We start from the raw sequence: 72,089 nt of genomic DNA, 5'->3' as shown, positions 1-72,089 counted from the left end.
TTCCAAGGATTTGATCACGAGACGTTCTACATGGACGGAAGCCTATCGTCGCTCCTAAACCCTAACCAATTTCGAACGGAATGCTTCACACAATATCGCGACATGAAAGCAATGGATCCGATTGAGCTTCTTGGAATCCTCCCGACATGCCAGTTCGGAAACTTCTGCTCAAAAAAATACCTTTCAATTGTTCACCCGAAGATGGAGGAATCGTTGTTCGGAGATTTGGAACAACGGAGTCAGATCTTGGCCGGAAACCACCCAAGGACTCGATTCTACGGCGAGTTCTTAGGGCTGGCGAAGGCGGTTTGGCTTCTTCATTTGCTGGCGTTCTCTTTGGATCCACCGCCGACTCATTTTGAAGGAAGTAGAGGGGCGGAGTTTCATCCGCAGTATATGGAAAGCGTGGTGAGGTTTCCGGGAGGGAGGGTGGCGGCGGGGCATGTAGTCGGTTTTCCGGTGAGCCCAGGGTTTAAGGTCGGAAATGGATCTATTGTAAAAGCGAGGGTGTATGTTGTTCCTAAGAGTGAATTATAGGGGTGTAGAATGTAACATTGTGTAACTTAGTTTGGTAATTTGAGGGCAAGAAGTAATGGAGGGTATGGACGTTAGTTTTGTATGCATTCTTGTAAAGGAGAATGAAAGCAACAAGAGCAATGTATGTCTTTTATTGCAAATGTACAAATTTTAACTCGTTAGTACTTCAGTGACACGAATTACCTATATAAACTGTAAACTTTTTTTAATAGATTATATCAAGCTTTTATGTATGTGATTGATATATACCAATTAAACAACTAGCATAGTCATAAAGGTTTATATAACATAAGTAGTTTGATAAAAGTGAGAAAACAAGTGAAGTATGTTCAAATTTAATTTGTTTATTAAACATATATAAAGTCTCAACTCAACTCAACTTAACATGATTAATTAAACGGTTTTGTGTTTTTAACCTGACCTATTAAATAATTTGTGTTTAGGTTGCAAGGCATGCTTAAACTCATTCGGAAGCATATCATACATTTGTAACTTGATATGGATAAGAATGTTCTTTTTTGAGGTATTTATATACATTTGGTTTTCCTCCACAAAAGAAACACGTGAACTTCTTTGGATGGACAACACTTATACCGGCTAACGATTTTTGGTTTTTTAGTGGATAGGAGGGAAATACATGTGTAGATCTAATAGAGGTTACTTTCTTTTGGGCTTTTAGAAGTGAGATTTTTCTATGGATAAAAGTGCTTTAAAATTTGTCTCCTACATAGTAAGAAACATGAGTAAACATTTTGAAAATCAACATGTCTCATTTACATTTGATATTTTTGGTTGATACAACAGAGGTTTTAGAGCTCCTCGACAGCGTGCAACGGATCATTTATAATAATGTTACGACACTAAGATCTATGGATGTAATATTTTTAAGAAATAATTTTGTCGTTCATAAAGGGTTATCAACGCAGTTTCTTATTCGTTTGATTCCACGTTGATGTTAGTCGAGCCAAACCAGACATTAGCAAACTTATGGTGTTGAAATATGAAAAAAGAAACATCAAAATCTTAGATCCATCATTAATTAGATGGTAATTAGATGATAATTAGGTATTAATAGATATATCAAACTGGATAATAATTTGATTCGATCGATTTTTATTGGTAGTATAGCATCCAATAAATTAACTATCTTATATCTTCAAAAATTATCTTACAATAACACAACTTCTCTCGATTACCACTTGGGTGCTACATAAGCATCACTTTCGAAGGAAAACAAAATCACTGGAATAATATAACGTTTAAACGATACTGATCTCGATTTTATATTATTAATTTTAGGATATTGAGTATAAATTTATAATTATTTGAAATACTTATGTTGCACTACAAAATGTTGAAAACAGTGTACAACACTACAATTAGTCAATGCTCGCACTATTTAATAAGGAAATCGAGTTTTGTTGTAGTCTTGTAGAATATCGAATTCTTCACAGTTCACATGGATCACGCTCATCACGTTTAAAAGTTTTTTTTTGAACATCAAGATATTATTTAAAAAAGCCTCTCAAGAGAAATTACAAAGTCATACAAGCTAGGATCGGATTTTTCAACAATGAACCAAAGTCAAAGACCATTTTGTATGCCTATAAGGAATCCAAAAAAAAAAAATTAATATTAAACTATCTCATCAGACAACCTATCTTTTGTTGGTTACAAATGCAAACAATTAAGGACTCAAGCTTCAATACCTTAGGCAACGTCACCCCCACCGTATGGCGATCTTGACCCATATTGAGTTATTTTTCATGTTTTGGGTCTATGTTAATAATGGACTTTGATTCTGGATATGTCCAACTTTGATCCAAGATAATGTTTTATTGAGTCACGTGTTTTGTCTTCCAGTAATGGGGATAATCTAAGTCTTTTTTTATCGAGTCTTTAAGTCTGTTGCGAAGTTTTGGGATGAACGTTGTAAGCTAGAGTATGAGTTGTGTCTCTACTTATTTAAATTGTTTAGTCAACCAATAAAGTGTGTGAGTTTACAAGTTCTATAGTATCATTTGTTCTCTTCAAGTGGTATCAGAGCCAATTAAGGAGTAATCACCAAAAAAAGAGAGAGGGGAAGGTAATCATGCAAATGGGAGAAGAGTCAAGCTTTTTAGAGTCCATGTGTACCCAAGTCTGATGGGGACTACGATCATTGGAGATTAGTTATGGAAAATCTCCTTTGATCAAATGAGTACTAGCATGTAGTCGATAAAGGGTTTATGGAACCCATACCTAATAAGTAGGTCACAGCTACGCAACAAAAGAATTTGGATAAAATGAAGTTGAAGTTGAAGGATATGAAGGCGTGAAATTACCTGTTTCAATCAATTGACAAACATATTTTGAAGACAATTACCCAAAAAGGTACAACTAAACAGATTTGGGATGCAATACGGGTCAAGTACCATTGAAATTCAAATGTAAAGAGACCACAACTGCAACGACTTTGAAGAAATGCGGCTCGAAGAAACTATGACCGATTATTTTAGAAGAACAGCGATGGTAGCAAATGATATGAGGAACTGTGGAGAGGAGATGACTGGCATTAAGATCGTTAAAAAGATTCTTCAAACTCTCATATAAAACTTTAATTTTGTGGTATGTTCTATAGAAGAATCGAAAGATATGGATACAATGTTAGTGGATGGACTACAAAGCTCACTGTTGGCCCATGAATACAAGCTCAAATTGAAAGTTCCTGGAGAACAAGTGTTAAATGTTGAATACGGCACAACAACATGAAGGGTCGTGGACGTGGGAGAGGAAACTCCTACCGTGGAAGGGGTTGTCGACGTGAACGTGATCAGTTTGATAAATCTATGATGGAATGCCATAAGTGCCATAACTTGGGCACTTCCAGTATGAGTGTACAAATGGAGAAATAGTTCTACACCATGTAGGGTATGATGAAAATGAAGAATTGGTACTAATGGCTTATGTTGATGTGGAAAAGTCAGAAAGAAAGGCAAGGTGGTTCTTAGACTCAACATGTTCTAATCGTATGACAGGAATAAAGGAATTGTTTATTCGCTTAGATGAAAGTTATTCGCATACTATCAAGTTGGGAAATGATTTCAGGCTCAATGTTAAAGGAATGGGTGACATAAAGATTAAAGTATAAGGAATTATACAAGTCATAACAAACGTGTACTTTGTACCATAGTTTACTTTGAACCTTATAAGTGTGGGACAATTACATGGGACTGATGTAACTCTTGTAATCAAAATAGGAGTATGTAAGGTATATCACCCTGTCAATGGGATGATTATAATTTCAAATATGACCAAGAACCGCATGTTTTGTTAGACGGGGTGATGAAAACTCAGAAAGTTGAATGTCTACTCACTACAAAGGATGAAATTCAGATGTGGCACAAACGTTTTGGTCATGTCGATCACAAAACAATCAAAACAATGCAACATAGACACATGGTGGATGGGCTACCAAAGATTGTAGGGAAGACCAAAGTATGCAAGACTTGTGCTGTAGCGCCTAGTTCCTGGTATGTAAATCTTCATTGAGTATTTTTACTTTTTAAGCCTTGGACTCGGCGAGTCATAGGTCCGACTCGCCGAGTAGGGACGAGACACGGGACACGTTTAAGTTGGCGACTCGGCGAGTCCATATCCTGGACTTGGCGAGTCACCGTTGTTGGATTAAACCCTAAGTTTCAGGGGTTTGCACCCTATTTAAGCAACATATCCGCCCCAAGCCAGCCCCATTCACCCCCCCCCCCCCCCCCGAGCTCCTAACCCTCGTTTAAGCTTATTCTTTGAAGAGTTGAAGCAATTGTTGGTGTTTTTGAAGGTTTTGAAGAAGAAGGGAAGTAGATCCAGAAGAAGGGAAGCCATCCAAGTACCATTGTGTTCTCTCGGAAGTTCCATTGAGGTATATCTCGTTTTTCCCTTGTTTCCATGCTTATTGCTTCATTTAAGACATTCTTGAGCCATTCCCCAAGCTTGTATGTGCATAATGTTCCGAAATAAGCCGATTGGTCTCTTGATCCAAGCATAGTTGAGCTCCAGGAGCTCAGATCCACTACCTTCATGAGCCCATATTGCACATAAACCTTAGATCTACTCTTTTGGTGCATTTCAAACCCTAAAAGCCGCATAGATGGATATTTACACGTAAAGTTGGAAACTTTACGTGTTATTCATGCTCTAGGAGCCCAGATCTACAAATGACATGGATTGGATTCGAGCAAAATCGCATTTTTAGCTCTTGCATGGAACGGACTCAGCGAGTCGCTCATCTGACTCGGCGAGTCCAGTCGCGAGTCTCCGGGTTTGCCCCCTTTTTGTTATGTCGAGTCGTGAGGTGAGTCCAGGAGGGACTCGGTGAGTTGGAAGCCAAAACTCACCCATAATGGAACTCGGCGAGTCAATGCCCTAACTCGACGAGTTCAAGGCAATCTCCTTAGATCAAGATCAGACTTGGCGAGTTGTTCATACAACTCGGCGAGTCGCAGCATAAGTGTTCATCGGATGAAGATGAACTCGCCGAATTGTTCATACAACTCGACGAGTAGGATGAAGGACTTGAACATCAGTTTGGATGGAGAACTCGTCGAGTCAACGCCTAACTCGACGAGTAGAAATAGAATCCTGGATAGTCGTTTGGACATAGACTCGACGAGTTGGATAGCCAACTCGACGAGTCGGGTCAACTGGAAGTTGACTCTGACTTTGACTTAGGGCATGGTCGGGGGAAAAAGGGTCATTTCACCCAAAAGGCAGTAAATATTGATTGATTGAGTATGTTGTGGGAATTACAGCCGGAGGATTTCCGGAGTAATAACAGCAGCAGACAGTCGGTTCCCACACACACCACCAGCTATTTCGAGGTGTGTTTCCTTTCAGTAGTAACAGGTCTAAGGCACCAAGGTCGGCCCGTATAGACGAGACGTTAGTATTAGAGTGTGGGCCGAGCCCGTATCTCTTAATTGAGTGATTGCGATATATGCTAGTAGGGTAGAGCTGTCTATACTTGTTGTCTGTGTGATACTTGTATGATATGAGTTGGCAGTTGAGTGTGGGCTAGGCCCGTATCTCTCCGAGAGTGGAGTGTGGGCTAGGCCCGTATCTCCCAGATAGCGAAGTGTGGGCAAGGCCTGTATCTTCACGAGTGTGGGCATGACCCGTATCTCCCAAAAAGCAAAGTGTGGGCAGGGCCCGTATCTCATAGTTGAATGTTGTTGTTATATGCTTTCATGGTATGGGGTATTATGGGGGAACTTACTAAGCTTTGTGCTTACGGTTTGCAGTTTGATTTCAGGTACCTCTTCAGCTAAGGGTAAGGAGCCGACGCGGTAGCAGCACATCACACATACGCCTTTTGTTTTCCGCATTGTAGATTTTCCGGGATGTACTCTGAATTCTGATTATGATGTCACCGGTTTTTCAGACATGGATTTTTATCATGAATGTTTGTAATGATGTTTTACGTTTTCACCTAAATTAAAAATGAAATTTTTAACCGGTAATTTTGGGGTGTTACAAGTGCAGTTGGAAAGCAACTGAGAGAAGCCATACATAACAAGGCTCATTTGCAAGCTAGTGAAAGGCTCCAATTAATCCACACTGCTCTTTGTGGACTCATTACTCCAGTTTCTCAAGGTGATAAGTCATATGCACTAGTTTTTATTGATGTCTTTATAAGAAAAACTTGGATTTATTTTTTGACACGTAAATGGGAAGTCTTTGAAGTTTGTAAGAAGTTTAAGACATTGGTAGAAACATAAACAAATGTCAGTATTAAGTGCCTAAGAAGTGACAGGGGAGGAGAATTTACATATTTTTGTGAAGCTCATGGAATCAAGAGACAATTGGCAACAACCTGTACTCCCTAACAAAATGGAGTGGCATAACGTCAAAACCGAATTATCATGAACTTGGTTCGATGCCTTTTGGTCGATGGAGCTATGCTAATGTACTTTTGGGCTGTAGCTGCAAGATAGGCCAACTTTAATAAACAAATTTGTTAGTAGAAGTCTGAATGATAAGGTACCAGAAGAGCATTGGATTGGTATGAAGCCCAATGTTGATTATTTTGGGTGTTCGGTTTCATGGCTTATGTTCACATACCTTGTCAATTATGCACCAAGCTTGATGAAAGGAGCGATAAGTGTGTGTTGCTTGGTGTCAACATAGAGTCAAAGGCTTATAAGATGTATGATCCTATTTAGAAAAAAGATAATTATCAATCGTGATGTGATCTTTGATGAACAAAGCAAGTGGAATTGGATTACAAAGGAGATTGGAGAAGAATTAATCATAGATGGTGAATACAACATTATTATGGTAGAAGAAGAAACAAATGTGATTGTCAAGTTGAAAATCAACATGCTGATATTCAAGGAGACTCATACAATCAAGTACAAATACAAGGTGCCACATCAAGCCAAAATAATCCCACATGCCAAAATAAAGTAGAACAAGGCACAAATGGAGGTCCAGAGACAAGTGAAGGATTGACTGCAACACCATCCACAAATCTTAAAGATTCCCAGGCAGAGACTTCAACCAAAAATGGATGAAAGATTATCACAACAAGCAATCAACATCTTATGAAGATGATGGAGTTGGTTTGCAATGTATAGCTCAATGGATGATCCAAGTACTTTTTAGGAAGCCTACAAAAAAGATAAATGGAAGAAAATAATGTAATGTGATTTGGAATCAATTGAAAGGAACAACACATGGGATCTGGTTGAAAGGCCAACTGACACAAAGCCAATTGGTGTTAAATGGGTCTATAAGACCAAGGTGCATGAAGATGGGAGCATAGACAAGTATAAAGCTCGCTTGGTGGTAAAAGGATATGCTCATAAGAAAGGAACCGACTATTATGAGGTATTTGCAGCAGTGGCTAAGTGGGATATTATTTGTACAATTTTAGCTATAGCAACACAAAGAGGCTGGGTGATTTTTCAATTTGATGTTAAGAGCGCTTTCCTTCATTGTGAACTCAAGGAGTTAGTATTTGTTGAACAACATCAGGGATTCATTGAAAAGGTAGAAGAAACCAAAGTCTATAAACTAAAAGAGGATCTTTATGGATTAAAAGAAGCCCTTAGAGCTTGGTTTAATCGGATTAAGGGCTATTTCATTCGGGAGGGTTTCAAGGAATGTAATTTTTACCATATACTATTTGTAAAGAAAGTATGGAACAAAATAATCATTGTAAGTTTATATGTGGATGATTTAATATTTACATGAAATGATGTTGTGATATGTGAAGCATTAAAACAATCAATGAAAAAGAATTTGAGATAATAGATTTTGACATAATGAAAATTTTCCTTGGCGTGGAAGTTCAACGGCTAGCAGAGGGAATCCATATTAGTAAAAAAATGCCAAATATGTGCTTGAACGTTTCAAGATGCGGGATAACAATTTGTTCTGAATCCAATAGTTCCAAGAAATATGGTCACTAAAGCATGAGTAGGGGAAGAAGTAGACCCAACCATCTGTAAAAGCTTGATTGGGAGCTTGATATACCTGACAGTTACAAGGCATGATATGATGTATGTTGTGAGTTTTATGTCTAGATTCATGGATAATCAGAAGGTGGAACATATGGAAACCGCAAAATGGATTTTGCGTTATGTGAAGGGAACTTATGATTATGGGATGGTGTATGCAAGAGAACCGAAAGGAAAATTGAACATATTTACCGACAACAACTGTGTAAGAGACATAGAAGATCGAAGGAGTACACCTAGGTATGTATGTTTACTTAGCAATGCAACTATTTGTTGGAGCTCTCAGAAACAAGATATCGCAACACTATCCTCGACAGAGGCTGAATATGTGGCAGTCACAAACTATGCCTATCACTGTGTATGGTTAAAGGGGTTGTTGAAGGAGCTAGAAGAAGCCACTGAAAAATGGAGGTTTGGTGTGACAACATGTCTATAATCAAGCTTGCTAAGAATCTCGTCATGCATAAGAGAACTAAGCACATTGATGTGAAATATCATTACATAAGAAAGCTTGGTGATCAATAAGTGGTGAAACTCGAGCACATCACAACAAAAAATCAAGAGGCTGATGTCATGAGCAAACCAATTAAAGTTGAAGATTTTTTGAAATTTAGAGAAGAACTTGGCGTTTGTAAACTGGAAGCTTGAAGCTTTTTAGTTTAATGGATGATATTATTGGGTTATTTTTTATGTTTTGGATCTATGTTAATGAGTTTTGATTTTGAATTTGCCCAACTTCAATCCAAGGTTATGTTTTATTGAGTCACATGTTTTGTCTTCCGGTAGTGAGAATAGTCTAAGTTCTTTTTGATCCAGTCTTTAGGTCTGTTGTGAAGTTTGGGGATGAAAGTTGTAAGCTAGAGTATAAGTTGTGTCTCTACTTATTTAAATTGTTTAGTCAATGAATAAAGTATGTTTGTTTACAAGTTTTGTGTTATCATTTGATCTCTCCAGCCCAAAACCCCGAAAAGGAAGATCAACCACAAAATACATGATACAATAGTAATAATGTATATGTTAAAATGTTAAAGATCAATATATTTGAAGTTTGAACCAGAAATTACAAATCAAAAGGTGAAAATACACCAATCCAACAAATTCAACAAAGAATCTAACGATATGCTTAATCCAACTATAAAAAATGAATTGAATCTAATCGGCTGTCTTCAAAGAATTGACTGCCAAGTTGTTAAATATACGGTTGTTTCTTGTTTTCCATAAAATCTACAATACCAAATTCAACAAATTTTTTTTTATTGATTAGAGCACATATCAAAATCTTAGATCCACCGCTATAATCTACAGCTGTAACTTTACCTTATCCACAAGAAATAGAAGTTTTACTATTTATTTAATTGTATTTATTTAATATTTAATGTAACAAGCCCTTTGATACGTAAAATTGTGTGCTTTTATTTTTATACTAAATAGATAAATTTTTTGATCGTATGATGAAAAATGATATTATTCTATTCAATGATTAAAGAAGTATATATTATATGAGTGTTTAATATTTGGATTGGAATATAGAAAACCAAAAACCTAAAATTGGATTCCGTTATGATTTTGGTATCTCCTGTACAAAACCAAATAGAAAATTTATTTCCATACAGTGGTGGGCGCAGAATATTTCCGTAAGGGTGACACTAATTTTTTTTTTCCCCAAATAAATCTATATTAGTAGTGTTACTCGTGTTTTAAGCTGGTGCACCCAATAAAAAAAACATAATTTTTTTTACACGACATGACGGCGTTGGAGCAGTGGCCCGGGACCCTTGGGGCACCACTAAGGTCTGCCACTGGTTCCATATGTTTTATAAATTATACTTATATCAACATTGATATATAACCTTACTTCGGTATTAATAACTTTAAATCCAGGTCAAATAACCATATAATGCAACCTTATTTGGAACGCGATGAAGATGTCAAATCATCCCGCCATATATACGACATTCATGACTCTACCACTAGAGCGTGCGCATCCCACAACTTAAAACCTGATTAAATATGAAAAAAATGATAATCCAATGTATGAACAAACTATGCGTTGTCTTATCGCAAACATTATAAATACCTTAACCATAGGAGGTATAAACAAACAAAAAATTACCCCAGACTGTATCTATCATTTTTACACACTATCCGGTATATACAACTTTAATTTGGATGTTAGAATGTAGTCTCAAGACACCCCGGATTATGGTTGATCATAATATTTCTTTGTGATAAATATGTCTTTGATCGAATGGTTCAAGAAAACTCCAAAGCTCTATCTACATCATTCCATCTGTAATTTCTACCTCCAATATATTTTTGCATCAATATTATGTTTAGATCGAAATATACAATTTTATAAATTTTCAATTATATCAAATTGATATGAAATTCAACATTTATAATTGAACCAAATCAAATTAAAAATTGTTGTTTTTGAACCTATAAAATAGGAAAAACATATCAGACCAAAAGCCCAAGACTCAAAAGCCCATTAAATTAAGGCGGGAATAAAAGGCTTTTAGTTTTTTCAATCGTCCCGCCAATAAGCGTTTGGCTTCCCTCGCAAGCTGTTTCCCCCCTAATATATAAACCCCAAACACCTCAATATCTCACATTCGTCAAAATTCCCCAAATTTTCGTCTCTTTCAAAACCTAGCTCTAATTTTCTTATTAGAATCTCTAGATTTCCATCCTTTTCAGTTGAAAAATGTTGGAGCTAAGGTTAGTTCAGGGGAGTCTCTTAAAGAAGGTGATGGAATCGATCAAGGACCTAGTAAACGACGCCAATTTCGACTGCTCAGCCACCGGATTTTCGCTCCAGGCGATGGACTCGAGCCACGTGGCGTTGGTCTCTCTTCTTCTTAGATCGGAAGGCTTCGAACACTACCGTTGTGACCGGAACATTTCCATGGGTATGAATCTGAGTAACATGTCTAAGATGCTAAAGTGCGCTGGAAACGACGATATCATCACTCTAAAGGCTGACGATGGCAGTGATACCGTTACCTTCATGTTTGAAAGCCCCAGTAAGTACATCCATTTTCTTTTCAAGCTGTATAACGTTAATTGAGGTTTGGAATGGGCGTACTTGTGGTTCTAGATCCTGATAGTGTATATCATCCTTTACGAGTCTTCTAATTGATGATTATGTTAACATATAGTACCTGTTTGAAGTTCATGTTCAGTTTTGTAAACAATAAGGGTCTTATGCCTAGACATAAACACATAATTTGTTGTTAAATCTGATTTTGGGGATTCTTTGGTGGTTAAGTATGCTAATCTCTCTACATTTATATAAACTGATGTTTTAATCTCATGACCTACAGCCCAAGATAAGATTGCTGATTTTGAGATGAAGCTTATGGACATTGATAGTGAGCATCTTGGCATACCTGAAGCAGAGTACCATGCCATTGTTCGGATGCCTTCATCTGAATTCGCAAGAATTTGCAAAGATCTCAGCAGCATTGGTGACACAGGTAACCAGATCTTCACAACATTTGTCATTAACACCATTAATATCAAAAAGATAATCTAATGTTTTGTTTCGTGCTTGTAGTTGTAATCTCCGTGACTAAAGAAGGTGTCAAGTTCTCAACAAGAGGTGATATTGGAACTGCAAATGTTGTATGCAGACAGAACACAACAGTAGATAAGGTAATAAGCAGAAAACTACACATACAATTATTTTACTAATTGATTGCAAATGTTTGTTCTAAAATGGTTTTGATTTGAAATTGCAGCCAGAAGAGGCTACTGTGATTGAGATGAATGAACCAGTGTCTTTAACATTTGCATTGCGATATATGAATTCATTCACCAAAGCTACACCACTGTCAAGCACTGTCACACTCAGTCTATCTTCAGAGCTTCCGGTGGTGGTTGAATACAAGATAGCTGAGATGGGCTACATAAGGTTTTATTTGGCTCCTAAGATTGAAGAAGATGATGAAGAGAACAAATCTTGATTTAAAGCTTATAAGTTAATGGTATTGTTTTATCAGTTACTTTCTGTAAACTTTCTTGTAGTTTTGTTCTTTGGATCATCATCATGATCGTTAGTACCTTTGCCTCATTGATGTTTTTTTAGTTAATCTTTAATGATGATTAAAATCGATGTTGTCGTTATCAAGCTACTTTAGTAGAAGTGGATAAATGGTTGAAACAGTATTTTCAACCTATTGTTCAATCATCAATTGTCTGCTATAACAATGACGAAAGTTTTTATACTTGTCTCCACTCTATCTAAAACATTTGGAAGCTGAACATTGTCAAATTCTCAATAACTAGAATTGATACACATAGCAAAATAGATGATAATGGTGCAAGGAAACTTCTTCAGTACAACAATTTGGAAAGAGGAATGAGAATGAAAACAATCTGTAATACTTCAAGTTTAGGCCTATTTTTCTAATGTACAGTTGGTTTACTAAAGATCCTCAATAAATCAGTCCCGTTGAAGCAAACAAATCGATCTGAACGTGCGCTGGTAATTTAGCCTCCAACAGTCATTCACGGAATTAGTGCATACCTAGATTTATTGATTTACCCTTGTAAAAATGGAAATGACTGGATCATGACAACTTTGTCAAGAACTGTAGAAACTCTAGAAATAACATTTGGAAAGATTTCGAGTGTTAAATTATAGTTGGCTGCCATTCTAGGAAAAATATTAGAGTTTAAGACGTGTTTGGCAAAAGTAGTTGTTGTTAGCAGGAAGTTAGTAGCTGGTAGCGGGAAGCTATATCTTTTATTTGTTGTATAAATGTTTGGTAAAAGTAGTTGGAAACTTTTGAAATATATAAAATTACATAAAAGGATAATTGATTAAAAATAAAAAAATTATGTAAGTATATTTTTAAGGGTAATTAATGGAAATTGATTTCAAAAGCTTCGTAGTGTTTTGTTAAAAGCTACATGAAGTAGCTTTTAGAATCGGAATGTTTTGTTAAAACTAAAAGCTAAACGTTTGTACTGCCAAACGAAGTTTTTTGTTTAAACTAGAGCGTTTTGTTAAAAGCTAGAAGCTTCCAAACGCTTCTAAAAGCTCCGTGCCAAACACGTCTGTAGGAGTAAAAATGTATTTTTATATAAGTTAAGACCATCCATTCATTAACTCAAAGACAATCAGAATAACCATGTTCTCAAAACATCAAAGTATTTTGTAAATCTAAGTCAAAACCATCCATTCATTAATTCAAAGACAATCAAAATAACCATGTTCTCAAAACATCAAAGTATTGTGTAAATCTAACCATGTTCTCAAAATATCAAAGTATTTTGTAAATTTATTCTAATAAATGAAAGTTTTTTTTTTTTTTTTTTTTTTGTCACATGTTACACACATTCAAATTGTCAAATTTTATTTTGTGGTTATTTTTTTTTTATATGTTAATTTATGATTTTTTTCTATTTTAATAAATTCTATATAATATTTTATTTATTTAAATTTTAAAAAAAATCAATTTTAATAATTCATTATTTTTATTATTTTCTTATTAATCCAAAATTCTTAAATAGTTAGACATTTATATATATATTTTTAATTAACCAATGTAATACATAAGTCTTACACCTAATATTCAATAATCTAAAGGGATGCAATGCTATAACATTTATAAAATTTTCAAAAAATTTAAACTTCCAAATTTACTTAAATCTCATCATTGTTTACAAATTGTTTTCAAAATCAGTTCAACATCAGAGAAATCCCAAAATCGTGAAATAAAATATGTGGAGGTTCACGATCACACTTTCGCCTTCCCGCGATCCTCAGAAGTATATGAAACACAATCTAAAACTTTAAGATCAAAGCTTTGTGAGTTTCCCCTAAACTACCAATACATAACAAACAATACAAATATAATAACAACTACTATGGGCCTAATCAACCATCGGGTTGGAATACCCCATGCCCTCTCAACCATTGGGTTGGAATGCCAACATACTATGGGTCCAATCATCATCGACATGGAATACCCTAGGCCCTCAACCATCAGTTTAGAATGCCCATGCCTGTTTGCTTACATACAAAGCAATGAAGCATTAGCCACCAACCGATCGTATGCATATAATACAGATAAACATAGTACTAATCAGTCAACAAACAGTCAGATAGATCTTACAGACAACTAAGCATAGCAACATCCTACATACCAGGATACCGATCTAACAGATCACTACAACACTATATCATACATAGTAGGATATCTAATCCAAAGGGCCGATCGTGGTGTCTTCGACCTGCAAGTACAATGAGGAAGACCCACCTCGCAAGTAGTGCAGAACTGATAAGGTCTGACTTCGAATCTCAGCTCCCGACTCAAATGCCTACAACCACCATGTGATAAATTCCATCAAAATCCCAAAATACCCAAAATGCCCTCAAAAGTCAAACTTGATCAACCATGGTCAAAGTCAACAGTCCATGCTGACCCAACTCGTCGAGTGCACCAATAAACTCATCGAGTTCCTACGATAATCAGAAGGTCGGGAAAATCCTAGTCAACACACCGAGTTGGCTTGCAAACTCCCCAAGTTTGCTCGAGCTTAATGCATTCAGCTAGTCCTACGATTCCAAGGACTCCAAGACTCAGATCTAACCTCAAATGCTATAAAAAAGGATAAAGTTTGCAACTTTATCGTTAGGGATTACTCCAAATGCTCAAGAACCCACTCATAAGGCTTAAAGATTCAAGGGCTTAACTAATAAGCACAAAATCCTTGAGAATTGGAACCCAACCTTTCCAAAAGAGATTCAAGCCTCAAAATCGACCCAAAGGTTGGTGCTTTATAAACATGCATGTCCACTGCAAGTCTTGAACCCAAAATGGGTCAAAAAGAGGAAAATATGGCTAAAACTCCATGCATGGCATCAAAGCTTGACTAAAGGCCAGATCCAAACCACTACAATGTCATCTTGACCTGGAGATTCATAAAGTAGCAAACTTTATGAGGTCCATCCATTGCAACATCTAAGAATAAGGAGAAAAAGGGACAAAACTCAAGACCTAGCTACATAGAGGAATAAAAATCGGATCTTGGACACTTACAAAGGTCCAAAAGAGATTCAAACTGAAGATAAGAGATTTGCTTACTAGATCCTTGCTTCATTCTTCCAACTTTCTTCTTCTTTTGCTCCAAAATGCCACACTATCTCACAATATGAGAGGGAAGGATAATTAGGGTTCACAAGGGCCGATATGAGAGTTTGGAGGCTGATAAAAGACCAACCTTAAGGACTTAAGGAGGTTATATAGGGTGCAATACCCTAAAATTTAGGGTTTCTCATCCATCCATCAACACGCCGAGTTCCATTCACCAACTCGCCGTGTTGGTCCATAAAAATACGCAGCCCAAAGGTCCTTCAACACTTCGTGTTAAGGCTACCAACACACTGAGTCCAAAAGGAAAACATTCTTAAGGGAATAAATCTCATACATGGGAATCAACATGTTACACCTCTCCCCCACTTGGACTAGGTTTTGTCCTCGAAGCCTACTACTGTGAACAAATTCGAATAATGCTCCCGCATCTTAGCCTCCGGCTCCCAGGTCCACTCAGACCCCATCTGGTGCTGCTATCGCACCTTTACCAAATGTACTTCCTTGTTACGTAAAACCTTTACCTTCCTTTCCAGGATAACTACCGACCTCTTGAAATAGTTCAGTCGCTCATCAACCTGAATATCATCCAATGATACCACTGCATCCTCATCTAATATGCACTTTCGCAACTGTAAAACATGGAAAGTGCTATGAATCTTACTGAGCACCTCCGGAAGATCCAATCTAGATGCAACCTTGACAACCCTAGCAATAACCCGGAATGGCCCAATATACCAGGGACCTAATTTCCCCCTCTTCTTAAAGTGAATCACACCTTTCCAAGGTGGACCTCAGTAAAACCATGTCGCCGTCCTGAAACTCCAACTCATATCGGCGTTGATCGACATAGCTCTTCTGTCGACTCTGAGCAGTCTGCAATCTCTGCCTGATCCAGTGGATCATTTTTGTAGTCTGAAGGACCACTTCGGTCTGCCCCCATAACCCTGTGAGGCTGTGACCAATCTCACCCCAACAGACTAGGGTACGATGTAACAATAGAAAAATCCAGGGTAAAAAATTCATTTTTATTATAGCGAAAACATTGATACCATTTATTTCAAACATTCCAAAACATCATTAATTAAAATATTTATCAGAGTTTATCCCAAAATCATTTATTGCTAAAATCATAGGTGCGATCATGTAACGCCCGTAGATCCGGGCTATTCAATTTAGTGACGATAAGCATCAGAAATGACTTTTTTAATGGAAGATTATTTAGAAGGAGTAATCTTAACTAAGTTGTGGTATATGTTACAAGAATTCCGTACATATAAAGAACGCTGAAATCCGAGTTATAACGAAGAAGTTATGACTTGTCGAAGTTTCGCGACAGAACCGGCACGACACAGCGCGACGTAAATAGTGAATTTACGTTAGAGTGATATTTGGTCTTAGCGATCTAAATGAAAGTAGTAGAATACGTTAAACCGAGAGCGTGAATAAAAAGAACATCTAAATCTGACTTCGTATGAGGAAGTTATGATTTTTCGAAGTTTCAGCATGAGCAATATGCAGCCCGAAACTCGAGATTGAGGTCGAGTGATATTTAGCCAAAACTTTCTAAATGAGAATTGAAGATCTCATCAATAGTATTCCAATGATAAAAAGACAGACGAAAACGGAGTTCAGATGAAGCAGTTATGAATTTCGAACGGAGTTTTCCTGTCCCAACCTACTAAAAATAATATATTAAAATTAAATTCAAAATTATCTAACGGAGTCTAAACTAGAATTGTATAGCATAATCTCACCTTCGTGTCGATATAAAGAACGTCGAAAACGGAGTTCGTATGCGAAAGTTATGAATATCTGAAGTTCAGGCACGAAACCCCAAAACTGTCAGGGTTCACGCCGTGAGCTGACTTCTGACGCCTTTTGGAGCCTCCAGAGCAAGTGGACGAGTGACAAACGCAGTGACCTATTATGCTCACGACGTGAGCACTTAAAACTCACGACGTGAGTGCAAAAATTTCACCCTATAAATAGAAAAGGGTCAGCTGATTTTGGTTGCTTTGTCTCTTCTCTCTCAATCCTGATACCCTCTATAAGCCCTATTTTAACCCTCGAAGCCTCGGTATCATCCCGAGACACGAAGCAAGTCTCGAAGCCCGAAAATCCCGAGAAGAAAAGAGTTTCCGAGCCGAAGCTCTGCCCGCGAGAAGCCCGGTGTGTGAAGAGATCACATATTCACCGAAGAATACTACTTCTACTGTTCTACAAGCCGTAGTGTTGCCCGATCATCTTCTGATCAAGTGAGTGTGTAGTCACTTTCTTGTTACACATAAATATTAAGTATTTGCTATTAAATACGTGCTATATGTGTATATATTGTTGTTTATTTAAGATGATTGTGGAATGGATGAATTATATAGGTTTTAATGAGTTAAACTGTATATGTATTTTATATCTACAAATATGTTGGGTAGAAGATGGGTAGATGAGATTGTTGGTATGGGATAAAAGGGTAAAGAAATAAACTTGTTTTAGATCTGCGAGTATGAATCAGATCAGGAGGTTAGTTTTAGATCCGGGAATATGGATTAGGTAATGAGGTAAATTTGTGACATCCCCATTTTCACAGCCAGAAAAGACCGATTTTGTTTATGATTTATAAAAATCAGAGTACTTCTTTTCATAAAAATGTTGCGGAATTTGTTCCCAGAAAAATACGATAAATACGTTATCAAAATATTTTTGAAGAAACGTATTTTATTCATTTTAAAACGTTTGGGATGTCATCGTCAATACAAAAACATAAGCATAAACAGAACTTACATTTATTTACACTAGTGATCTACATCTTTGTAATCTCTCAGTGTAATGTGACTTCATATCAACACCTGTGATATAAATAAACTGAGTGGGTCAGGTTGGAAAACCTGGTGAGGATAGGGTTTTCAACCCACAATAATATAATTATTATGTTTAAACAATCAAACAATCAACTCAATTACCCATCCCCATTATCTTCTTTAATCTTAAGGATCTACCCTAAGAATCAGCTATTCCTCGTTTATTCATTCCTAAGGATCATCCTAAGGAATCAGCACAAAGTCCATCGTTGCCACGATTTACACAACGGGCACTAAGTCTGCATAGTCGCAAGGGTTTAGGCATCAAGTCTGCATGATCACCAAGGTTTAGGCATCAAGTCTGCATGATCACCAAGGTTTAGGCATTAAGTCTGCATGATCACCAGGGTTTAGAGTACACCGGGTGAACACATCGTTCACAACACCTACAGGTTGCGAGCCTGTTAGTGTTCCACTAGACTGTCTAGATTAGTCCGTGGTTGTCATCCATACTCTGCTGAATGACGGGGCCATCATTTGGGAAAAAAGCATCTCACATCGTCCACCTCTCACCCTCACCTTGTGGTCTATAAAACTCTTAACTCAGTATTCAACTCATTTTCCATCTATTATATCTACCGATGTTTACCCCAACATTATCGTAGATATAAAATACATATACAGTTTAAATCATTTAAAACATGTATAAAATCGTTCATTTAGCATAGACAACAAGTACTCAGATAGTATGCACACATAACATGTAATTTATATAAAATACTTAATATCTATGTGCAAGATGAAAGTAACTATGCACTCACTTGAAAAGGTGGTGATTCCGAACTCAGACAACGCTTCACTTCTTGAAAGAAAATAATTTCATTCGACGAAACCTAATATTATTACAACTAGAGTTTAGTCTATTATTCACCGAGGCTAATTAATAGTCTAGCTATTATCACTATTATATAACCGTTAAATAATACTTATATAACCCATAATAATAACCCAATTACTTATTATATGTTCTTAATAACGTTAATATAATTAAATAAAAACTATATTAAAAATAACGTATGCGTAGCTTACTTACAACGGGTTTTATAGAAAACCAGGCTTTGCTTGGAGCAGCATTCCCGTGCGGAAAAGCTCTTCTTCTCGGAGCCGTCTAGCACTTAGGGGCTTCCGCCTCGTGCTAGGGAGGTTCCCTAGGCTTTTCGGGGGGTTTCAGGCTAGAGAGAGGTTCTAGAGAGAGAGAGAGAGTAAAGAGAAGAAAGAATGAGAAAGGTGTAAAGAAAATGAGGGTGGGAGAAGTTAAATTTATAGGGTGAAAAAGGTTGAACTTGGTGCCACATGTCACCAACTAGTGGCAAGACTTGGGGAGAAAGCAATAGCCAAGATTGTGCCACATTACCCATTTTCATACAACACACTCCCGACTTCTAAAATTCGTAACTTTCTCATAAGACCTCCGTTTTTGACGTTATTTATATCCACGCATAGCTAAAAATAATATATACAACTTTCATTTTGAATCCGTCGGCTAATTCTCGACCGATCTTAAATTTAACAGTACGAGGCGTTTAGACTGTTATATGACCGTGAAGAATTCGTAACTCCTTCATACGGACTCTGTTTTCGTCAATCTTTTTACTGTTAAGTTCCTATTAATGAGATCTTCAACTCTCATATAAGTCACGTAAGCCAAAAATGGCTCGAACTAAAATTCGAGTATCGGACCGTGCACTACTAAGCCGAATCTTAGAAAAATCATAACTTCTTCATGCGAAGTCAGATTTGGGCATTCTTTTTATGGATTTTCTCGGTTTAACATATTCTACGACTTTTGTTTAGATCACTAAGGCTAAAAAGTCCTCCATTGTAAAATCACTATTTACGCTTTCCGGTGTCGTGCCGGTTCCATCGCGAAACTTCGACGGGTCATAACTTCTTCGTTATAACTTGGATTTCGATGCTCTTTATATGTACGAAAACCTTGTGACATATTCTAAAACTTGGTTAAGATTATTCATTCTAAATAATCTTTTGTCAAAAAGTCATTTTCGACCCCTATTACCTCTAAATTGACTAGCCGGATCTACGGGCTTTACAAAATTTTAGATCCGGGAGTACGTATTATGTATTTTTGAACTATGTGTTCATTCGATAAGGTATCATATGTATAGTCCCTTTTAAGAATGTGACTTTAATACGAGTATTGATTTATATAACGCCCGGGTTTCAGGGCTAAGCATTTTTTTCAATGTAATAGTCTAGGTCAACTCTTGTAACTCTTTTTGAAGTAATAAAGATGAAATATTGAGTATTATGTGAATTATGTGTGTTTATGTGTTTATTAATAAATTATAAATGTATAATTAATAAAGAATAAAAATAAGCATCAAAATTAAAGTGTGAGATAATCTCGATATCTCTACATAAAGTTGTAGAATATGTCTCAAGGTTTCTGTACATATAAAGAATGCCGAAATCCGAGCTATAACGAAGAAGTTATGGCCCGCCGAAGTTTTACGGCAAAACCGGCACGACACCGGGAGACGTAAATAGTGAATTTACGATAGAAGACTTTTTAGCCTTAGCAATCTAAACAAAAGTCATAGAATATGTTAAACTAAGAACATCGATAAAAAGAACGCCCAAATCTGACTTCGTATGAAGAAGTTATGATTTTTCTAAGATTCGACTTAGCAGTGCACGACCCGAAACTCAAATTTTAGTTCGAGCGGTTTTTGGCTTACGCGACCTAAATGAGAGTTGAAGATCTCATTAATAGGAACTCAACGGTAAAAAGACAGAACCACTTGGGTTGTGGTGACTTGGTAAGGCATGTGGAAGATATGGTGGATAACCTATTGACCCATGTTCAAATCCTAGCACCACTCAGCCCTTGTGGCCATGGAGGTTCGCCTGCAATGACTCCAGGGCATGAAGCAAAGCTTTATGTTTGCAGCGGGGGATTAGTCGGTGCGCGAAAGCTGGCCCGGAAACCCTCGTTAGGGAAGATCCCTTTCCAAAAAAAAAAAAAAACGGTAAAAAGACAGACGAAAACGGAGTCCGTATGAAGGATTTATGAACTCTTCGCGGTCATTTAACAGTCTAAACGCCTCCTACTGTTACATTTGAGATCGGTCGAGAATTAGCCGATGGAGTCTAAACGAAAGTTGTAGATCTTGATTTTACCTACGCGTGGATATAAAGAACGTCGAAAACGGAGCTCGTATGCGAAAGTTATGATTTTTCTAAGTTTGAGGGCTGATACGCGATAGGGGGTGACGTGGCACCACCAGAATTGGACACGTGGCACCACCAGAAGGCCACCACATGGACCAACTCGGCGATTAGGTCCCCCCCTACTCGGCGAGTCCATCAGATTTCTCCCCTATAAATAGAGGTGTCGGGTTCCCTCATTTCTTCACACCTCAACCCTCTTCTTTCTCTCTCTAAACTCTCTCTCTAAGCCCCCTAACCCCCCTAAAAGCCTAGGTAAACCCCCTAGCACCCGAAGGAAGCCCCGAGGCTCCCAGAGTCCCTAGAAAAAGGTTCTTTCGGCTCGGGAACGCTGCTCCAGCGAAGCCCGGTTTTCGAGAAAAACCCGCTGTAAGTGAGCTGTACCTATCCTATCTTTAGTTTAGCTTATGTTTTAATATAGGAATGTTATCAGGTCCTTAAATTAATTATTTGGGCTATTATTATGAGTTATATTGAGTGTTATTAACGCTTATATAATAATAATAATAATAGTCAGATAATTAATTTGTCGCGGTTATCATTAGACTAAACCCTAGTGGTATCGATACTAGGTTTTATCGAAAGAATATCATTTTGAGAGTATCGAAGCACTGTCCGAGTGCTGAGTCACCACCTAATCAGGTGAGTGCATAGTTACTTTCATCTTACACATAGATATGAAGTATTTTATATATTACGTGCTATGTGTGCATATTATCTGTATACTTGTTATCTATGCTGGATGAATGTTTTTATACAAGTTTTAAATGATTTAAACTGTATATGTATTTTATATCTACAAAAATGTTGGGGTAAAACATGGGTAGATGTAATAGGACGATGTGTGATAAAATGATGAGAGGCCTCAATGTTGTTGTTGTTGTTGATCCAGTTATCTAACGGAGTATAGATGACGACCACGGACTCTTCTATACCGTCCAGTGGAACACTAGCAGGCTCGCAACCTGTAGGTGTTGTGAACGATGTGTTCACCGGTGTACTCCATCCCCTACATGGTTGCCTATTAGGACATTTATTGCTGAGGAATCCTCTTAGCAGTAGTGTCCGTCCCGATGATGATCCTTAGGCTAGGTCCATTATGATAGGTGTTTAGGGACGTAAAGTGAGGATAACGGGAACGGGTAATCGGGTTATTGTTGATTGATAAAATTAATAAACTTATTTATTGTGGGTTGAAATCCCTATGTGCTCATCGGGCTCCCAAGCCTGACCCACTCAGTTTTATGTATTACAGGTAGTGGCGCATGAGCATAGGTGTGATGTTTTGGACGAGGGATTACGGATATAGGCCTGTAGATATGAAATAATGTAGTAAAGCTTATATTGTACTGTTTATACTTTTGATCTATACGAACATGACATCCTGAGTCTTTTAATGAAATTCATTTTTATGGAAATGCTTTTGATAAATCTTTATCATATTATTGTTTTGGGACAAATTCCACAACCCTTTTATTAAAAGATAACTCTAATTTTGAAATAAAGTATAAACAAAACCGGTCTTTTCTGGCCGTGATTTGGGGATGTCACAGTTGGTATCAGAGCATTAGTTTAAGCGAACTAGGAATTTGTAGGATTTCTAGACTTAAACTTAGAATGCTAAGCGATGATTGTGAGGCGTGAGCACTAGCTTATTTTAGGAATTATGCCTAAAATGCTTTTATGTGCTAAATGATTTGTGCCTGATATGTTGTTAATTGTTCGGATCTATGGTCTGTTGCCGACCGGATCTGGAAGCCTTATGTGTTTAGGATTCTAAACATACGACTACGATATTAGAACTAGCATGTAAACGTGTCGGAGTGATAAGGACGATTTGAAACGTCTCTCCAAAGTAAAGATCTAAATTCACCTTATTTGGTGTATAGATCAAGATGGCAAGGACCCGTAGCGGAAACGTGAACGCGAATGGAGGTAGGAACCAACCCCCAGTGATCGAGCAAATACCAGTTGTGGAAGCCGCTGTCGGACCAATAACGATGGCCGGAGTGCAAGCGATGATCCAGGCAATGTTGGATCATCAAATGGAGGAAACCAGGCGTTTGCTCCAGCAAAATCGAGAGGAAGCGACTATTCAGATCGAACAACCCAAGTTGAACGAAGGGCAGACTGAAGAAGGAAACTACAGTGGGACTATTGGTCAAGCCAACCCACCGATAGTTAGGCAAAACCACCAGGATGGAGGAAATGATGGACGTGGATGCAAATACAAGGATTTCATGGCATCCAAGCCACCGAGTCTATCTGGAAGCCCGACGCCAGTGGAATTCATGAACTGGATCTCTGAGATGGAGACAATGTTTGAGAGTTGCGAGTGTAGCAATAGGCAGAAGACCGATCTCGCAGTTCCTCTATTGAAATTTGGAGTACTAAGCTGGTGGAAGCTATTAGCTGATTCGATGCCCAAAGGTGAAGCAAGCAAAATGTCATGGGAGGATTTTCTGGTACAGTTGAAGATGCAATACTGCTCTGAGCAGGATCTTCTGGAGATCAACAATGAATTCCAGAATCTGAAGAAGGGAAGAATGAGCGTTACTGAATATGCTGCAAGCTTTACTGAGAAAGTGAAGCTTGTTCCTCACCTCGTCCCAACTGAACTCTCCAAGGTTAACAAATTTGCCCTCGGATTACCAGCGGACTTCGGTCCAATGGTCAAGCAAACTACCACTTTGAAAGCCGCCATCTGGGCTGCTAAGAATGTGGAGACCCAGATACGAGAGAGGAAGTGGGAGAGAAAAGGAAATTTTGACGGATCCTCGAGGTCCGGTAAGAAAGGTAAATTCTCAAAGCCTGGTTCGAGAGGAGGAGGATCAGAAGCAAAGTGGTGTGACAAGTGCAAGAAGAAGCACTATGGGAAGTGTGATGGAGGGGTCACTTGTTACAAATGCGGAAAGCCTGGGCACTATGCCAATGAATGCACCCTCAACCAGAAGGCCTGTTATGGGTGTAATGAAGAAGGGCACATTTTGAAGGACTGCCCGAAGAAGAAGGAGGCAGGAAGACCCAACATACCACCAAAGCCGAAGGTGAGAGCCTTCCAGATGACGCTCGAGGCTACAAAGGAGGCAGCAGACGTCGCTTCAGGTACCTTTCTTGTAAATGGCTGCAAATATACTATTTGATTCCGGAGCCAACTACTCCTTTGTGTCACATAAATTTGGTGCGAAATTAGCATTACCTGTAGAAAAATTAGATAATGCCCTGATTGTAGAAGTTGCCAATGGCAAATTCGTACCTGTTAGTAATCATATTAGGAACATCGTCATTGACCTAAACGGAAACGAATTCCATGAGGAACTATTACCCATAGAGTTAAACGGTGATAGCTTCATTTTAATTACTTCTTTTTATAGTTTATTTTAGCATATTTCTTTCATAATTTAGATAATTTCCATGCATATTTTCCTTTTTGTTATTTTATGACTATTTCGGGTACTCTCAAATCTTGTGAGCATAATTGCAGGTTTTTGGGTCTAGCGGAGCGGGAGTGTTCGGGACGTATAGGAGGCGATGAGATTTGGTAGACAAAAATGATGTTGGGCTTGATGGGTAGTGGCGATGATGCATGGAGTGATCTTGATGATTATTTGAAGATTTGGAGAGAAATAAACTTTAAATTTGCAAGATGCGGGGGAATATTCAAGCGTGCGTAAATTATTAATCGGGCGAATTCACGAGCTTTGGAGGATTTGGAGAGGTCAAATTGGGCTTAAAATGAAGAAAAACTTGAAGAAAATGGGCTAGGAGGTGATTGGATTCGACCTGGGCCAAGTGGGCTAAGCTATGGAGGCCCAAAACCTCAAAGATGCTACATCCAGGGACCACCCGCGCAACCTCCTGCAGGGGCAATTTCGGAAATTCTTCTTTTGAGCTATTTGAGGAAGGTTGGTGCCCATCTTTTGCATACTCTTGGACACCCGATTTTTGAAGATTCTCTCTGGAGTTTTGGAGACTTTTGAAGGCCAAGAACCCTTGAAGAACATCATATTTTTACCTCTAGATTCTTGCTTAATGTTTGGTACAATTTTCTTTAACTTTGTTTCTTTGTGTTTAGCCATGCTTGACTAAACTAATCTTGGTTGACTTTTGGTTAATCCTTTGAACTTTTGTTGAATGTTGAAGAATCCATGAACATGTTCTTGAATCTTTATGGGAATGTTTTGTGTTTTAACATCTTATCATTACTTGTATGTTTTAGTTCATGAGTTTAAATGTGTTTGTGGTGATTAGTTGGCTAATTTCTTGATTAAGTAAAGGATCCTCAAATTAGCAAGCAACAAATGATTTTTGTGTTGTTTTTGCTTCACACAATCATAAAAACATTTCCTCCAACATGGTGGTGAAAGCATTTGACCCCTCTTGGATTTGGTGACTTTTTGGTTCTTAATGCTAGTTGACTTTCACTAATTACATGCTATTTGGAATTAGTGACTTTAACTAAGGAAATTGTTATGAGCTTCTCTAGCCATTTCAACAATTAAGAAAAGTCTAGGTAATCTCAAGCTCCTTGGATTACTATAGCCAAATTGAGGATTAAAAACAAGTATTGCACCATTGAATTCTAATGATATGTTCATCAAAAGTCAAAGTGAGAAAACTTTAAGTCAACCATCTTTCCCTTATTGATTTTACATCAAATTCTTATTTTTGTTGCAATTGTCTATTTAAATCATAGTTAATTCTAGTTTGTTTCAAGTATTTCAAAACATCAAAACCCCCATTTTTAATTTATTGTTATATTCCAAGTATTTTACAAAGAGATTTTTCATAGAGTTATCAAATTGAACCAGTCTCCGTGGATTCGATCCCTTTACCACTATACACTATTTTAGTGTGTAATAATTAGGGTTATTATTTGTGTTGGCCTCGACAACCACCAAATTTTTGGCGCCGTTGCCGGGGATTGGTTTTGATTTAATCAGTTTGTTTCTCTATGCCTACATCTCATTGTGCAGGTACTCTAATTTAAAACCCGGAAATTAAAAAAAAGTATGATTTGGAAATGAACACTCCTTGCACTGAAGACCAACTTTATGAGCTAGCTCAGTTAGTTATGATGATTGAAAGTGACCAAAGTGTGCAGTCCACACCTCTTCTTTGCGATTTTTGTGCCCAAAATGGACATCATTCCGACACGTGTCCATATTTACAAGGAGAATGGGAAGAAGTGCAAGATAAGGGAAGCTACTACCGGTCAAACCAATGGAGTTATGATAAGCCTCAACATGATAAATGGTGGGACAACAACCAAGTTTGGGAAAATAACCATTACCAAAATCTATACCAAACATGGGGAAATAACCAATACCAACCAACTCCACTGTTCCTAGAACCCTATCCTTACCCTCCTCAACAAACTAAAACGCCAAGCATGTCCTTAGAGGACATTGTGAAAAGCATTGCCACTTCTACCCAAATTTTCCAAGAAAAAACTCAAGCTAGCCTCAAAAGCTTAGAGCAACAAATAACACAAATTGCTCAATCATTGAGTATAGTGGAAGCTCAACACAAATTACCATTTGAAGAGAGCCCATGTCATAATGCATGTTGCATTCCTTTGAAAGATGAGAAAACTTTTGATGGCTCAAGAGTGTTATATGAAGAAGAGGAAGAAGAAGTAGAAGTGGAAGAAGTTGTCAAAGAGGAAGAAGAAATTGAGAATGTTGTCAATGAAACTATAAACGAAGTAATAAGGGTTAACGAAAGAGAGATTGAGCCACCCACTACCAATGAGAAACTAACTCTAGTGGTAGAACAACCACAAGATCCGGAAACGATAAATCTGCCGGACCCTTCAAAGGATACCTATCCCGAGAAAGAAGACGCCCAACCGGTCACCTACTCAACCACCATGTCAAAGAGGGAAGAGTTGGTCACCTTACTAAACAAGTACAAGAAAGAATATGGTTGGATGATTGCTATTATCAAAGGTCTGAGTCCGGTATGGTTCTCCCTTAAAAAGAAAGTCAAATACAAGAAAAGAGTCCCAATGGAGGTGCGGAAATTAAAAAATGTCGACACGGGGAAAATTTACAAGGTTAATGGACATCGATTGAAGCCATTCAATGAATTTTTTGATTCAAATGTCCAAGATGTTGTCCATTTGGACGCCCCAAAGTGTTAAGGTGAAGTTTGGAGGCGTCTCGCCAAAGACGTTAAAGAAGGGCATTTTTGGAAAGCATTGTGTTTTCGTGTTTTTAATTTGAATAAATGAGTTCGGAAGATATTTTTGGGATTCAAAAGAGTTGTTTTTGAAGAAATCAAGAGTTTCTAGGTGTTTGGGGCCTTTCAAAGCAAGAACGGGTGAAAAACGAAGAAAAATGAAGCAAAAATGAAGATCAGGATCAGGGGGTTGCGCGACCCGTGTGCTGCTGCGCGGGTGGGTTGCGCGGCCAGGTGTGATGAAGCGACATTGGCCCAAGACTTAACTGCAAGGTCTGCGCGACCCGCGTGCTACACTGCGCGACCCGCGCACTGTGCTGGGCAATTTGGGCTATTTTTGGTTATTATTTAACCAGGTGTTGACCAAAGGTTTTAATGAGTTGACCTTTTGACTTTTCTTGACCAACATTGACCGAAATTGACCCTTTTTGACCCATAGATTAAAATGTTCAGCTTCTCTTCTTCTTCATTTAATCATCTTGACCTCCCACTCCATTCCTCTCATATAACCTTCCAGCACCCACCTCACTTGAAAATTCAAGATTGGCGGAGTTCTACCGGTCGTAATTTCACGAAACCACCGCCACAGACATTTCACGCCGCCCGACCCTCCAATTTAGGTCCTTTCCGCCCTTTCCTTAAGCATTGAGGACAATGCTTGTTCTTAAGCTTGGGGTGGGGCATTTCCCTTTTTTTTCTTACTCTTTTTCATGCATTTTTAGTTAGGTTGCATAACATATTAGTTTAAGTTAATTTGCATTCATTTTTTTTTATTTTATAAAATTTCAAAAAGATTTTATTTTCTTCTTTTCTACTTTTTATTTTTTCATAACATTTAGCTTAAGACATTAGCATTCATGCATTTTTGTTGTCTGTTTATTCTCACCTCTCTTGGATGCCATGGAACAGGTTCACAGTTATTGTATCATTATTGGTCCAGGATCTTGTTGCTATCTCACCCATCGAATCGGGACCACTAGCTGCAGTTTGGGATTTCATACTTGGGATCAGATGCTGGTAGCTTAAAGGGGTAAGTGATCATGGCCAGGTAGTTTCATGAAGAATTATGCATACAATACTAACAACTGTAGGATATACTATAGCAATGGGTGTTCTTAGCCTTGCGGTCACTACCGCGGAGAGGATCACACTTGATCATTTTTGAACTGTTAGGATGAAGCATTGGTGCTTGTCCCCGAGTAGAATCCATATCCGGTCTCTTTACATCACCATATCTTTTTGCGATTTTCTTAGAATTTAGAGAGTCTTTTAGTCCACATTTGGACATTTTCATTATCTTTGAAAAACCACAAGTTTGAAAAGGAGCTTACATTACATCTTTATGCTCCACAAATGGTCATTTTCACACTTAGGCCATTCGGATTATATCATTACCCTTTCGGTTCCACCTACACACCTTTGGGAACCAAATTTTGAGTCAAAGGGTTTTCTCATCAAAAAAACAAAAAAACAAAAAAAAAACAAAAAAACAAAAAACAAAAACAAAATGAAGCATGCAAAATTTCAGTTGCAACTATCTTAGATAGGTGGCCGGTTCAATTATTGAACAAATTTCCTAACATCTTGGTCACCCGGCGTTTGATATTCATTTATTTAGGTATGTTTTATTGTATATAGATCGAGTTGTTTTTCGCAAATTGGTGATGTTAGGGAGACTGTCGAGTCAGATACTACGGGAGGTTTGGGCCAACACCAAGTGAATCGATTCCTACAACGGTGCCCGAGCGATTAAACCTAGTTACACATGAGAGAAACCGGCAAATGTGAGATCAGAGTGTAGACTTAAAAAAGAGCTCCACCCGAGCCCATCCAGTTGCTTTCTCCCTACTACAGATGTTCTTCATTGTATACATGTTCCATTGAGGTTGCGACTGCTCATCCCTCCTTACTCACCTAAAGGAGTTGTCCTGGCTGTGGTTTATGGTTCCATTGTCATCGGATGAAAAAGTTGTGAGATAGCAGCGAAATCAATTCTGACCATGTTGACTAACGTCTAACAGGTTCCACGGTTCTATCCATTCTTTTTATTTCTAGGGTAGTTCATCCCAAGTTCATTTAGTCTTGTCTTACTTGAGGACAAGTAAGGTTTAAGCTTGGGGTGATTTGATAGCTTCATTTTAATTACTTCTTTTTATAGTTTATTTTAGCATATTTCATTCATAATTTAGATAATTTCCATGCATATTTTCCTTTTTGTTATTTTATGACTATTTCGGGTACTCTCGAATTTTGTGAGCATAATTGCAGGTTTTTGGGTCTAGCGGAGTGGGAGTGTTCGGGACGTATATGAGGCGATGAGATTTGGTAGACAAAAATGATGTTGGGCTTGATGGGTAGTGGCGATGATGCATGGAGTGATCTTGATGATTATTTGAAGACTTGGAGAGAAATAAACTTTAAATTTGCAAGATGCGGGGGAATATTCAAGCATACGTAAATTATTAATCGGGCGAATTCACGAGCTTTGGAGGATTTGGAGAGGTCAAATTGGGCTTAAAATGAAGAAAAACTTGAAGAAAATGGGCTAGGAGGTGATTGGATTCGACTTGGGCCAAGTGGGCTAAGCTATGGAGGCCCAAAACCTCAAAGATGCTACATCCAGGGATCACCCGCGCAACCCACCCGCGCAAGAGCACGCGGGTCGCGCAACCTCCTGCAGGGGCAATTTCGGAAATTCTTCTTTTGATCTATTTGAGGAAGGTTGGTGCCCATCTTTTGCATACTCTTGGACACCCGATTTTTGAAGATTCTCTCTGGAGTTTTGGAGACTTTTGAAGGCCAAGAACCCTTGAAGAACATCATATTTTTACCTCTAGATTCTTGCTTAATGTTTGGTACAATTTTCTCTAACTTTGTTTCTTTGTGTTTAGCCATGCTTGGCTAAACTAATCTTGGTTGACTTTTGGTTAATCCTTTGAACTTTTGTTGAATGTTGAAGAATCCATGAACATGTTCTTGAATCTTTATGGAAATGTTTTGTGTTTTAACATCTTATCATTACTTGTATGTTTTAGTTCATGAGTTTAAATGTGTTTGTGGTGATTAGTTGGCTAATTTCTTGATTAAGTAAAGGATCCTCAAATTAGCAAGCAACAAATGATTTTTGTGTTGTTTTTGCTTCACACAATCATAAAAACATTTCCTCCAACATGGTGGTGAAAGCATTTGACCCCTCTTGGATTTGGTGACTTTTTGGTTCTTAATGCTAGTTGACTTTCACTAATTACATGCTATTTGGAATTAGTGACTTTGACTAAGGAAATTGTTATGAGCTTCTCTAGCCATTTCAACAATTAAGAAAAGTCTAGGTAATCTCAAGCTCCTTGGATTACTATAGCCAAATTGAGGATTTAAAACAAGTATTGCACCATTGAATTCTAATGATATGTTCATCAAAAGTCAAAGTGAGAAAACTTTAAGTCAACCATCTTTCCCTTATTGATTTTACATCAAATTCTTATTTTTGTTGCAATTGTCTATTTAAATCATAGTTAATTCTAGTTTGTTTCAAGTATTTCAAAACATCAAAACCCCCATTTTTAATTTATTGTCATATTCCAAGTATTTTACAAAGAGATTTTTCATAGAGTTATCAAATTGAACCAGTCTCCGTGGATTCGATCCCTTTACCACTATACACTATTTTAGTGTGTAATAATTAGGGTTATTATTTGTGTTGGCCTCGACAACCACCAAATGGTTTCGACATCGTTTTGGGTATGGATTGTCTTAGCGCCAACGATGCCGAGATATTATGCCGAAAGAAGATAGTTAGGATAAACCCACCCGGAAAGGAATCATTTATGGTGTACGGGGACAAACGCAGAGTGAATTCTGGAATCATCTCCCTGATGAAAGCCAGGAAATTTTTGTCCAAGGGATGTGCATCATACTTGGCATTCGTAATCGATGCTAAGAAGGAAAAGAAAGAGGTGCAGAATATACTGGTTGTGTGTGATTATCCAAAAGTCTTTCCCGAAGATCTTCCCGGATTACCACCTGATAGACAAGTGGAGTTTCGTATAGACTTGTTACCAGGAACAACACCGATAGCAAACGCACCTTACCGATTAGCACCGATGGAGATGAAGGAGCTCATGACGCAACTTCAGGAGCTGTTGGACAACGGTTTCATTCGACCTAGTTCATCACCCTGGGGAGCTCCGGTGTTATTCGTGAAGAAGAAGGATGGAAGCATGAGGATGTGCATAGACTACCGAGAGCTGAATAAGGCAACGATGAAGAACAAGTATACATTGCCGAGGATTGATGATCTATTCGATCAGATGCAAGGTTTGAGCTACTTCTCAAAGATCGATCTTAGGTCAGGATATCATCAGCTGAAGGTGAGAGAGCAGGATATTGAGAAGACTGCATTCAGAACAAGATATGGACACTACGAGTTCTTGGTTATGTAATTCAGACTAACCAATGCTCCCGCATAATTCATGGATTTGATGAATATTGTTTGTAAACCATTCCTCGATAAATCTGTGATAGTGTTCATCGAAGACATTCTCATCTACTCGAAAAGCCAGGAGGAGCATGACAAGCATCTACGAGAAGTGTTGGAGGTGTTAAAGAAGGAGAAGCTTTTTGCAAAGTTCTCAAAATGCGACTTTTGGATACGGGAAATCCAATTCTTGGGTCATGTGGTTAACCAGGAGGGAATAATGGTTGATCCAGCAAAAATCGAAGTTGTAATGAAGTGGGAACGTCCAAAGAGTCCCACGGAGATTCGAAGCTTTCTAGGATTAGCCGGATATTACCGATGATTTATCCAAGACTTTTCTTCGATATCTGCTCCATTAGCAGCTTTGACCCATAATGGAGCTACGTATACATGGAGTGAGAAACACGATGAGGCATTCGAGAAGCTAAAGAAGAAGTTATGTGAAGCACCAATACTTTCTCTACCCGATGGAGTCGAAGATTTCGCGGTTTATAGTGATGCATCTAGAGTCGGGTTGGGTTGTGTTTTGACCCAAAGAGAAAAGGTGATAGCATACGCATCTCGACAATTGAAAGAGCACGAAAAGAACTACCCCACTCATGATCTGGAGTTGGCAGCGGTAGTATTTGCCTTAAAAATATGGAGGCATTACCTCTACGGCACGAAGTGCAAGCTCTTCACTGATCATAAGAGTCTCCAGTATCTCTTTAATCAGATGGAGTTGAACATGAGGCAACGATGCTGGCTAGAACTTCTCAAGGACTACGAGTGTGAGATACTTTACCACCCAGGTAAAGCAAATATTGTTGCTGATGCTCTCAGTCGGAAAGTCAATCTTGAAAGGAAAAGGCCAAGAGCGTTAAGAATTGAAGTTGTCTCGACGATTGTGGAAAGTATCAGGAAAGCTCAAGAAGAAGCCTTAGAGAAGAATGACTGAAAGGAAGAACGTTTGGGAAAAACGTTAGTGTTCAGTACAAACAGTCGAGGATTGAAGGTATTCCAAGATCGAATTTGGGTACCCAAGATGGGAGGAATAAGAGATCTTCTGATGGAAGAAGCACATAAGACCATGTACTCAATTCATCCCGGTAGCACTAAAATGTATAGGGACCTAAAACCCTACTACTGGTGGCCGACGATGAAGCTCGATGTTGCGAAGTATGTGGCCGAATGCGTGACATGTGCTAGAGTTAAGGCACAACATCAAAAACCGTATGGGAGTTTAGAACCTTTACCTGTACCCATCGGTAAATGGGAAGACATCACCATGGATTTTGTGACTAAACTGCCCAGGACGAAGAATGGTCACGACATGATTTGGGTAGTCGTGGATCGTTTCACCAAGAGTGCACACTTCATAGCTGCCAAAGAGAAGTGGTCTATGGATAAGCTCGCAAATGCTTACGTGAAGGAAATTGTAAGACTTCACGGTGTCCCTCTTACGATTGTGTCAAATCGTGATAGTCGTTTCACGTCAAGGTTTTGGAGGAGTCTACAAGAGGAGTTGGGTACAAAGTTGTGTTTGAGTACTGCTTACCATCCGCAAACTGATGGTCAGAGCGAAAGAATGATTCAGACGTTGGAAAATATGCTGAGAGCATGTACCCTCGAATTCCAAGGGAATTGGGACGAGCACTTTCCTCTAGTAGAATTTTCCTACAACAATAGTTTTCACTCAAGCATCAAGATGGCACCTTATCAAGCCTTGTATGGACAGAAATGTCGTACGCCGTCTTGTTGGCTTGAAGCCAGAGAAAAACAGTTTATGGGCCCCGAGATAGTCCATGAGACTGCTGAGAAATTGAAGGTAATTAGGGAAAGAATGTTAGCAGCTTAGGATCGTCAGAAGAGCTATGCTGACCAGAAAAGACGACCGATAACCTTCGAAGTTGGGGATTCCATTTTGCTTAAAGTCTCACCGTGGAAGGGACTTATACGATTTGGGAAACGAGGAAAGTTGAGTCCAAGGTTTATTGGACCGTTCAAAGTTCTTCAGAGGATTGGGAACCAAGCTTACAAGCTGGAATTGCCCGAAGAACTCAATGGTATTCATAACACCTTCCATGTGTGTTATTTGAGAAAATTCATGGGAGATGTTCCTGACATAATTCCAATCTCGGAATTAAGGATGGATGAGAATAAAAGGTTGATCGAAGAGCCTGAGGCAATTGTTGACCGTAAGACTAAGAAGTTACGACGCAAGATGGTCGACTTAGTGCTAGTCCGATGGAAACATTCGAATGGGCCGAATCTCACTTGGAAAACGGAGGATGCCATGATGAGTCGCTATCCACATCTGTGTGCTGATGCATGATTCCGGGACGGAATCATCCTAAGGGGGAGAGAATTGTAACGCCCAGGTTTCAGGGCTAAGCATTTTTGTCAATGTAATAGTCTAGGTCAAATCTTCTAAATCTTTTTGAAGTAATAAAGATGAAATATTGAGTATTATGTGAATTATGTGTGTTTATGTGTTTATTAATTAATTATAAATGTATAATTAATAAAGAATAAAAACAAGCATAAATATTAAAGTGTGAGATAATCCCGATATATCTACATAAAGTTGTAGAATATGTCTCAAGGTTTCTGTACATATAAAGAATGCCGAAATCCGAGCTATAACGAAGAAGTTATGGCCCGCCGAAGTTTTACGGCAAAACCGACACGACACCGGGAGACGTAAATAGTGAATTTACGATAGAAGACTTTTTAGCCTTAGCAATCTAAACAAAATTCATAGAATATGTTAAACTAAGAACATCGATAAAAAGAACGCCCAAATCTGACTTCGTATGAAGAAGTTATGATTTTTCTAAGATTCGGCTTAGCAGTGCACGACCCGAAACTCGAATTTTAGTTCGAGTGGTTTTTGGCTTACGCGACCTAAATGAGAGTTGAAGATCTCATTAATAGGAACTCAACGGTAAAAAGACAGACGAAAACGGAGTCCGTATGAAGGATTTATGAACTCTTCGCGGTCATTTAACAGTCTAAACGCCTCCTACTGTTACATTTGAGATCGGTCGAGAATTAGCCGATGGAGTCTAAACGAAAGTTGTAGATCTTGATTTTACCTACGCGTGGATATAAAGAACGTCGAAAACGGAGCTCGTATGCGAAAATTATGATTTTTCTAAGTTTGAGGGCTGATACGCGATAGGGGGTGACGTGGCACCACCAGAATTGGACACGTGGCACCACCAGAAGGCCACCACATGGACCAACTCGGCGAGTAGGTCCCCCCTACTCGGCGAGTCCATCAGATTTCTCCCCTATAAATAGAGGTGTCGGGTTCCCTCATTTCTTCACACCTCAACCCTCTTCTTTCTCTCTCTAAACTCTCTCTCTAAGCCCCCTAACCCCCCTAAAAGCCTAGGTAAACCCCCTAGCACCCGAAGGAAGCCCCGAGGCTCCCAGAGTCCCTAGAAAAAGGGTCTTTCGGCTCGGGAACGCTGCTCCAGCGAAGCCCGGTTTTCGAGAAAAACCCGCTGTAAGTGAGCTGTACCTATCCTATCTTTAGTTTAGCTTATGTTTTAATATAGGAATGTTATCAGGTCCTTAAATTAATTATTTGGGCTATTATTATGAGTTATATTGAGTGTTATTAACGCTTATATAATAATAATAATAATAGTCAGATAATTAATTTGTCGCGGTTATCATTAGACTAAACCCTAGTGGTATCGATACTAGGTTTTATCGAAAGAATATCATTTTGAGAGTATCGAAGCACTGTCCGAGTGCTGAGTCACCACCTAATTAGGTGAGTGCATAGTTACTTTCATCTTACACATAGATATAAAGTATTTTATATATTACGTGCTATGTGTGCATATTATCTGTATACTTGTTATCTATGCTGGATGAATGTTTTTATACAAGTTTTAAATGATTTAAACTGTATATGTATTTTATATCTACAAAAATGTTGGGGTAAAACATGGGTAGATGTAATAGGACGATGTGTGATAAAATGATGAGAGGCCTCAATGTTGTTGTTGTTGTTGATCCAGTTATCTAACGGAGTATAGATGACGACCACGGACTCTTCTATACCGTCCAGTGGAACACTAGCAGGCTCGCAACCTGTAGGTGTTGTGAACGATGTGTTCACCGGTGTACTCCATCCCCTACATGGTTGCCTATTAGGACATTTATTGCTGAGGAATCCCCATAGCAGTAGTGTCCGTCCCGATGATGATCCTTAGGCTAGGTCCATTATGATAGGTGTTTAGGGACGTAAAGTGAGGATAACGGGAACGGGTAATCGGGTTATTGTTGATTGATAAAATTAATAAACTTATTTATTGTGGGTTGAAATCCCTATGTGCTCATCGGGCTCCCAAGCCTGACCCACTCAGTTTTATGTATTACAGGTAGTGGCGCATGAGCATAGGTGTGATGTTTTGGACGAGGGATTACGGATATAGGCCTGTAGATATGAAATAATGTAGTAAAGCTTATATTGTACTGTTTATACTTTTGATCTATACGAACATGACATCCTGAGTCTTTTAATGAAATTCATTTTTATGGAAATGCTTTTGATAAATCTTTATCATATTATTGTTTTGGGACAAATTCCACAACCCTTTTATTAAAAGATAACTCTAATTTTGAAATAAAGTATAAACAAAACCGGTCTTTTCTGGCTGTGCTTTTGGGGATGTCACAATTTAAGTATGAAATATATATATATATATATATATATATATATATATATATATATGTGTGTGTGTGTGTGTGTGTGTGTGTGAAATATTTGCTATTGCTCAAAACATGTGTTATATGTATAATTGATGATATACAACGTGCGAAACAGTTATGGTCCAATATGTGTTAAGATGTGTATATATGATATTATTACTTAAAATTTTGTGTTGAGTATACACTAGTTAGCGTTTCCTAAATGAAGATAGTATCGAAAATTTATTATAGGCATTGTAGGGTTGCCTAGTGCCGGGTTAAGACTTAAATAGGGATGTTTAGTTCCATTAGGTTTGGACATTGGGTAGCATCTTATTAAGAGTACGTGTGTTGTGAGATTGATGATCGGTGGAGTACGTCCTACGTACAGAAGCACATTTTATGTACGGAGTCTTTTTCAAAGCTCTGTATCTTGGGTGCTGCTTGTGCCAGGGTACTATTATGTTCTCGGGTACGAGTACTTCACATACCAGAGTACTATAATGTGCCATAAGTACTATCATGTACAAAGTCTTTTGACAATTTTGTGTGTCGGCTACGGGAGCATACATGAGTACTCTAGTTGTATTTCCCCATACTTTAATTTTGAGAGAGCTTTGGAGTCAGCGTTTATTTTATGAGGTGATCGACCGAGCTTCATATGTCATCATTTTTCTTTCACGAAGTAATTATGGGAACTTCGTAGACTACTTAATAAAGTGTGTCGGTAATAGACCACTACTAGGTATGTATGGTGTTATATTGGTGGATAGGGTGCGTCTGGGGGTGAAATACCTCATGTATTCAGGCCACTGCTAGGCAAAGTTTGATGCTGGATAGGGAGAGTCTGGGGGGTATAATACCTCACGATATTCGTACCACACCTAGGCATTGTTATCTAGATAACTACCCCTGACTTAAAATATATTGTGGTTCTTTCTTTCACGAACGAAGGTTCGTGGTGAAACTTATTCCATTCCCCTCATTTGATGTCTTTATTGATCCTCATTTGCTGCCAGTGAATTTTCGAAGCAGCTTCGTCAGTTTGTGGTTCATATCGATTCCTTAGGCTAGATCTTGTAAGATCATTGTATAGTGTCAGTATGTGGGTATCGATGGGATGTGATATATTGTTTTAGAAATATGATTTATATGTGTTTATAATATTAGTGGTTTTGCAAGATCGAGATATACTTTATTATCACATTGTTTGAACTAAGAGCTTTCGTACTCTGTGTTCCTTAGGTGATTGGGTTCACAAGGGATATTCGAACTAAGTGTTCATTAGATATTTGAACTTAGTGTTCATAAGGGATATTTGAACTAAGTGTTCATTAAGTGTTTGTGAATTAGGTGTTCATTGGGTAATATTGGAACGAAGTGTTCATTAGGTGTTATTGAACTAGGTGTTCATTAATTATTGTGAACTGCGTGTTCACGAGAGGTAATCTAAGAACCTTGGCAGCACTATACTTTGTGCCAGTTCCTTAAGGCAATCCTTAGGAATGAATGGGAGAAGGGTAATCGGTTCTTAGGATAAATAATTAAGAAATAAATGGAGATAATTGGGGTGGGTAATTGGATTGATTGTTTGATAATTGAATATAATAATTATATTATTGTGGGTTGAAAACCCTATATGCTTACCAGACTCCCAAGCCTGACCCTATCAGTTTTCTTTGTATTACAGGTTATGGTACGAGAGCATAAGTTGGCTGACATAACGAGAGATTTTAGATTATAGGCTAGTAGTTATGAATAACTGTTGTAAGGTCTATTTTTGTTCTGTTTATGCTTTTGATCTGTATTGAACATGACATCCCGAGATTTTGTTATATAACGAAAATACATTTCTTTAAAGAAATACTTTGATAAATTCTTATCATATTTTGTTTTCGGAACAAATTCCGCAACTATTTTCTTTAAAAGATTACTCTGATTTTAAAAACAAAGCATAAACAAATCGGTCTTTTCTGGCCATGAAATTGGGGATGTCACAGATCAATCCGAGCCCTTATTTTCCAAGTCGATGATACATTGATTGACTTGCATACAAATCTGAAAATCACATTTGAATAGGGTTAGGAATATTACCTTGATTGTTATGTAGCAATAACAATCACAAACCTTCTTGATCTTGACTTCTTAAAGCCTAGTGGCCCAAGTGTTGCACCTCTAATGGAGTCACAAACACCATAAGCAACAAGAATGAACAAGAGAGAGAGAGGGATGAGAGGCACCAAAACCGTCCAAGATACTCTTAGGAATGCTTAGCCACGGTTTTGGGAGCCGTAGGGGTCCTTATATAGTTGAGGCTACTAGGGTTTTCAACTTGGAAACCCTAATCCAGTTGCTTAGTCCTTAAGCAGCCCAAAGATCCTACTAGAAGGCCCCTTGGACGATTTCTATATGGACTCCTATATAGAATCCGTCCATTGCTTCCTTATGGATCTTAAGCAAAACTCTGTAACTATCTTATAATTACAATATCGATCCCCTAGATTTAATTAATATCTTTTGACCACAAAAATCAATTCTAAATTAGTTCTTGATCAATATTAATTAAACAATATAATTTCTATTTTAATATATGAAACATCCCAAAATACGACCCAAATTTTTTGTTGAATAATTACTAAAACACCATGATAAAATCATAAGGTAACCTCGTACGTCAATATCTCACAAACAAAAGTAAAGTGCTATGAGTAAACTGTATCAAGACTATATCAATCACATCTATGAAAATCAAAACAACTCCAAGGACGGCTGAAGCTGTGGTGTGTGTGTGCGATGCCATCAACCCGAGCTCTTCCCTTTGCTTGCGGAAGTACCTGAAACCAAAACTGAAACTGTAAGCACGAAGCTTAGTGAGCTCCCCCAAACTACCACATACCATATAATACATATAAACACATACTGGGCCTTGCCCACTGCATCGGACCGAAGTCCGGAAACTGCATCGGACCAAAGTCCGGAACTAACCAGGGCCCTGCCCTCTGCATCGGATCGGGATCCGGAACTACTGAGGCCTTGCCTCCTGCATCGGACCAAAGTTCGGAACTAACTGCATCGGACCGAAGTCCGAAACTGACTGCATCGGATAGAAGTCCGGAACATACTGAACATAGCATCACATAAGCATATCAACTAACATGAGTACATAGATAGCATACTACATCGGGATGTAACCCGGAACACATAACTCAAAATACTGTCTGAGCCACGAAGGCATCAAACATACTAGAATCTGCATCGGACCGAAGTCCGGATACTACTGCTAGCTAAACGGGCCGCCATTGTGGCCTTAGACCCGTTCCTACTGAAAGGAAACTCACCTCGTGATCTGGCTGCTGAGTGTGTGGCTCCGGGAACTATCTACTGCTGCTCCGGTATCTCCCCGGCTACAAATCCACAAATACACTCAATCAAATTACTAATAACTGCATTGGGGTAAATGACTCTTTTACCCCTGGCTAAAGTCAACTCTCCTGGTCAAAGTCAACTTTACAGTTGACCTGACTCGCCGAGTTGGGCCGCCAACTCGCCGAGTCCCTACTCTCATTTCTCAACCCTGCTCGCTGCTACTCGTCGAGTATGGCATACACTCGACGAGTTCCCGCTCTATATCAACACTCAGGTCATCTGCATCCGACTCGCCGAGTTGTATGAACAACTCGACGAGTTGTTCTTGAATCATAAGAAGATTGCCTTGGACTCGCCGAGTTGTATGAACAACTCGTGGAGTCCCTCCATCACTGAGTCTGCCCTCCAACTCACTGAGTCCACTCTCCTACTCCCAGGTTCCCACTCGACATCACTCAAATGGGGAAAAATCGGGACTCGCGGCTTGACTCGCCGAGTCGCATCCATGCAGCTACTCAAAACTCGATTCTGCTTGAATCCAGCATCTAAAACTTATAGATCTGGGCTTCCTTAGTTCGATTAACACGTAAAGATTCTATCTTTACGTGTATATAAGCATCCAAGAAGATAATAAGGTTCAAAAAGCATGATAAAGGCTCGATCTAGGGTTCTCATACAAAACAACTTCAAAAAGATAATAGATCTGGGCTCTACAACTCCCAAATGAACAGATCTAAGGATATCTCGACCTATTAAGGCATCCAATCAACCATAAGGTTGGAAAAATACATCAAACTAACCCTAGAAATGTTCTAATGGAGATTTTAAGCATAAAACATGAGGATTCCGAGAAATACCTCAAAGAACTCTGATTTTGACCTTGGATCTTTGCTCTACACCTCTTCTCTTAGTTCCTTTCTTCTTCTTCTTCTTCAAGCCTTCAAGAATCCACACAAAGACACTTCAATCAATCAAGGGATGGGTTTAGGGTTTCTCACAGCTCTCTGAGGTGAAGGAGGCGAGTTTGGGGCTGATAAGGTGGTTTAAATAGGGTGCAAACCCGAAGATTTAGGGTTTCAACCTGGCAGGCCGACTCGCCGAGTCCTGAATATGGACTCGCCGAGTCGCCGATCTATAAGCTGATCAACAACGCGACCCTACTCGACGAGTCGGGACATAGACTCGCCGAGTTCCTCTACAAACTTCAAAAATAAATACTAAAAAAACAACAAAGCAGAGACGGGTCGTTACAATATATTACTCACGTAATATATTAATAAATCATAATTAATCACCTTTCTCCTTAATTCATCTTATCATTTGCTATGGCGAAGGCAGCCCAAAAGCACCATGCTCATAATTGGGTCAAGTACATAGCAAAATAGTTATGGGCTTAGACACCTAATCCAATAGTTTTAACATCCATTTAGTGAATCGCCAATTTATGAATTGTTGCTAAGGCAATCAACAGTCTAATGGTGGATATACGAGCAACTGGAGTAGAAGTGCCAAAATATTCAATTCCAGGCTTTTGTCTAAAACCTTGAATAACCAATCGAGCCTTAAACTTGTCAATTGATCCACAACTTTCATCTTCCTTTTGAATGGCCATTTGCAACCTAAAGGTTTGCATCCAAAAGAAAGATCAGGCAACACCCAAGTATTATTCCCCATGATGGAATCTATCTCATCATTTATTGCTTCTTTTTAGAAAGCAACATCTTGAGATTTCATTGCTTCGTTAAATGTTTTAGGATCCTCTTCAATACTAAAACAATATGAATATTGATCTGCAATATCATCTCTAGAACCCTCAACTAGGTAAAGCTGAAAATCATTACCAAATGATTTAGCTTTCCTTTGTCTTTTGTTTCGTCTAAGCTTATGTGACTCATTTGAATAAGGTACAACATCCTTAGTAGCTTCACCCGAACTAGGAACCAAGTCTTTTGGTATATGTATGGATGAAAAATGATTTTCACCAAATATTGCATCTCTAGATTCTATAACATTGTTAACTGAAACATGAACATTAGGTTCTATAACATAAAACCTATAAGCCTTGGAATGCTCAGCGTATCCAATAAAGATATAGTCAATACCTTTTTCACTAAAATCTTCAATTTTGTTTTTGTCAGCCTTACAACAACCCTAAAATTTAAGATATCCTAAGTTTGGTTTCTTTTTGTACCAAATTTAATAGGGAGTTAGCTTGTTCCTTTTTTTTTTTTTGAAACTCTATTTAAAAGATAACATGTAGTTAGCATAACTTCTCATCAGAAACCATCAGTCAAACATGAGTAAGACAACATAAAGTTCACCATTTCCTTTAGAACTCTATTTTTCCTTTCGGAAATACATTTAGTTGAGGAGAATATGGCACAATTATTTCATGTATAATACCAACATATTGGAAATAACTCAGATCATAATACTCTCCACCATGATCAGTGCGACTTCTTTTGATTAAATCATTTTGTTGCAATTCAACTTCATTTTTATAAATTTTGAATTTATCAATGACTTCATCCTTAGAACGTAACAAATATACATAGCAAAACCAAGAATAATCATCTATAAAAGTAACTATGTATTTCTTATTTCATATGGATGGAGTTGAATGCAATTCACATAGATCACTATGAATTAATTCAAGAACCTTCGATGCGTCGCCTCCGCAACCACATCTGTCGCATCTTTTCATTGACTTTCTATTGACCTCTTGACCCTTGACTAAACGCATCGCATTTCGCCTTACATCTCATATTGAACTAAAGTAGGTTATCTTTATCAAAATAACAATCTACTTTAATGTGTGTATCAAGACTGCTACACAACGTATAAAGGCATAGTCATATATTTAATTATTCGGGTCATTACAATTTGTATAACACAAGACTTATTTATGGGTAATATGAAAACATAACACAAATGGAAGGAATAAGGATTTCTATCGCTTTGTTGGGAAATTTTCTATAATACTGGAATCGAAGACTTGTGATAAACAGAAGTATAAGAGGCAACTTTGTTCTTTGACAAATGATTGTGCATATCTACCGAGGATATGATGGTATGTGGAGGCCCCTTATTTGGAGACATTCAATGGCATCTGGTTTCCTTACCTATTTGTTTCGGTGGTTTGGGTTTGTACTCGGCATACGAGGTTTTCTCCTACGCATTTGTAGCCCCGAGGGCCCAATCTTGGGCATTACAAGACCACATCTTACATGCAGTGACATATGTGGTATGAACTATGATTACCTATGTGCTATGATTCGTCTTTGCGACACGATTCCGAGATTTAATTGTAGCAGTTTCACTAATAAGGACACCCCCCCTAAATCACAAAAAGCATTGGCGTGTGCCATTTTTAGCAAAATCGTCAAAGATATGGAAGTCGACTTTGACATGACTGTTAGATAGAAAACAGTTTTTGAGTGTCTTCGGGCATCTCATGCTCAGGATTTTCTGCTAACTATCCCCATTGATGACATTGGCCAACATATTTCCTAGATCCATAAATGTTGTTTTAAAAGGATTAGTTTTGCCATTTAGACAGGTCTAGCGGCGCAACTTGTTGCGCGTTTGACTTCTATCGATATGTATTGTACTATTTTATTAAATTTTTTTTTAATAAACCAATCATTCATTATAAGCTCCAATTCACCATCGGTGTAAGACCAAACAACAATTTAACAAATATCAAAGTCATTTTAAACACCCACCACCTAAGTATACCCTTCAAAGGGCCAACAAACTCTCACAAATGAAGAAGACATGCTAACAAATTTTGAAAAATTAATGTTCTTTTCCTGTTTTTTTAATCTGTATATGAACTTATTAGTCAACGAATAGTATATTTTTATGTCAAATTGTTCAATTTATATTGCAAAATTTTGCCATTGCACATTTTTTTTTTTTTTTTTATCACCGTCTAACATTCATATTTGGGGTGTAACTGTTAAAAAAGAAAAAAAAAAAAAACATTTATTAGCATTCATAGAAGTAAGAAAAATCAAAGTTCACGCAAACTCACAACCTTGGTTTTCACGGAATCAGCGATATTTTATAAATCCCATAAAAAAATTAAATACTTAAAATATAAACTCACCCTTTAATTATTGGCCAATTGAAAATTAAAATGCAACGATCACCTGTCACGTGGTACGAACATGTGTATGCTTCGATGGACGGCCAGGCCGGTCCGGAGTCCGGACGCCAACAATATATAAATTTTGTTTTTATTTTATTTTCTAAATCACATCTACACACCTCTAGTTAAAAGATTTAACCCTGGTTAAAAAAAAAGAATAATATTAGCTGGAATCCAGATATGAAAATCTCCATTTTCAAAAACTTCATATAAAAAATTATCAACCGTTAGATCCTCACAACTTAAACAAATCTCAACCCTCCATTTGAATTTCAAATCAATTTCACTTTGGAGCCGTTTTAAAAACACCGTATATATCACCTGTATACATTCATCTATACCCTCATACGCTCCCTGCATATATAACCAACTCTCTCTCGATCCAAACCCTAATCTCTGTTGCTCACTCGATCTCATCTATCACTCTCCTTTCCCAAATCTCGGTTTCTCTCTTCCACCACCGGTAAAGATGCGTGAGATCCTCCATATTCAAGGTGGTCAATGTGGAAACCAGATCGGAGCTAAGTTCTGGGAGGTTGTTTGCGCCGAGCACGGCATCGATGTGACCGGGAAGTACACCGGAGATTCCGAGCTTCAACTTGAGAGGATCAATGTTTATTACAATGAGGCCAGTGGTGGGAGGTTTGTTCCACGGGCGGTGCTCATGGATTTGGAGCCAGGGACGATGGACAGTCTCAGATCTGGAGCATACGGGCAGATCTTCAGGCCTGATAACTTTGTATTTGGTCAGTCTGGTGCTGGTAATAATTGGGCGAAGGGACACTACACTGAAGGCGCTGAGTTGATCGACTCGGTTCTGGATGTTGTTAGAAAGGAGGCAGAGAATTGTGATTGCTTACAAGGTATTCATCAACATCTCGATGTTTATTTACTCATTAAATGCATCGTAGTTCTCTTAAATGTTTGAATTATCTTTGAATTTGAGTTGAAAATGACAGATCCGATAGTATATCCCCTGGATCTAAAACTTTAACAATCATTTTGTCGATTTATTCAGTTCAAGTTTCTATGTTGTGTTTTACGCATCTGATATCTGTTTGTTAATTTGTTTAACGAGAATTGCATATTTTTGTGACACTTTTGGAATACCGGGACTCGATATATAGTATTTTTAAAGGTTTCGTTTACATTCGTGTAGAACTTGATAGATCCGCTACCTGTTATCGGTTTGTTTCTCTGATACGTTACAGATCTGTTTGGATGTTTGAATCTTATACCGTTATCCTTAGTGAGATCTTTAATTATCATTGCTTTGTGTGATGAGTATTTATCATAACTTGAAAACCAACTCAATAGTGTTTCAACAAAGTGTTTTCACAATTTCTAATTTGCATTCAAACATAGTGTGGACCAAATCCGTCAGAGTTTTGTTCAAAAGATGCTAATGACATTTGATTTACAGGTTTCCAGGTCTGCCATTCTCTCGGAGGTGGAACAGGGTCTGGTATGGGTACTCTTCTAATTTCAAAGATCAGAGAAGAGTATCCTGACAGGATGATGATGACCTTCTCAGTCTTTCCATCTCCAAAGGTCTCAGACACTGTTGTTGAACCCTACAACGCCACCTTATCAGTCCACCAGCTCGTGGAAAATGCTGACGAATGCATGGTCCTTGATAACGAGGCCCTATACGACATCTGCTTCAGAACTCTCAAACTCACCACCCCAAGCTGTAAGTCTCTTCAAAATTCAAACTAAAACACTCTTCATGTTTCCCATCAATAACTTTATTTCAATCTAATAACATCAACTTCTTGTTACAGTTGGTGATCTAAACCATCTCATTTCTGCAACAATGTCTGGAGTCACCTGTTGTCTGAGGTTTCCCGGTCAACTCAACTCTGACCTCCGAAAGCTTGCAGTCAATCTCATCCCATTCCCTCGTCTTCACTTTTTCATGGTCGGTTTTGCCCCTCTAACCTCACGTGGGTCCCAGCAATACCGTGCCCTAACAGTCCCTGAACTCACCCAACAAATGTGGGACGCGAAGAACATGATGTGTGCAGCTGACCCACGTCACGGGCGTTACCTAACTGCTTCAGCCATCTATCGTGGAAAAATGAGCACAAAAGAAGTCGATGAACAGATGCTAAATGTTCAAAACAAGAACTCTTCATACTTTGTTGAATGGATCCCAAACAATGTGAAGTCAACTGTTTGTGATATCCCACCAACTGGGCTCAAAATGGCTTCCACTTTCATTGGGAATTCTACTTCTATTCAAGAGATGTTTAGGCGTGTGAGTGAGCAGTTTACTGCTATGTTTAGGAGAAAGGCTTTCTTGCATTGGTATACTGGTGAAGGAATGGATGAGATGGAGTTCACTGAGGCTGAGAGTAACATGAATGATTTGGTGTCTGAGTATCAGCAGTATCAGGATGCGACTGCGGATGAGGAGGGTGAGTATGAGGAGGAAGAGGAGTATGAGGAGGCTTGAGGAAAGAAGGAAGGGAATGTATTTTGGTTTTTTTTTTTTTTATTTGTAGTTTGGAGTTTTTGGTGGGTGGTTATATGATATGAGTGGTTGTAATCTCAACTGCCGTTTTATGCAAACACATAGTAGGTTTGGTTGTAATTTGTCTATCTGGATCATAAGTACCATTTCTTTTTTTGTCTAGTACTTGACTTGTTCTTGGATTTTGGAATTTGGTGTTTGTATATGGTTTTTAAGTGTGTACTGTTGCTATGAAGTTGTTAGTTGACTTTTTTTTGGTTAATTGTTAATTGGGGATGTTTTGGTGCATCTTTTTCTAGAAAATTTGGTTATGTGTTGGTCAAAATTATGATAAAATCATTGCTGAGAATCTAATAAAAAATGATTGGGGTGTGGTTTCAAACATCGAACCAGAGTTGGATTGAAAGTATGTGATCTCGATTTATAAAAGTGTTAATGTTTAAAACTTTACAAACTTTTTTCATTTGGCTTAAAAGGTCTCTATAGGGGTAAGTAAACCGAACCGCATATCGAAAAAAATGTATTAATCGAAACTGAAAAACCATTATTGAAAAAAAAAACACGGTGTGGTTTTAGTTTTACAAAAACCAAAAAATATTGGTGTGGTTTTTAGTAGGGATGTTATTCGGGTTGGTACCGGATCGAATTGAAAACCGAATAATCTGAAAATCAAATAAGAGTAATTGTGTTTAACTGAAAACCGAACCGATTAACTAATACATGTTTTGTTCGGTTTGACTTTTGAGTATCAAGAGGTTTGGTTCGGTTATTACTCGAATAACCCGAATAACATGTATAGATGATTAATTATCTAAAACATTCGAAGACTAACATAATACAATGAAAAAATAGCGTTTACATAGTAGATTAACATAAACAATTAAATTATTTTTTAAGTCATTATCCCGATGTAATATAATAAAAGATAGTTCAAAGTCAGTTCAATAGAACTTAAAATAAATAAAAAAAATTTAAAATGTAACATAAAACGCTGATTCACTTAAATAGTGACCTACATGGTTTTTATGTTCTAGATTTGCCATTGAGTGTGATGTGTGCCAAAGCGAATCAAGGCACATTTTTGCCTTTTCTAATTGGTCATGACAAAATCTCAAGGGTTGCATGCCGGAGAATTTACATTATATTGAAAAGTTTCCCAAAAAAAAATACATTGTTCTACAAAATTTGAAGGGTTGCCCTAGCCACCCCGAAAACCCCCTAAATCCGCTCTTGGCATAAACCATTGAGTTTTAGTTAAATTTTTATCGCCTTAAGTCATGTCGTGAAAACCCTAAAATATGAAGGTTGACATTGCCACTATATCAGTTCACGGTTTAGATCCTTTCCTGATGTAGATGGTTTGTCAACAAATCACGTCCCTGTTGCATCTAAGAAGGCTCTATTACTAAAAATATCCCTAAATATCATAAATATGTTATCCAACAGTAAGGGTAACGACATCCGGTCAATTCGTTATCCAACGGGTTACTCTCCATGGGCACAAACATGGTGCGACTTCCTAATAGTGCAACTCTAGTATTTGGCTCTTCCTTGAGGAACAATAAACACATCATTATCATACATACTTATAAAGTTAACATTTTTTCTTGAATCTCATGCATTTGAAATCTATATATATATATATATATATATATATATATATATATATATATATATATATATATTTTTCCTTTCACCATATTCATTTGAAACTCCCATGACTTTTCAATTTCTTTATAATAATAATTATGGTTTGGTAATTAGGTTAAATAAATATCAAATCTAAAGTGTATTCATATATAAACTAAATTTCAATATTAAAATAATATCTTTAATTCTACTTATAAAATTATGTTTTTTAACTTTTAACATATTATACTTAATTTATTAGTTTTAATATATTGTTAGATGTAAACCATTATCATTTTAAAGGTATAATTTTTGAAGAGTTTGTATAAAATACTTAAATTATTAATTAAAATATAACATTATAGGCTCAACATAAATATAAATTTTATTTAACTTAAACAACCCAAAGATTATTTTATAAATACCTAAAAGTGATAAATTGTAGTGTCTTTCTAATAAAGATTGTAAGTTGCTTAATAATGTTAAATAAATATCAAACCTAAAGTGTAATCATAAATAGACTAAATTTTAAATTTTAAAACAATATCTTTACATCTATTTATAAAGTTATGTCTTTAAATTTTAACATATTATACTTAATTTATTAGATTTAAAATGTTGTTGCATGTAAACCATTATCAGTTTAAAGCTATAATTTTTGAGTAGTTTGGACAAAATACTTAAATTGTTAATTTAAAAATAACTTTACAGTGTCAACTTAAATATAAATTTCAGTTCCACTAAAAAACCAAATAATATTTTGTAAATAGTTAAAAGTAATAAATTATAGTGATAAATGCAAAAACTAAATTGTAATATCAGTTTAACTAAAGTATTTCCTAAATATATTTATATAATCGTTAAAAAGTTTCAAATAAGTAGCTTAACTTATAATAAAAATAGTTAAAAATAACTCTATATAAATGATTATATTGTTACCTTTAAAATAAAAAAATAATGTTTGATGTTTTAAATAATTATAATGATAGAAATTAAAAACATTAAGCAAATAAATTTTAAAAAATTAGTTAAAAATAACAACTATAAATAATATTAAACCATATATAATATTTACTTTTATTGATGTGTAACTCACGAGTAGAAGTCATTCAAACGATTGAGATTATGACGTTATAATAAATTTATATATTATCACATCAAAATAATCAATATATTATATCAAATTAATATACAAAATATTATATCAAATTTAACAACAAGTTAGTGTTATATTTTAAAAAATATATATTTGTAAATACTTCAACTATATAGGTGTTTCTGCGCATTACAATATCAACTCAAATATAAATTTCAGTTCCATTTAAAAAAATTAAATAATATTTTGTAAATTGTTAAAAGTGATAAATTGTAGTGATGAAAGCAAAAAACTAAATTGTAATCTCAATTTAACTAAAATATTTCTAAAATATATTTTTATAATCGTTAAAAGTTTCCAAATAAGTAGCTTAAAATAACTTACAATAACAATAGTTAAAAACAACTTTATATAAATGATTATATTGTTAGCTTTAAAATAAAAAAATAATGTTTGATGTTTTAAATCATTATAATAATAGAAATTAAAACATTAAGCAAATAAATTTTAAAAAATTAATTAACAATAAAAACAACTACAAATAACATCAAATCATATATTATATTTAATATTATTCATGTGTAACTCGGAGGTAGAAGTTATTCAAACGATTGAGATTATGAAGGTATAATAAATATATATATATATATATATATATATATATATATATATATATATATATTATCATATAATTCAAAATAATCATTATATTATATCAATTTAGTATATACAAATTATTATATCAAACTTAATAACGACGTTATTGTTATACTTAAAATATCATATATTTGTAAAGACTTCAACTATATAGGTGTTTCTGCGTAACGTGCGGGCATTCGCCTAGTATACTTATAAAGCTAACATTTTTTCTTGAATCTTATGCATTTGAAACTCCCATTCATTTGAAACTCCTATGACTTTTCAATTTCTTTCTAATAATGATTATAAGTTGGTTAATAAGTATAAATAAATATAAAACCTAAAATGTAATTATATATAAACTAAATTTCAATATTAAAAGAATATATTTTCTTCTACTTATAAAGTTATGTTTTTAACATTTAACATATTATACTTAATTTATTAGGTTTAATATGTTGTTGTATGTAAATCATTCTCATTTTAAAGCTACAACTTTTGAACAATTTGTATAAAACACTTAAATTATTACTTTAAATATAACCTTACAAGATCATATTTAAATATAAATTTTAGTTTAACTTAAACAACTTAAAAAATATTTTGTAAATAGTTAAAAGTGATAAGATGTAGTGTCTTTCTAATAATGATTATAAGTTAGATAATAATGTTAAATAAGTATTAAACCTAAAATGTAATCATAAATAAACTAAATTTTATTATTAAAATAATATTTTTACTTCTACTTAGAAAGTTTTATTTTTAACTTTTAACATATTATACTTAATTTATTAGATTTAATATTTTGTTGTATGTAAACCAATCTCAATTTAAAGCTACAACTTTTAAAAAGTTTGGACAAAATACTTAAATTGTTAATTTAAATATAACATTACAAAATCAACTTCAGTATAAATTTCAGTTCCACTTAAAAACTCAAAGATTATTTTGTGAATATTTAAAAATGAAAAATTGTAGTGCTAAATGCAAAAACTAAATTGTAGTATCAATTTACCTAAAATATTTCCTAAAGATAGTCTTATAATCGTTAAAAGTTTTCAAATAAGTAGTTTAAAATAATTTACAATAACAATAGTTAAAAACAACTCAATATAACTGATTATATTGTTACTTTTAAAATAAAAAAAAATTGTTTGAAGTTTTAAATAATTACAATGATAGAAATCAAAACGTTAAGCAAATAAATTTAAAAAATTAATTAACAATAACAACAACTATAAGTAACATTAAACCATATATTATATTTAATTTTATTCATGAATAACTCACGGGTAGAAACCATTCAAAAGATTGAGATTATGTGATTTTTATAGATTCTTATATTATCATATAATTCAAATTAATCAATATATTATATCATTTTAGTATACGAATTATTATATCATATTTAATAATCACATAATTGTTATGTTTAAAAAAATATATATTGGTAAATATTTCAGCTATATAAATGTCTCTGCACAACGTACGGGCATTAGGGCATATGCTTAGTGAAGAAATAAAATGAGCAGAAAAAACTACTACGTAAAGGCAAACAAATTTATTTCATGACAGAACAAATTACAAACTTTTAACTTGTGTTGTTATACAATCTCCTTAATTCCCATTTCCCATGCACACATATTTTAAATCTTATTTTTTTTTATTCAACATAAAGACATCCATATTCCATCCCATTCATGAACACACTCAATTATTTAACCTTCAACCCGAGATATCAATGGCTTTCACCTCAGGCTTCTTCTTCACCTCCTGCTTTGGCACAGTCACAGTCAACACTCCGTTCTCCATTGAAGCCTTCATCTCATCAACCTTTGCATTCTCCGGCAATCTGAAACTCCTCTGAAACTTGCCGGAGCTCCTCTCCACACGGTGCCACTTGTCAGTCTTCTCCTCTTTCTCGCTGCTCCTCTCTCCACTGATCTTTAAAATCCTACCTTCTTCCACCTCAACCTTCACCTCCTCCTTCTTCAACCCTGGAAGATCCACCGTGAAAATGTGAGCTTGTGGGGTTTCCTTCCAGTCAACTCTGGGGGTGGTTTCACGGGCAGTTGCCCGAATATCAGATAGGGAGGAGGTCAATAAACCGTCAAAGGGATCCCAAATGTCTAAAGAAAAGGGATCAAAGGCACTGGATCGCCGGCTACCAAAGAAGCTTGGAATTATCGACATATTTGCGAAGGAAAGTTAGGAAAAGCTTGAACACTAAAGATCGTGAAAGAAATTGTTGGGATGGTGGAAATGAAGAAGGTGGTGGTATTTGTAGATGAATTCAGAGGCTTCTGGCGTCTTCAAGGCAAAGGGTTTCTCTTTCGCTAGAATCCTCATGGTATTATTTTTCTTTTCTTTCTATTATTTTATTTTTTTAACTTTTTTTATTTGCTTTTTCTACTGATATGTAACGACAACTTTATTAAAAGGGAAATCAATTATTTTATTATTTAACTTTTTTAGATGCATTTATTTTTATTTTTACTTGTTATACCATTATAAAAGTTATTTTACAATGTTATAGTTTTAGTCCTAGTTTTAATTTTGTTACGATTTATGTCTTGAGTTTCCAAATTTTTTTAAAAAAATTTGTCCTACAATTAATTTTTTTTTTTAAAAACTAAAATTTTAAAGATATTTTAACTTTTTCTTTTTTTGAATTTTTTTTAATAAAAAAATGTACCTTTTTGTATAAACTTACTTTCTATAATGTCTTTTACAACATTATTAATATTTTTTTACAATATATTTAGAAAGTTTTTAAACTTCCTTTAGAATGTTTTAAAATTGTTTTACCACAAAAAGAACATATACTTTATTTTTTATTGACTACTTAATATATATTAAGTAACTAATATTTTTTTTATATTTTATATATTGACGCTCATCTTTTAATTATATTTTATTTTACCTTCTAAATTATATTTTATTATTGAAGATGTCAAAACTTTTATTGTTTTCTATTGATTTGTTATTTATTTTTTACTATGCCATAAGTAACATATTTAATATAACTAAAATACTTTAAAAACATCAATCTAGTAAACCATGTTCAAGGACACGAATGGATAAAAGTCACCATTCGGAAATCATGTTTGCGGGTAATGGAACCGAATACCCAGAATCAAATTACATATATTGGTTTAGGTTTTTTACAGTTCGGTTCCTATTGGGTCGCATTCAGGTTTAGAAACGAGCTTATCCCTAGTCAATATATATGAAATTTAATGACGATAACCATGTTCTATAGTTTAGGTATAATTTTAGGGTTTCACTATGTTTATGTTTATATTTTATATTAAATTTATATATATATATATATATATATATATATATATATATATATATATATATATATATATATATATATATATATATATTAAAGTTGCAGAAATCGGGATTAATCGTTTGGCGTTCTGCAACCGATTAGGATTAGGGGTGTTTGAAGGTAATTGGTCAGGTTTGGCCAACGACGGTCAATGAAAGTCAAAATTAGTCAAATGTCAAAGGTGGTCAAAATTAAAAAAAGGCTCCAAAGGCAGTCAAATGTTAACTTCGTCTAACCCTAGTATTGCATTTCATCACGTCGCTGTTTTTTGTCACTTCTCTCTCAATCGTTGAAGCAAAGCGTAAGAGGTTACACCGGTGATACACTGAAGCTGACGCCCACCAGACTCTGTCGAACCTCCATTGGACACCGACGAACCTCCAACAAATAGATACTCCGACGAAGCTTCATCCTTCAGGTTTGCGATTTTATGTTTCTCCTTGCACCGAACTTGTATTTCTCGCATCTAAATTCTCCCTTATGTTTGATGAGTTGATTTATGTATGTATTTCTCCCATCTATATTCATTTTTCTTCCAAAATTGTTGAGTTAATGTTGACCGTTGAGCCGATATATCTGTGATTATGTGTTTCACTTTTTCCAAAAAATGCTCAATTCTCCTATCTGTTTGCTGGGTACTGATTTCTGCAACTATTAATCCATCTGTTCTTCATATTTCTCCCATTTGTTTGTATCTAATTTAGTATTTCTTGAATCGGTTCGTATTTCTTGCACCGGTTGTTGATTTATGCAACAAAAATGCATATTGACTTGCTGTTATCTACTTGTTGCATCTATTCTTGATTAATGCAGCCAAATTTCACATTCCCATTTGTTTGTATATGTTCTTGATTAATTTTGTAGTTCTGGTATTTAGCTGTGTTATTAACTTATTGTGATTTCTGAAGATATATGTTGTGATGGTATGATTTCTGGTGCATTATTGATGTATTTTTCTGATGGATATAACAGTTTCCAAAAATGACATCCAAAAATTCAACTTCACCATCGATGGGATCAACCGTGAGCGATGCTCATAAACGGAACTCAGATGATATTTGTTGGGAATATGGTTTTTGCCCAGATAAAAACAAGATGAATACAGTGAAATGTAACTTGTGTGGAAAAGTGTTTACCGGGGGGTTACTAGATTGAAACAACATATTGGTCATGTGTCGGGAAATGTAAGTCGATGTCCAAACTCTACAAAAAATGATCAATTAAGAATGCGAAATTTTATTAACGAAGGGGAGATAAAAAAGAAAGCTAAACTTGAACATGATATGGCCTTAAGATCGGAGGCATTACAAGTGTTAAATAATAGTGTTGAAATAGAAGAAATAGAAGATTCTTTAGGGTCGAAAGCACCAAGTTATATAGGCCCCATGGATGGTTATGCGAACAAAATAAACCCTGAAATTTTGAAGGGAAAGGGATAGAAAGTTGATCTTAATGATGTTTTTCGTAAAGAAAGAATTTTAGAGTGTTATAAATTCATTAGTAGGTGGACATATAAAACTGCAATTCCTTTTCATGCACTGGAAGATGATAGCTTCAAGATGATGTTGGAGGTTGTTGGTCAATTTGGAACAGGGCTCCAACCTCTTACCAGGTATTCTTTGAGTGACCCACTTCTAAAGCATGAGGTTGAAAGAACAAAAAGTTTGTTAAAAAAAACGAAGAAGAATGGAGAAAGATTGGATGCTTGGTCAGATAGAAAGAGAAAGAGCATTATGAATTTATGTGTAAATTCAAGAATGGGTACCGTTTTTATATCATCAACAGAATGTTCCAATGAATCACATACAAACCAATACATATATGATTATGTGGAATCTTGCATTCAACAAGTTGGTCTCGATCATGTTGTTCAAGTTGTGAACGATAATGCCACGAATAACATGGGAGCTGCAAAGTTACTACAAGAGAAAAGACCAACTATTTTTTGGACATCATGTGCGACACACACAATTAACCTTATGCTCGAAGGTATTTATATTTTTTATTACATTATTTACCTTTTTACATGTCTTATTTTATACTATAATTCATTAATTTTTTATATAATCGTTTTTTTCAAGGTATCGGTGGACTTCCAAGGTTTAAGAAAGTCTTAGATCAAGCAAAGAAATTAACCATCTTCATTTATGCTCACCACAAAACCTTCGCTATGATGAGAAACTACACCAAGAAAAGGGAAATTATCCAACCGGGAGTAACGAGATTTGCTTCCGCCTTTCTAGCATTACAAAGTTTATCCAAAAAGAAGGAGCAACTAAAAAATATGTTCTCTAGTAATGAGTGGGAGGAATGCAAAACTTTTGGAACACCTAAAGGAAGAGCCTCATATGGAACAGTGACAAGTCTTCAATTTCGGGCCGGTGTGACATAATGTTTAATAGTCTTTTCCCCTTTGGTGACAGTCCTTCGAATGGTTGATGCGGATTGGAAGCCCTCAATGGGTTTTGTTTACGGGGAGCTTAAAGTAGCAAAATAAGAAATTATGAAAGCTTTGGGTGGTAACGAGAAAGCTTACAAGCCTATTATAGATATCATAAACCACAAGATGAAAAGTAGGCTAGATTCAAAATTACATTTGACAGCTTATCTTTTGAATCCTTATTATCATTATAAGGATTCCCAACTCCAACATGATCCCGATGTAATGGATGCGGTTCTTCAATTTTTTGATACATTGATTTGTGGAGATTTTGAGATGCAAAGACAAGCCGTGATGATAGATTTGCCAAAATACAAGGAAAAAGTTGATAGATTTGGAGCGGATCTTGCAATTAAAGGTTGTATGGTGAACAATGTCGACTTTGATCCGGGTAATGTACTTTATGTTTATTTTAATTAGTAATTTATAAAATAATAGAACTTTATATTTATCAATTCAATAATGTGTTTTTGCTTTAAAATTATAGCAAGATGGTGGAGACTTTTTGGTGGCTCAACTCCTCATTTGAAAAGGATTAGAATGAGGATTCTTTCTTTAACTAGTAGTTCATCGGGTTGTGACAGAAATTGGAGCACGTTTGAAGCGGTTAGTTATAAAGTTGTAATTTTTAAATATCAAGAATGTTTTTAACCTTTTGTTATGTGTACTTTTATAGGTACATACAAAGAAACGTAATAGATAAGAGACAAATAGATTGAACAATCTTGTTTATGTTCAATTCAATGCTAATCTATTGGAAACAAACAAAAAGAGAAATTATAGGACTTTGGAAGTGCTTTTAGCAAATGATTCTCATGGAGCTTAAGAATGGATGATAGATGGAGATGACGGTGATGGAGATGAAGTTGTCCCCGAATCAGTGATGGAAGAAATAGATGAAGCTCTTGGACTAATAATAATCAAGTACATCGTCAAAGTTCAACACCAAGAGAACTTTTTGATAAAGATTTCGAATCCGACAATGAGGAGCAAATGTTTGAAGAAGATGAATAGGAGTCGGATGGAGTTCAAATAGTGGAAGAACTTGAAGATTAAAAGAATATGGATATTTAAATATATGAAAATGTGTGTTTCTATTATTATTAAACTTATTTTGGACTTGTAGTATGACCGATTATGACTTAAAATGTTTAAATACTAGTTATGACTTTTTTTATTGTTATTTGCTTAGTATATATTTAATTTTTTATTAATAAATAATGGTCCCCAATTAATCCACATCGAGACCGATTAATCTATTAACCCCAATCGACCGTCGAACTAACGTCGAACGATTTCTGCAACCTTGATATATGTTCATGTGAGACCATTATATTTATGAGACGTGAAGACGCAATCATAACCATTCATTTTGGAGATATATTTTTTTTTAAAATGCAAAATAAATCAAAATTTTTGGAATTTTTTTAAAATATTATTTTCATCATTTATTTTATCCAAAAACAATTAAAAAAAATAAGTAAAATATTAGAATATTTTAACATATCTATCAATCTTAATAGAATATTAGAATATTTAACATTCTTAAAATTCGATTTGATTATTTACAGTGTAATAATCTATTAGAATATTTCACTCATTTCAAAATATCTGAAACTCATAAATCATACCTATTTTTAGATTATCATATCGGTCTTTACGATTTTTTTCGAAAAGGTTATCACGTACTTTTTATTTAAAATTTAAATATTTTTCTTCCTATAGATACGCAGAAACATGAATAACCGGAAATATAAGGTTTAACTATTAGTGTATTCATGTTTGCTTTTGCAAACGGTTAACTGAAAAATATTAAAAGCATCAGTTGATCGAATGAGAAGAAATGAAAAACGAATGTTTGCTTATTGGATATTTATTTCTAGCTATTGATCATATCTGCGTTTGTTGGATGCATATCTTCATCCATTTGTTTTGTTGTGCCAAAAATAGATCATTTTTATTTATGTTATATTTTTGCGACCAAAATTATACTTAGTCACATTTGTTATAGTTATGTCTACAAATTATTGAATATAATCCATTTTTGAAACAAAAAAGTCTACAATTTCAGGTCTTTGAATTATATACTTTTTAGTGAGGAAATATATTTTACTTATATTTAAGAACTGCATATTTTAAGAATAACTTGGATGACTGATTCAAAATTTAACGTAAATTATCTCACTTTTCATCCCTTGGTTTATTTTAGGTCATAATCCCACAATAAACAACATCCATTTCAGGGACTAAATAGCATGACAAAAACTTTGCAAGGATGAAAAAAAAATTAAGATAAAAGAACCAGCATATCTGTAAAAAAAACAACAAATTAACCCCATGGATTAAAAATGTAATTACCTAGGGAATTGTATGTGGGTTATTTGGTATTAAAATAAAAGGGGAGAAGTGAAATACATCACACTGAACTTGAAAGATTCCGATAGATTTAAACTCCATTAATTAGGAACCATCTATGAATACAATATTTCCAGGAGCTTATGAATTGTACATAGTAATTCCTTTTGGAAAGTGTATGTGGTGAAAAAACAGGAAAAATACTATGAGATATACTCAAATAGGTTGTCAGCATGAACAAACCAAGTTTTTTAGTTAACCAAGATACCAAGACTATGATTTTCTTGAATTCGACATAAATTTATAGAGAAAGGCACATTACAACTAAAGCTATCATTGTTTTCCCAATGTCTAAAGTCGTCTTATCCACCTGGAAGATCATAACTAAAATGTATTGAGTGACCATATAACTGTACAATTTTAAATTATAAAAATTTGGGGATAAATTTTCTTAGGTCGCCTTTTTGACTCGACTCTTCAGTTTACTGGAAGTATCCATTGACTGCTTGTCTGTTGTTGCTGTCTTGACTCCAATAAAGCACAATGCTCGAACCAGGTGCATTTTTCAATTACACATGATGTTGTATGTACTTTGCCAACATGATCTCCTTGCGTTGTATGAACCTAAATATACCAAAAAAAAACCAAGTAATCACTTGTAAATATATCAAAACTAATAAAGTCTTCCTAGTATGACATGATAGTACCTGTTGAGGAGCATTATAGCCCGATAAGCCCACATAGATCCATAATTCAAAAATAATTACTTTTAAAGTTGTTTAAATTATAAAATTGAAAGAAAGCAAGATCTGCCAAGTTTTTTCCATTAAAATATTTGGGTCCATAAGTGATAAACAAGGCCTACCTTTACGATGAAGAATTAAGAATTCAGAATTTAAGGCCCAGTAAGAACATCAGAATGTAAAATCATTAAACTGTTTGTTTTATAAATTGATATGCATGTATGAATGTGTGGTTGTCTATGTTCAGATCCGTTACAAGTGTATTTGAGGTCAGGGAAAAATAAAAAATAATGCTCTTGAAGGGTGTACTTGGTCATGGTTTTTAGTTAATTCTATTTGGATTAATTAGTTTTATAAAACTTTAAAACTCAAACCAATCCAAAGAACATGGTTTAATTGGGTGTTGGGTAATTCGTGGTTGTGGTTATTCGGTTAGTTTTAAAGAGATGTTAAAATGAATTTAACATCTTATTTGTTTTTTAATATAATAAATTAATAAATGTATATAAGATCGCATGGTATGTAGCGAGAAGATGTGCGGGAGAACGGGAACCGCAGCCGGAACACTACACCGCCACTGTGGTTTAGGGAGTGCGGGGAAATGATGAGGGGAGACTCCCCCGTCCACTCTCTCTTCATATGATTGGTTAATATGTTTTTTTTTTCAAGTTTTTTTAATATATATATATATATATATATATATACTAAAAATTATAAAAAATATATTAAAATTCATGGTTTTAAATTCCCTAATATAATATTTGTATAATATATATATATTAAAAGTAAAAATAAAAATTAAAGATAGTGAAAGATGATCATTTCCTACTTTTTGGTTAGTAAAAAATAAATGAATGGAAAACTTACTTGACAGTGAAAAAAATGAGTGTTAAAAGATGTCAATAAAAGATTATAATAATTTTTAAATTTGTAAAAAACAGATCTAAAACTATAGCTGTAAACCAAAACAAAAGTACCAAGTGACATATGATCAACAAAATGAATAAAAAAATATTTTGTAAAAAAAAGATTATTTTTCCATGTTTACCTTTTGCAACAAGTGGATAACAATTTAACATCAGAAAGTATGAACTAAGAACAATTAAAAACATATTTTTTCATGTTTGTCCTTATCAATATACAATTGCTATTTGCTCATGTGTGTAAGTTGTGGGGACAGAACTTGAGCAATTTGCTGCCACGTAGATCTCATCAGTTAAAATCTTACTTACATCACCACAAAACAACTAAACTTTGGGGGACAAAACATGAATTAACAAGGTACATCGATTAATATACAACAACAAATCTAGTAACACCAAAGATTATCCATCGATTCCCCATGTTGGTGCACGTTTTGAAGACATGGCAATTTTCAACAAATGCAAACCAAGCAAAATTACGGGACAAAAACCTATTCTTGTTGTTGTTGGTTGTTTACAACCTCTGCGGAATTTAGTTGAAAAAGCTCAATACATCATAATAAAAAATGTGAAATTTAGAATGACAGCGGAAGACATCGGAATACAACATAATCATCATTAAAGAAATCGAATTTTAGAATGACAGAATAAGATTTGATAAAAAAACAAATTTCATAGTGTAAGAAATCGGAATTCGTAATCAAAATTCAGAATCGCAAAATCAGATTCAACAAAATAAGAAATTTCAAGAAGCTTTAAAATTACACATATTTGGATTCATAAACCAATAGAATATCTCGATTCATAGAAATCGATTTGGATAGTGTTTATGAGCCTTGAAAACAGGAAATTGACAACTCATCACCGCTAGGCTTTGGGACGTGATCAATATTAGACTATTGGGCCAGTCCATTAGGATTAAAAAGAATGGGCTATTATTATATAGCTCAATATAACAAGAAAAAAAATTGGGGAGGAAAAAAATTATGAGGCTCTTTGGTATTTGGGGATTTTGGGAAAAAAATATGGGGCCCTTTGTATTTTTGCGGGCCCGGATTGTCCTTACAAAATATGATATCGTGGAATTTAATTTAAAATAGAGTTTTGATTAAATCAAATAATTGAGTTGATCTAAAACAAAAACTATTATAAAATGATAAAATTATCTTTAAGAAATGTAAACTACACTGTAAGATAAAATTTATTTTCATTACAAATTTTTAGTAAAGTTTCACACAATTATATATTTTTTTGCTTATTAATTATGAATATAGAATAGTTTTGTAACTTAAATTAAGTGTATACATTTATTTTTATTCATAGTTATATGACCAGTTTATTTATGAACATAAGTTACCTTGTATATAAAACTATATTATTTAGACAAAATTGCACAAATGGTCCCTATGGTTAGCTGAAAAGTATCACTTTTGTCCAAAAAAGTTTGGACTAGCACCAGAGGTCCAAACTTTCAATTTGTTGCGAATTTGATCCGATTTGCTTTGAACTTTTTATAAACACGATTTTTCTCTTGCTTTCTGCTTTTTTTTAGTTATTTATTTATTTAAATATTTTTCTGATTAAAAAATAAATTAAAATAAATTAACAAAGTCAAATCTCTCTCTCTCTCTTCTTTTATTCTTCTTCACCTGATCTGTTTAGTTTATTCTAAAAAAAATCAAATTCTCAATAACTGATTTATGTTGAGCTTCTGGTTTAAATCATAAATTGAACAATGAAATGAAATCATGTTTTAAACTGTTAGGAACCAATCAAATGATCAAGACATCCATATGATTTCCCATTTCTAGTGTATGCCACTTCAAGATCACTTTTAATCATCTCATCTAGGGAGTTGTGAAGACCGAGGAAGCTAGAGAAGTTTTAACAACCACTTCATGAAGACGATCTCTAGCTCAGTTGCTGCAGAAGAAGATTCCAAACTGAATCCTTTAGGAGACGAAGAACACCCCCACTACCCCTTCATCTGTCTACATCTCTCTTCTCTTCCTGTCGCCATTCTCGTTTCCTGAAACCCTAACACCGTCTCCTTCTCGTTTCAAGATCTGTAAGAACGAGTTTAGATTAGGGTTTCATTTTGGTTTCAAGATCTGAAACCCTATCACCACCATTATCCTAGTGCAAGTTTATGAATCCCTAACAATGGCGTCGGAGGTAAGGTGTAGACGATGACGTATTTGTTTAGATGGCTGACCTTCGATCTTCTTATTTCTCTTCAATCTTTTCATTCGTCTAACCACATCCCTATTATCAGATCTGTAAGAGAGATGGTGATAGAGGTGGCGTCTCACCTGAAATATGTCTACGAGCAAGACTTCACAAAGAAAGCGGTCAGTACCTCCCCTATCTCTGAAATCGTCTCTAGATCAAAATTGATTTCCAGATGAAGATGAGGGATGAACACCCAATAATCGATTTCCAGAAACTGAGAACATGCACACACACTCTTAAATTGTTTCCAGAAACACAAACACACATAATTTTAGTTTTTGATTCGAGTTTAAGTATCCGATTCTTAAGTTACCCTGGAAAAAAAAAACTCACAAATGATTCCATTGAGTTATGATTTAGGAAAACCCAAATGAAAACGAGATTGGAAAGATAACCAGATGAGATATTTTCTTTAAAAGGAGAGAGAGAGAGAGAGATTTGGCATTTATAATTTTTTTAAATTTATCTTTTAATCAGAAAAATAGTTAAATAAATAAAAACCTAAAAAAAGCAAAAAAAACAAGGGCAAAATCGTCTTTACAAAAAAGTTCAAAGAAAATCAGACCAAACTCGCAACAAAATGAAAATTTTGGACCTCTGGTGCTAGTACTATTTTTTTTGGACCAAAGTGTCTATTTTTTGTGGACCAAAGTGTCAATTTCAGCTAACCACAGCTCAAAAGGTATCACCAAACTCAGCCAATCCCACCTCTTGTGGTATCACTCTAGCATACAACTCTACTTGCTCTATCTACAGCTCAAAAGGTATCACCGAACTCAGCCAATCCCACATCTTGTGGTATCTAACTACTCTCTCAGTAGACTCCTCAAATGTTCATCTAGGTATATCTCCTAGGTTACTCACCTACTGAAAGCTCTCTCTAAAAGATTCCTGCTAGCTGCTCCTACTCAGCACATACTCAAGGCAAATAACAGATAACATCGAGCAATAGCATCCCCTAGGCTAAGACATCACAAATCATGCAACTCTAAATACCTAGCCTATCCTCTAGCATGCATCCCTAATATCTCATAAACATCTCATAAATATCTCATAAAGTAAACAATTAAGGGTATTTTGGGAAATCACCGTTCGAGCTCTGGTTGATTATACACACTGTTCCTTCTCGTTCTTCTCTTAGATACTCTTACTCATTTAGAAAAATAATTTCTTTTGAAATTTTTTCTTAAATCCTCAATTTGAGTCTAGACATACCCGAATGTACATCCGAATCCCTCAAACCAAGTCTCTGATACCAACTTGTAACACCGTAAATTTTCAAATAAAATTTTCATTTTAAAATCACATAATTCTCATAACATATTTCACAAAACTCGCAAGTATTAATTATCAAAACACAGCTCCATAAATGTTGATTAAAAATATAGGATCCTCAAAACATAACTCTTTCTCTCATGTATACAATCATCACACAACACGGTAAGCACGAAGCTTAGTGAGATCCCCAAAATACCACACCGGTCTCATGTGTCTCAGTGTGGACCCTCCGGTTATGTGTCATAACGAGGACCTTCCGGCCTCACAGCTCGGTTTCGACCCTCCATTCCAGTATATCAGTGAAGACCCTCCGGTCCCACAACTCGGTTTGGACCCTCCAGTCCAATCTAAGTAAACACAGAATATATCATATATATCACACAGACAAAATGCATAATATAATATAACTCAAGTAAGCACATAGGACCCTCCGGTCACACAAAGATACCACTCATGGTAAGTATAGTGAGAAGACTCGCCTCAAAGCAAGCAAGCAAATACACCTCGTACACGAATCACCGATCTAGCCTCCACCTAACACATATGATAATTATCTCTAATTAAAATCACAACTCTGAATAAAATCATACTAGCCCCTCTCTAACTCTTGGGAAGGGTAAAAGACCATTCTACCCCTCCATGGCCTCCATTAATCATATTTGGTCAAAACCCTAAAAGTCAACATAAGTCAAACTCGAGTCAACAGTCCATGTTGACCCAACTCGTTGAGTGCATCAAAGCAAATTGTCGAGTCCCCTCGTTTCCTCAGAAGCCTCATCAACTCGCCGAGTTACAACATGCTCAGACTCGTCGGGATAAACCCTAACCGACTCGTCAAGTCGGCTCATCGACTCGTCGAGTCCCTTAAGTCAAATTCCCATTCAGATGATTTAAGGCAGAAATGCTTCTCCATACTCTGGATCTGACCTCTTAAATCTCGAATATCACGTAAATTTTATAGCTTTATGTTCATGTATGACATATTGTCTCAATAATGCTAATACAAGCTCTTACAAGGGTTTGGTGCTCAAAAGCTTGCCTCTAGCTCCATAAAGCTTGGTTATTTGGGATCACAAGACCTCCTACAGTCTAGATCTGAGGTTTCAACCTCAAGATATGCTCAAGGGACTCAATAACACAAGGTGGATGGGAGAAAACCCTAAAAACTCCCCCAAACCAAGATCTTCATAAAGAATGATCAAGTTAGCATCTTTTACCTCCAACATAAGCTAACCACTGAAGAATCTCTGGATCCAAACATCCCTCCCTGGTCCAAGCCAAGATGCTCTCCAAATCTTCTTCCAAAGTTACACCAGAACACCCAAATTAGTCTTTTTCTCTCTTATAATGGACGGAACCGATCTAGGGTTTCTCAAAGGGCTTTATGGAGATAAGGGAGGAGAAAATGATGGACTAAGGCCCTTTAATAGGACACAAACCCAAAAAATTAGGGTTTCTCCAAACAGCTCTAACTCACCGAGTTGGTCACTAAACCCACGCGGCCAAAACGACTTCACTTGCCGAGTTAGGCATCCAACTCGTGGAGTTGCTCTGCTAAGGAATATGAATTTCTCAAATATTAAACATGGAAGTTTCGGGATGTTACAAGTTGAATGGCTGACATCTTTGTTGGCACGAAAAAGAGACTCGAGACTCGTCCACACTTAAACTGACTATAAGGTTTTTCTTCAATACCATTTGAAGAAAAGATTCCGACAGGGTGCCATAGAGCCATGTTTTCACCACTGCATTAATTTGGCTCCATTTTGCATCATCCGAATTGTCTTTGGTCATGCCAATATGGTATTAAACACCATAGCCGATGCATTGAGTAGCAAATAACTCATGCCATGCATCATAGTTAAGCTTGTCGAGGTCAAGACGAATCAGAAAACTAGATTTTATGTTCACAAATTCATAAGGTTTTTCGATTGGGTTGGTATTGCTGGCCATGAAGAGAGCGAGCACATAAATAGAAGAAGAAAAGAAGAGGAGATGGTCATGAACACCATAGCCAATGCAATGAGTAGTAAATAACTCACATTGTGCATCATAGTTAAGCTTGTCGAGGTCAATTCGAATTGGAACACAAGATTTTATGTTCACATATTCATAAAGATACTCGATGGGATTGATATTGCTGGCCATGAAAAGAATGAACTCCGAAATAGAAGAAGAAAAGAAGAGAAAATCAAAAGGGGTGAAGAACGACGGTGATAGAGGCGCTGATAGCTAGGATTTCAAGAAAATAATAATATGCTCTGATATCGTATAATTTCATAATTTTCTAACGAATCAATCTTCTCGTTAAGATGCAATAATACAAAATACAACCTGGGCTACCATATAGGCTAGCCTGATTCTAAGCCTATCCAACATATAATTTCCAAAATAATAATAGCTATGGAAGGATCCCGCGTTGCGGGTGTAGTGTTAATTAGTGTTAGTATGTGGGACAGTTTCGGAAACAGGAAACCTTTTATTAATTTAGATGTTAAATACAAATGATAAACAATCATAATGTCAGGGTAGGCAGTCACTCTGCATCTGCTTTGGTAGCATTAACTATAAATTATCCATCATATTGTCATGGAGGTTGTGTGCTTGGAACATCAACATATAGTCAGATACCCAAATAGCAGATGTTTACGTGTTATGGATGGACCAACTATGATTATCCTAGCATCAACATCATCCTGCACACATGTAAATATAGAAAGAACAAAAATACAAAAAAGAGTAAGAAAAATTTGAAATAAGTAAAATGATTTTGTTACAAATACTGAACATACCTTAAATTCTAGGAGTAATCCAGATACTGCATGATAAGTTGGATCTTCAATGTTATCAACAACAAATAGTAACTCCAATGGGCCACCATAAAGGGAAGTTAACTGTATGTAGAGATCCATTATCCATATATTATCAATGATCATATGTACTAATAAAAATTAGAATAAAAAAAATATATCTTCAGCTTTAAAGTAAAAAATAACACTTGTGTTCTCCACTTGTGCAGACTGTAAACACTAAAGCCTTTCAAGGGCATTACAAAAGTGACAGTTGGCACTTCCATCTGTTTTGACTACCCAAGATCATGGAGATCGTGGCTAAGAAATGCAAACTTGTTCCCATCTTTCATATACTTCTTCATTTGTCTTATTTCTCTATTTCTACAAGTGAAACAATATTGTTTGATCCAGTTTCAAGTGAGGAAGATGAAATCAGAATCATACTTGTCATTTACATAACATTCTTCATTATCAAATTTCTGACCATTCACTACTTTACCAGCATTGTAGAAAGTAACAAATCCAAAATATTTGAAGTCCCCCTTGGTATCTCAACTTGTAACAGTTCCAAGTTCATGAAATACATTCTTATGTGTCTGTAAAAATTAGAGCATCCATGATGTCGTCTAACATTTTTACAACTCTAAAAATAAATTCACCAAAACAAAATTTATTATATTAAAAAGCATCCAAAAAGTTGATAATAAAAATTGTTTGCTTACCTGTTATACTTTTGATTTTTGGTTATAATATCCACATGTTGAATCAAATAGTTATCTTTTAGGGCAGTGAGTTTATGAGTGAACTTTGGAAGGTCATGCCTTCAGCCCTTAAGCATGTTAATGAACATGGTGATGAAAATGTGAAGAAAGCAGCATCAACACCGATAATTTCTTTTAATAGCCTATCTTAATTTTCTTTTCTGCTTGTAGCTTTAATTGCATTAGTGGATTATAGCAGAAGCATAACATACTTCATATCCAGTTTTTCATGTTTCTTAATTCAATAAATATGTTATATTTTTGCATTTAACCATCAGTTCATTGCTAAGGGCCTAAGGTTTAGAACACATTTTCTTGACCCTAAGTCCTTTCGATTGCCTGATTCATACGTGTGTGTATATATATATATATATATATATATATATATATATATATATATATATATATATATATATATATATATATATATATATATATATATATATATATATATATATATATATATAAAACAAAGCATATAAACAGAAATTAAAAAAAAAAAAACATTTTTATAAGAGTATTAATTGTGTTTACATGCAGAGCGTGGCCAGGGTCCCAACCTCCATTGGGCGTAAACCAAGCTGATTAATTATGTGCAAGTGGTTATTACTACCAATGAAACAACAAAAAAAGGCATGAAATAAGTAGATGAGCAACAAAACCAACAATTACCTAAAAAATTATGCCCATGTTGAAGACTGAGTGAACAATTGGGTGCTGGTACGGAAGAAGTCAACCCTCTTTCACGATGATTGCAAAGCATCAACACAAAAAAAAAACAATCCCTACAGAAATTATATATTGAAGGTCAAATACAAACTACAAACAACATACTAATTTAGATTGTTGGGTATGACGGAGGTTTGATTTAATAGTTGAACAAAAAAATACTTTATTTATAATATTGATTGAGTTAGAAATTTCATCGAACACCTGGGGTGCTCAACTAAAGAACTATCCATGAAGAGGCAAAATAGAATTAAATAGGTAGTTTTTGGAGGCGGTAACACCTAAATAAAACATGATAGTAGTTTTTAGAAGCCATAACACAAAAATTAAACATGATATACACCTGATGAAATCTAGAAGGAACATAACATTCACTAAACCTGTGAAAACTGGAAGTGATTACAGGGAAAGTGGATGATGGAAGATGGAAGCAATCCAAGGTGGATGAGACCCTACAGGAAGGGCGTCGGCAGGCGGAAGGCAACTGATCATCGCAGAAGAAATCGAACTAATCATTGACGGTGAAGGTGGAAAATTTGATTAAAGCTATCAAGCGTGGGAAATAGACAGGAAGCAAAAGAAACAGATATGAAGTACGGTGGTGTTCCCCTGTAGAGCTAGGGAGGATTCCATCAATTGAAATAAGAGAAATCGTTGGAAGATGCATATGAGAGAAGACTGAAGATGGAATGTGAAATATGGGAAGGTGGGAGGCGAGAGATTTGAGGCAACAGATGGTTACGTGGAAGGATCAAACCCATGAAAGTAGCGGTGGTAAAGGAGAAGACGAACAATATACAAAATGAACAGTATCGGAGAAAAACAAAAAATATAAAAGTGATCGAAAATATACAAATAAAAGAAAAAAGGAAAATAAAAACAATACCCACCCATCACAGCTAAATAATGTTCACCAAGACTTTTATTATTATTATTATTATTATTATTATTATTATTATTATTTACGCTAACATTCCCTATAATTTTTCTTCTTTTACTGATGAGTCCCATTTAAGTAACACTAGTGCACGATTGATATTTTGAAAAAATAAAATAAAAAATGATTGTGATAGGAAAAGGAATCAATGATGAAAATCCCAAGTGTCAAATAACTACAAAGAGAATTGTCCGAATAGCTCCGACCCAAAATAGCCTGCATCAAACCAATCACATCTATTTTGTACAAATATGAATTATGAAAGGCTGCTCCCACATGCATGCAGATGCAGTTTCCACAAGTCAATGGAAATTATTAAAAAAAAAAAAAGGTAAAATAGGGAGGGTTAAATATTGAGGTGTGCCGGTCAAAATCGAACAATCCAAAGTAATTCGACTGGTAATTTTACGTTTACTATCAAAATCGGCCATTCAGATTTTCAAGTATTTGTTTGAAGGATTCAGTATATGGAAGGATTTAGGTTCTAAATCACATGTAATTTTTTGGGTTTTTAAAGTGTTTTATAAAAGAATGATTAATGGTTAGAGTTTATTGTTTTTATATTATTTAAAAGATAACGGATTCATTTTACTTGGTTTGGTTTGTAAAAGATAATCTTAAATGAACTACATGTGTGTGCCAATTCACACGAGAGCCACAACTTTCGACAACTGAAACTACCCGCGCCATGAAACGAAGATAAATAAGTTTGGTTAAACTTTTCTGACCCACCAACCTGTTTTTTATATTGGTCATGTTTGGGTATGCAAATAATTTAGCTGGTTGACCCGTAAACTCATTTAATTTATTTGATTAAAAATTTTTAATATATATATATATATATAAAATAAGTAAAGGAAAAAATAATAACTAATAAGTAAATATGTAATATTTAAACTTTTTTCATGACTCACAAACTTGTCTCTTTAACTCATGAAGTCGCAAATTTTGTATAATTAAATGGGTAATGAGGGTTGGCCTATTTATGACTAATTCAAATTCATGTTGAATAAGACAACAAAAATATACATATGAGTTGGATCAGGATCGAACTTTTATACATCGTCAAAACGCCAACCTATGATCCGCCAACCCAAATACAACACAGTTGCAACCCCTAACTATCCACAACTACACACATTTCCCTTCATTGTTTTTTTTTAGCAACATCCACTGTTCATATGTCAACCTAAAATTATCATATTTGCAAACAATTTACCAGTCAAACCAAAATGTTAACATCCTAATTAAATCAAGATCTCTTGGATTACCAAATCATGTCACACTCTATGAGAACAGTAATAGATCATTAATGAATAATCCCACCAACTACTAAACAAAGCCACCAGAATTACTGGTCCAGGCCATTGCGTGTATGATTTAGAGTCTCAGTTAATAACATTTTATTTACAATCATGGGGTCCGTTTTTAATAAATTTATAATATAAAGAATCTTTTTCTTTGTTGTTAGGCAATACATCACTAAAGCAAGATATTTTCAACAAATAAGATATAATTGAATACAACATAACTTAAATACATAGAAAAATGGACTAGTTTGAAATATCATATTATTAAAAAATTAAGATTTTATAAATCTTTCATCTGTACAGGAATATTTACCAAACTTTTTAAAACAAAACAAATTGTTGAGAAGTATACGAGGGATAACAAAAACATTCACGATAATAATAATGTCGATGTTATTTCATGCCCACATATTCTTCTCAATCTTCATGTAACTACACATATCTCTCAATATGTACTATTCTACTTCCTATCAAATGAATACATTTCAAAACAATAGGTTATATCTCTCAATAATACGTTATGCATGCAAAAACAATACCTCCTATCAAATGAATACATAGATAACCGAGAACCGAACTGAATAGTTTATTCGGTCCTAGTTCAATTCAGTTCGGATCCTATTCTTGTTCGGGTATTTGGTCCAAATATTCATCCATACGTTATGCTCGTAACTAATATATTAACAAGCACAAATTTAAAGGTATAAAAAATCAGCCCTTTTACATCTCAAAACTCTTTTCGAAATAATGTTGCCTTTTAAACTCAACATTAATATAATAAAACTTAACTCAAATCAATTAAATACAAGTGCATTAAAATATGCAATGCATCATGCATGATATGAATACTCGTATCATATCTCCAACTCAACTCATCATAAATTTTCTTTTCCCCATCTCTTACACCTTATTGAGTTCAACTTAATCTGTGCTACTACGTTTCATTAAAGGAAATAATTAGAGAGATCACTCTTGCTTTCAATTTTCCTTGAAATTGGAAGGATTTTGAGAAAAAAAAAAAACAAAACAAAACGTTAATTTTTTTTTCACTTCTTTCAAATTCAGGGACACATTTTTTTTTCCTTTTATTTTCTTTCCTCTTGCAAATGCGAGGTTAGGGACTCTCCACTCCCCATCTTAGCGGTGATCATGTTGGTGATGATCTCATAGCGCTCTTGCCTTGCGCTTTGGTGGTACATCTCCAGCAAATCTTGGTGCATTTCGTATGGATGCATGTCCTCATAGGACTTCTGGAGTTCAAGATTCATAGTGGCCAGCATAATGCAATGAAATTTCGTTGCATCACGCTCGTGGGCCTCAAAGACGGCCATTTCTTCGGGAGTAGCGACTTCTAGATTGATCTTTTCAAGCTTCTTTTCGAGGACATATTCTTTATCCTCGTAACGAGCAATGATGCGAATGTATCTCATCCATTCGTTGAAATTCGATCCATCAAACGTCACTTTTTGACATAGGCTCATTAGGGAGAATGTAACACCCAAAGTTTCAAAGGCCAAGAAAGGAAAGAAAAGCCCTAATTTAAGGGCCGACTCAGCGAGTCCAAGGAGGGACTCGGCGAGTCCGAGCGAGATCCGGGTCGAGGTGTAAGCGACCGACTCGGCGAGTCGGTCAAGGTGACTCGGCGAGTCTGGTCTGTGCGTGGAAAAACCCTAATTTCGGGACTTGGAGCCTATATAAATGTCTTAATCTTCTTCCTAGGGTTCCTTACTGCCTCTTTAGCCCTGGATATCAAACCCTAGCCGTCACATCTCCTAGTTGAGCCTTGGAAGGTGCATTAAGCTTGGAAAAGGAAGAAGGAACTTGGAGGAGAAAGAAGGAGCTATAGATCTGGGATTGTGAGTTCATTCTGAGCACTTGGAGGTAATAAAATAGTTCCTGGACCCCCTTTTTGCACCTAGATCTATGTGTGATTGTTGGGGCTCTTTTGCCATAATGTTATTCTTTTGGGTTAGAAGCCGGATCTGGAGTTGCTACTTCAGATCCAAGTGTGTTAGGGCCTGGAGAAGCATAAAGTATCATCCATTAAGTTGATTTTGAAGCCCTTTGGCCTTACACCCTAGTTTATGGCATATTTTGCCTAGATCTCCTTCTCTACACGTAAAGTTTGCAACTTTACGTGTGGAATAGGCTTGGGAAGGGTGGATCTATAGTTTGGAGTCCATGCATGACTCAAAAATCCTCTGCATGTAAGGAGAACTGAAGGGACTTGGCGAGTCCTTTGAGTGGACTCGGCGAGTAGCATGAAGTTGTGGAGAAACTCGACGAGTGGGATGAACAATTCGTCGAGTCGTATGAAGATTGCCTTGGACTCGGCGAGTCAGGTGGCGAAACCCCAAACCC

General features: G+C 35.8%; 6 protein-coding genes and 1 long non-coding RNA gene across 9 annotated transcripts in view; 5 read left to right on the top strand and 2 right to left on the bottom strand.

Moving 5' to 3' along the window:
- LOC145048260 (protein GRAVITROPIC IN THE LIGHT 1-like) overlaps positions 1-706 on the top strand; it is a 3,129-nt gene extending 2,423 nt beyond the window's left edge. The window contains exon 2 of the mRNA XM_078996706.1: positions 1-706. This exon is cut by the window's left edge and continues 245 nt beyond it. Within this exon, the coding sequence (XP_078852832.1) occupies positions 1-537 (537 nt within the window). The 3' untranslated portion in view covers positions 538-706.
- A 9,941-nt stretch (positions 707-10,647) lies between these two features.
- On the top strand, positions 10,648-12,161 carry LOC145048259 (DNA sliding clamp PCNA-like). Its single transcript, XM_078996705.1, has 4 exons — positions 10,648-11,059; positions 11,360-11,512; positions 11,593-11,690; positions 11,777-12,161. The coding sequence occupies exons 1-4, from the start codon at positions 10,741-10,743 to the stop codon at positions 11,999-12,001; spliced, it is 795 nt and encodes a 264-aa protein (XP_078852831.1). The 5' UTR covers positions 10,648-10,740; the 3' UTR covers positions 12,002-12,161.
- A 32,223-nt stretch (positions 12,162-44,384) lies between these two features.
- LOC145048258 (tubulin beta-2 chain-like) lies at positions 44,385-46,686 on the top strand. The gene is made up of 3 exons (XM_078996704.1): positions 44,385-44,911; positions 45,472-45,741; positions 45,833-46,686. The coding sequence occupies exons 1-3, from the start codon at positions 44,518-44,520 to the stop codon at positions 46,504-46,506; spliced, it is 1,338 nt and encodes a 445-aa protein (XP_078852830.1). The 5' UTR covers positions 44,385-44,517; the 3' UTR covers positions 46,507-46,686.
- A 4,741-nt stretch (positions 46,687-51,427) lies between these two features.
- On the bottom strand, positions 51,428-52,228 carry LOC145048257 (17.8 kDa class I heat shock protein-like). The gene has a single exon (XM_078996703.1). The coding sequence runs from the start codon at positions 52,079-52,081 to the stop codon at positions 51,614-51,616; it is 468 nt and encodes a 155-aa protein (XP_078852829.1). The 5' UTR covers positions 52,082-52,228; the 3' UTR covers positions 51,428-51,613.
- LOC145048256 (uncharacterized) lies at positions 52,069-56,823 on the top strand. The gene is made up of 6 exons (XM_078996702.1): positions 52,069-52,238; positions 53,286-53,646; positions 54,201-55,217; positions 55,310-56,059; positions 56,156-56,274; positions 56,345-56,823. The coding sequence occupies exons 4-6, from the start codon at positions 55,732-55,734 to the stop codon at positions 56,369-56,371; spliced, it is 474 nt and encodes a 157-aa protein (XP_078852828.1). The 5' UTR covers positions 52,069-52,238; positions 53,286-53,646; positions 54,201-55,217; positions 55,310-55,731; the 3' UTR covers positions 56,372-56,823.
- Positions 54,210-55,620, top strand: LOC145046894 (uncharacterized). Its single transcript, XM_078995162.1, has 4 exons — positions 54,210-54,339; positions 54,477-54,599; positions 54,699-55,217; positions 55,310-55,620. Exons 1-4 carry the CDS (start codon positions 54,210-54,212, stop codon positions 55,618-55,620), a joined length of 1,083 nt encoding a protein of 360 aa, XP_078851288.1.
- Positions 56,824-65,658: 8,835 nt separating the features above from the next.
- On the bottom strand, positions 65,659-68,343 carry LOC145048254 (uncharacterized). Of its 3 annotated transcripts, none has more exons than XR_013682786.1 (4): positions 67,825-68,343; positions 67,425-67,537; positions 65,992-66,587; positions 65,659-65,895 (listed from the first exon to the last, which is right to left on the bottom strand). It is a non-coding gene; the product is annotated as an uncharacterized LOC145048254 (long non-coding RNA). The 3 variants fall into 3 exon arrangements; XR_013682784.1 differs by having other exon boundaries at positions 67,862-68,342; XR_013682785.1 differs by having other exon boundaries at positions 65,992-66,093; positions 67,862-68,338.
- Between the last annotated feature and the right edge of the window lie 3,746 nt (positions 68,344-72,089).

The sequence above is a fragment of the Lactuca saligna genome, chromosome 5 (genome assembly GCF_052625555.1).
Source record: "Lactuca saligna cultivar CGN05327 chromosome 5, ASM5262555v1, whole genome shotgun sequence".
NCBI lineage: Eukaryota > Viridiplantae > Streptophyta > Magnoliopsida > Asterales > Asteraceae > Lactuca > Lactuca saligna.
The sequence above is the reverse complement of the archived record's forward strand: the minus strand, read 5'-3'. Positions and strand labels throughout refer to the sequence as shown.

What these genes read in the sequence shown, in the direction of transcription:
- LOC145048256 (XM_078996702.1), top strand. Translation starts at nt 55,732, where the DNA reads ATGAAAGCTTTGGGTGGTAACGAGAAAGCTTACAAGCCTATTATAGAT. An exon ending in CAATGTCGACTTTGATCCGG is followed by an intron (nt 56,060 to 56,155) that starts GTAATGTACTTT and finishes TTAAAATTATAG; the next exon opens with CAAGATGGTGGAGACTTTTT. An exon ending in ATTGGAGCACGTTTGAAGCG is followed by an intron (nt 56,275 to 56,344) that starts GTTAGTTATAAA and finishes GTACTTTTATAG; the next exon opens with GTACATACAAAGAAACGTAA.
- LOC145048259 (XM_078996705.1), top strand. Translation starts at nt 10,741, where the DNA reads ATGTTGGAGCTAAGGTTAGTTCAGGGGAGTCTCTTAAAGAAGGTGATG. An exon ending in CTTCATGTTTGAAAGCCCCA is followed by an intron (nt 11,060 to 11,359) that starts GTAAGTACATCC and finishes CATGACCTACAG; the next exon opens with CCCAAGATAAGATTGCTGAT. An exon ending in CAGCAGCATTGGTGACACAG is followed by an intron (nt 11,513 to 11,592) that starts GTAACCAGATCT and finishes TCGTGCTTGTAG; the next exon opens with TTGTAATCTCCGTGACTAAA.
- LOC145048257 (XM_078996703.1), bottom strand. Translation starts at nt 52,081, where the DNA reads ATGTCGATAATTCCAAGCTTCTTTGGTAGCCGGCGATCCAGTGCCTTT.
- LOC145048258 (XM_078996704.1), top strand. Translation starts at nt 44,518, where the DNA reads ATGCGTGAGATCCTCCATATTCAAGGTGGTCAATGTGGAAACCAGATC. An exon ending in GAATTGTGATTGCTTACAAG is followed by an intron (nt 44,912 to 45,471) that starts GTATTCATCAAC and finishes TTTGATTTACAG; the next exon opens with GTTTCCAGGTCTGCCATTCT. An exon ending in CAAACTCACCACCCCAAGCT is followed by an intron (nt 45,742 to 45,832) that starts GTAAGTCTCTTC and finishes TTCTTGTTACAG; the next exon opens with TTGGTGATCTAAACCATCTC.
- LOC145046894 (XM_078995162.1), top strand. Translation starts at nt 54,210, where the DNA reads ATGACATCCAAAAATTCAACTTCACCATCGATGGGATCAACCGTGAGC. An exon ending in TTTAGGGTCGAAAGCACCAA is followed by an intron (nt 54,600 to 54,698) that starts GTTATATAGGCC and finishes TTTTTCGTAAAG; the next exon opens with AAAGAATTTTAGAGTGTTAT. An exon ending in AATTAACCTTATGCTCGAAG is followed by an intron (nt 55,218 to 55,309) that starts GTATTTATATTT and finishes GTTTTTTTCAAG; the next exon opens with GTATCGGTGGACTTCCAAGG.